Genomic DNA, 70683 nt, shown 5'->3' on the forward strand with positions numbered 1-70683 from the left:
AGAGAGCTACACCCAGAGAAGGGACAGGGAAAGTGTTCAGGAGATCTACAGAGGAAACTTTTCTGTCTTCAGCTGAATTCTGACCAGCGCATGCTTGAGAAAACACCACCCACACCTGAGGGGAAACCCACCTAAGGGAACAGTCCTCAGAACTCATATAGGGACAGGAATAGATTATGCCCCCCCCCCAAATAGATTGGTTCCCCCAATAATTCACGGGACATCAGATTGAACATTCAGAGGTATATAGCCTCAATAATGGGGAAAAATTAGTCCCAGACTAAATAAAGTCTGTTCTAATCCCACCTAACAGAATTTAAATCTTTAAAAAATATTTTTTTATGTTTATTTCTTTATTTTGAGAGAGACAGAGAGTGTGAGCGGAGGAGGGACAGAGAGAAAAACACAGAATCCTAAACAGGCTCCAGGCCCTGAGCTTTCAGCACAGAGCCTGATGCAGGGCTTGAACCCATAAACCGTAAGATCATGATCTGAGCAAAAGTCGGACGCTTAACCGACTGAGCCACTCAGGCCTAACAGAATTTAAAATCCACATGGTTGAAATAATTTATTTCCCATCTTTGGAGACGGTTGTCTTTCCATCTGGCCCCTCAATAAATATTTTGTAAAGTTGAATAGAGATTTTTACTTTGTCCCGATTTCAGCATCCGACTCTCCAGTTAAACAAGTGCAAAGGAAGACATGGGTGAGAACATCACAGAAGTAAAATGAGGTGTATCAATAAATGTATCGAGGGGTCAGAATATCCTGTCCCCTTCAAGGTCCTTCTAGCTGGACTAAGAAAAAATTGAGGAGCGCCGGGGTGGCTCAGTCAGTTAAGCATCCAACTTTGGCTCAGGTCATGATCTCACGGTTCGTGAGTTTAAGCCCTGTGTCGGGCTCTGTGCTGACAGCTCAGAGCCTGGAGCCTGCTTCCGATTCTGTGTTTCCCTCTCTCTTTCTCTGCCTCTCCCCTGCTCATGCTCTCTCTCTGTCTCTTGCTGTCTCTCAAAAATAAATAAACATTTTAAAAAAAGAAAAAAAATTGACATGAGACAAATTAACAGAGAAAATAAAATTTAAGAGTATATGTACAAGCAATCCAAACAAACATGGAAATTCTGATGTCAGGCAAAATGAGGGATATATGTCATCCTGAACTAAGGAGAAGCGGACAGGGATCTGGGACTTCAGAGGGAAGGAATGCACATCACAGGGTGATAACAAGAGCAGGTGTTTGGTAGCTGTTTTCCCTGCCATACAGATGGGTCACTCAGATAGAATTTATCTGGTAATAACCATTGTTTTGGGAAAGATCCCCAATTTAAATTCTTCTAAGTAGTTAAGGGAGGGGCAAAACTTTTATTGAGCCCACAGGGCTTTAATTGCCCTCAGCTTGAAATCATCTTCATGCCAAAGTGGCCCATCTTGGGGCAGCCTGCCCTGGGCCCCTACACATTCCATTTCTATATTTTCTCCTCTGTCTTGCTCGTGTCCCATTTAGCAACAGGTGAATCCAACTCTCTGGGTAAAACTATAAAATCTAATGTCCCCGTCAGTGCTTAGAACATGTGATGACAAAACTCTTTTTCGTAGTGCCTTGGAGGTGGTAAGCAGCTTTAGGATGAAACTGAACACGTCCTTCCAAGCTGCTGGCTGCCAGAGACTCATTGACGTGGATGATGACCGGAAACTTTATACCTCTTACGAGAAGTGTACGGCCACAGAAGTCGATGCTGATGCTCCGGGTGAGGAATGGAAGTGTTATGTAGTCCGCAGCTGTGGTGGCAATGACAAACAAGACTTCCCCATGAAGCATGGTGTCTTGACCCATGGCCGCGTCTGCCTGCTGCTGAGTAAGGGACATTCCTGCTACAGACCTAGGAGGACTGGAGAAAGAAAGTGCAGATCTGTTCAGGGCTATGCTGTGGATACCAACCTCAGTGTTCTCAACTTGGTCATCGTGAAAAATGGGGAGAAGGATATTCCTGGACTCACGGATGCTCCTGTGCCTTGTTGCCTGGGGCCCAAAAGAGCTAGGAGAATCCGCAAACTTCTCAGTCTCTTTAAAGAAGATGATGTCCGCCAGTGTGTTGTGATGGGGCTCTTAAACAAAGAAGGTAAGAAACCTAGAACCAAGGCGCCCAAGATTCAGCGTCTTGTTACTCCACGTAACCTCCAAGGCAAATGTCGGCGTATTGCTCAGAAGACACAGAGTTCTAAGAAAAATAAGGAAGAGGCTGCAAGAAGACACTAAACTTTTGGCCAAGAGAATGAAGGAGGTCAAAGGAAAGCGCCAGGAACAGGTTGCCAAGAGACAGAGGCTGCCCTTTCTGAGAGCTTCTACCTCTGAGTCCAGGCAACAATGAGATTTTCTGGGCGCCTTGGTGGCTCAGTCGGTTGAGCATCTGACTCTTGATTTCGGCTCATGTCATGATCCCAGAGTCATGGCATCTAGGCCCACTTGGGCTCCATGCTGAGTGTGGAGTCTGCTTGGGATTCTTTCTCTCCCTCTCCCCCTCTCCCCAGCTCTCTCTCTCTCTCTCTCTCTCAAAATATAAAAAACAAAATTAAAAGAAAGAGATTTTCTGGGATGCCTGGGTGGCGTAGTTGGTTGGGTGTCCGACTTTGGCTCAGGTCATGATCTCGCAGTTCACGAGTTCAAGTCCCATGTCAGGCTCTGTACTGACAGCTCAGAGCCTGAAGCCTGCTTTGGATTCTGTGTCTCCTTCTCTGTCTGCCTGCCTCCCCCTCCCCCTCCTGCCTTGCTCATGCTCTGTCTCTCTCTCTCTTTCAAAAATAAATAAACATTAAAAAAAAATGAGGTTTTCTAAGAGTAACAAATAAATAAGATCAGACATCAAATCTCAAAAAAAAAAAAAAAAAAGAGCATGTGCTAGCAATACTGGAAACTGTTTAGCCCCTCATTTTGAACAGACAATGTACCTATTGTTTGGTAGCATTACTGCATCTGTTGCATCCACACGACTCCTGAAACAGAATGCTACAGGCAACAGTGACAGTCACAACAAAGTTTATTACAATGAGAGGCAAGGCTGACCGATCCGGACCAACACTCTTGATAAGAGTGTGGCTCCGAACAGCCAGGGTACAGAGTTTTTAAAGCCGATCACATCGTTTTATCATTACCTGGGAACAAAACAGAGAAACAGTTCCCAGATGAGTTAGAAACAGTTGCCAGATGAGTCAGAAACAGTTATTAAATGAGGTGATTATTTTAGACTTTCTGCAACTAAGTTGCAACCAGTGGGCCTCCTTGACCTTGTCTCTGACGCTCTTTTTTTGAGCTTTTGTTTCCTTCATTGGTAAAGCCTGATTCACAAGAGTATGAAGTATGATTTACAAGAGTAAAAGCAAGGCTGTTATCTTTTGATCTTCAGTGTCAGAACAAAGTTGTTATTTTTCAAGCTGAGCGTTAGCCCTACACTACAATTTAACCCTTACACATCCTTGTTATACAATTATCCATCCACACAATATCATTCAGGCATCGCACCTCTCCAGGGACTATGCTGGTGATTCTGCCACCCAAGACATTCGCTCCCCAGCTCAATGGCACTATTCTCTGAAGCTTGGTTCCGAGAAACTCAGTAATGTTGTTAGAATTGTAAGTTAGTCTTCCAAGGTTGGTCCCATAAGCCTTTTGTTAAAATTGTGGGTTTGTGGGTTTGAAAATGGAAGTTGATCCTTTGGTTTTCTTCTTCTTCTTCTTCTTCTTCTTCTTCTTCTTCTTCTTCTTCTTCTTCTTCTTCTTCTTCTTCTTCTTCTTTTAACTTTGTTTACTGAGAGAGAGAAAGAGAGAGAAGAGGCAAGAGAGAGGGAAAGAGAATCCCAAGCAGGCTCCATACTGTCAGCGCTGAGCCTGATGCGAGTCTTGAACTCATGAACGGTGAGATCATGACCTGAGCCAAAATCAAGAGTCAGACACTTAACTGACTGAGCCACCCAGTCATCCCCTTTGGTTTTATTCTTAACCTCTCATTTACTCTAGTGAGTACACTTCGTCATGGGTCCAGCCAAACCTTCTACTATCCTTCAAACTCTCTACAAACCCTCTAACAAGCTTCTAGATTGAGGAATCTTGGAGGGGGCAGGGTACAAATTATATGCACAGCTAGGGGCATGGACACAGAATCCAGCTTTCCTCTCTGGAATGCCATGCCTAATTTCCCACGTAACTCCTACCTATTTCAGCCCTGGGCTGGTCTGGGTCTCCTGCTATCTGTCTCTTTTTCCTTTCCTTCTTTCTCTCCTTCTCTTCCTCCCTCTCTAATTTTTTATGGTGGTAAAATATATGTAACATAAAATTTGCCATTTTAGCCATTTTAAATGTACAACCCAGTAGCATTAATTACACGCGCATTGTTACACAACCATTATCACTGCCTACTCCAAATATTTCATCACCCCAAACAGATGGCTAGTGTGGGAGGCTGTTTTTTCCAAAGCTACTGCAACAGTATCTCTGAAAACACGTGTAATCTACAACTGGTCTCACCATTCTTCTGTTAGGAATCAGGGTCTGATTTCCCGCCTCTTGGATCTAGGAGAGCATGTTACTGCTCTGGCTGAAGAGTATGGCAGAAGGGATGCTGTGTCCCTTTTGAAGCTGGGTAATAAAAGATGACGCAGCTTCTGCCTTCTTCTTTGGAACATTCATGCTTGCAGCGCTGAGCTGTCACGTAGTAAATCCTACTCCCTCGAAGCTGCTGTACTTTGCAGAAGCCAAGCCACACAGAAAAGCCATGTGAGGACGCTCTGGACAACAGTGCTTGTCTCTGAGCCATCAGGCACTTCCAGATTCTTCCAGTCCCTCGGCCTTTGAATCTTTCAGACTGAGGTTTCGGACATCATAGATGAGCAGAAACAAGTCATTCCCACTGTGCCTGCTCCAGATTCCTGGCTCACAGAATCTGTATGCATAATGCAGTGAAGGTTGTTTTAAGTTGCTAATTCTTTGGACAGTTTGTTATGCAGCCATAGCAGAAGTCTAATACAAATTATTGGTTTTAATGCATAATTAGAACACGTTAGCTCCATTCACTCCTTCCTTCTTTTTGCATTATTGTTGTGATTTAGAATATTACGTATAGCCAGTCATGCAGATGGCCAAAATATATTTCTCATATAAATTTGATCTTCATCCGTGGTTCGTGGCTCACAGCTTTCAAGACCCTTGGAATTTCCTGAAAGAGACAGAATGAATGGGGGAGGAGCAGAGAGGGAGAGAGACACAGAATCTGAAGCAGGCTCCAGGCTCTAAGCTGTCAGCACAGAGCCCCATGCAGGGCTCAAACTCGTGAACAGTGAGATCATGACCTGAGCCAAAGTCAGATGCTTAACTGACTGAGCCACCCAGGTGCCCCAATAAGGTGACTTTTGGAAAGCACCTAAGAATGTGGGCTGGTTGCCAGGGGAACCAACAGTGAGCAGAGGGATGGAACTTTCAGTCCCTCCCCCTGATTTCCAGGGAGGGGAAAGGGACTGGAGGTTGGATCAATCACCAACAGCTAATGATCTAATCAACATGCCTCTGTAATGAAGCCTCCGATAAAAAAAACCCAAAGGATAGGGTTTGGAAAGCTTCCAGTTTGGGGAGGCAGAACGCTTCCACATGTCACGGTGCTGGGCCCAAACTCCAAACTTCTGGGGACAGAAGTGCTTTTGTTCTGGGTATTGCCCTATGTTTCTCTTCATCTGGCTGTTGATTTATCTTCTTTTAAATTATTATTTTTTCTTTTTTTATTACGGTATATTATTGTAATTGGTTTTTTTTCTTTTTTCTTTCTTTTTAAAAAAATTTTTTTTAAATGTTTCTATTTATTTTTGAGACAGAGAGAGACAGAGCATGAGCGGGGAGGGGCAAAGAGAGGGGGAGACACAGAATCCGAAGCGGGCTCTAGGCTCTGAGCTGTCAGCACAGAGCCCGATGCAGGGCTTGAACCCACAAACCGTGAGATCGTGACCTGAGCCGAAGTCGGACGCTCAACCGACAGCCACCCAGGCGCCCCCTTTTTTAATTATTTTTAATAAACTAATAATTCAGTGAGTAATTGGGTTTCCTGAGTTTTGTGAACTGTTCTAGCAAATTAAAGCCCAAAACCTAGGACCGTCTGCATTATAGCTAATCGGTCAGAAGTACAGATAACAGCCTGCACTTGTTGTGACTGGCATCTGAAGACCAGTCATGGGAACCTCCAATCTGTAGCTGGGTGGTCAGAAGCACAGGTAACAACCTGGGCTTGCAATTGGCATCTGTAGGGGCGGGGGGCACTCTTGTGGGACTGGGCACATAACCTGTGGAATCTGATGTGGATGTGAACAGTGTCAGAACTGAGTTGAATTGTAGGACACCCAGCTGGTGTCCAAGCATCACTTGGTGGTGTGGCCTCTCCACCCCAACAGACACGTTGGAATTGCGTGAGCAGAACCCCTTATTTAAAGTTACATTTTAATTCTACTATATATTGCAAGACTCCTGAAAGCAACACTTGGCTTTCTGGAGGCTTTCCTTCTTAGATTTTCAGTCTCTCACTTTGCAGCCCTAGGCTTTGACAAATGTCCTGAGAGAGTAATGCTGTGTGCTGGAAATCTCCCATGAGTTCTGCCAACATTTTTTTCCTAGTTTCTCTCCCCCATGAGTGGTTCTTCTTGAAATGAAAGCCTGGACTTTCAACATCCTGCCTGTTTCCAGAATTTCCAAATGCTCCCAGTATAAAAATACCTGTAGTGATCAGCTACACATTCTTCTTCCTCAATGTCTTCATCCCTCTCGACCTGCTACTCAAAATGTGGTCTGTGGGCCAGGAGCTTGTTAGAAATGGAGAATTCAAGCCCTATCCCAGGCCTCCTGAATCAATACTTTCTCTCCATTTGTTAAAAGAAGTAAACGAAGCTTTGGTTAGAGATTAAACAGGACACTCTGCTATATTATAATAATGATAATTGAGTGATGAACTTGACTTATATTATCTTGCATTCTTACAACAGCCCTGTAAATTAGGTATGTTTTATTCTTTTTATTAAAGAATTTTAGAAAAAAAATTTTTTTGAGAGAGAGAGAGTGTGAGCAGGGGAAGGGCAGAGAGAGAGAGAGTGAGAGAGAGAGAGAATCCCAAGTAGGCTCTGCATCATCAGCGAGGAGCATGAAGCCAGGGTTGAACTCGCGAACTGTGGGATCATGACCTGAGCTGGACTCAAGAGTTGGACACCTAACCGACCGAACCACCCCGGCACCCCAGGTAGGTTTTATTCTTATTTAATTGTGGAGAACTGAGGCTTACTCAAGGGGTTATATATAATTTGCTCAAAGTCTCATAGCTAGTAAGTAACATAATTGTAAAGAAATTATAAAGAAATTAATTTCTGGAGCTGTATTATATTATATGTATTACATTATAATTATGTTTATAATTATCAAGAAATTGATTTAAAAAGTTAAGACAACATACAGAAAAAGTATAAAGAATGAAAGTCACACGTAATTCACCACCATTATTAATTTTGGTATGCATCTTTCCAATTGTGTGTGTTTGTGAGAGAGAGAGAGAGAGAGAGACAGATGAATTGTTGAAATGGTTTTGTGACTTGTTGTTTCTTAACGAAACATCGTGAGCATTTTAATACCACCCTTGCTCTTTTCACTATATCTGGCTGCCTCTTGTTTCAATAAGTTCTTTTGTGTCAGGATAGGGAGCCGCATTCATGTGTCGGAGAACAGCAGCACTCCTGGTCACTCCCTTTTCATCGAGGGGCCCTCTCCCATCAAGGAAGCAGTGGCTGGCGTGTTTTATCTCATTCTTTTCAGGGAACGACCCACACAGCAGAGAAGAAAATCGTCATTTATTTGTTTGCGAAATTTCAAGGTCAGACATATGATGAAATATTTACGAAAAACGTATTTGCTTACTGACCGCCAGCCGGAATTTCCTGCTCTGAAGAGCCTAAGATGTACCTTAGGTGGCAGATGGGGAGACAATGACGAGGAGGTTTAGCAAAAGGAAGTCAGTCGAGAGCATTGCAGAGAGCAAGATGGAGTCACTCATGTCAAACAGTGGCCTGTGTCAAGCAATGATGCAAGCAGCTAAGAGCATCACAGCAAAGACCAGCACCGGGGGGATGCCACACTCAGAACTGACAACCAGCAGGAACAGAGGAGGTCTGCAAAGGCCTGAGACAGATGAAATCCCTTTAGAAAGGGAGGATGTTTGAAGCAAACTATCAGAATCTGGACACTGACCCCTCTGTGTCTGACCACTTCAAAAAGGCAGCTGCCACTGAAGGCTTTGGCCGGTGGATCCCCCAACAGAACAGAGACCCTTCACTGCTTGAACAGCATAAGCACTTACTAGTGCCAGGAGCTGACCAGGAGCGGACTGAGGCCTTATCCCAGCTGGGGATCAGACTGCCTTCACTTTTGGTTCGTTCACTTCCTACCCCTGTTCGATCTTGTTTGTTGTGTGACTTGTAGGAGGTGCCCTGCTCTGTGTGACTTCTAGGAAGCCACGTTAAACATGTGAAATGTCATTGTGTTTGGAATGCCGAATCTGCTTTATAGTGACGCTAACCCTGCTTTATGACTGAGTGAAATGGGCCTGTGGAAAGACACAACTTCACAGTGTGCTCACGACAAGCATTCACAATCACTGTGGCTCCCAGCTTTGGAATTCCGGACTCTGATTTTTACTAGCTCTGTGACTTGGGCTAATTATTTTTAATCTCACCCCTCTGCTTTCTCAAATACTAGGAAAATAATATAAACCTCAGTGTTGATGCAGGAATCAAATGAATTAATATTAGGAAAGTCTCAGAAGAGTGCTTGGCACAGAATAAGCCCTCAAATGTTAATTCTCCCTCCTCCCTTTCCCTTCTTCCTCTCTTCTTCCTCCTTCTTCTAGGCTAATGTGTGTCTCTGTGTCCTGTACTTCTCCTCTGCCAATGATTTTGAGAATCAGAGATCAGAAAAGACCTGTACCAGCTTCCAGAAGGGAAGTCCCAGAGATTCCCTCATGCCCAATATGAGGACATCTGAGATATGTAGGCAGATGGGCCTGAGATGACCTCAAAGTTCGTGCCCTGAGTTCAGGAAGAGTCAGATGCTTCCAGGAGCCCATGAAGGATGCAGAGGCAGGAGAGAGTTGTGTGTGTGCGGTGATGGGTGGGGGGCGGGGGGAGGGTGAGACCCTTTGGTCACGAATAGGGTTGGAGTGTGCAGTCAGGCAGAAATGAGGGCATTTCAGTATGAGCCAATAGCAACTGAAGACCAGGTTGGAATCCTCACATGTATTGGGCACAATGTAATTCCCTAAAATTAGACCCAACCACAGTATTGCACCTGCAATTCTGACACAAACTAGCGGGAGTTAGTGTTGCCTTTACAGGTTAAGGGAACAGTCCCCAACAAGACTGCCCTCACTTCAGATGCCACCTGCAATTGGGGGGTCCCCAAGCCACCTATGCTTTTGACCAACTGGCTGCAGTTTCAGGGATTCCCACACCCCTATGAGGCTTGATAATTCACAAGGATGACTTACAGAACTTGGGAAAGTTCTATCCTTAAAATTACAGTTTTATTAAAAAGCATCTGAAAGAGGACCAGACAAAAGAAGAGACCAATAGGAGGATCTTGAGCAATGGAGCTTCCATGTCCTCTCTTCTTGGAATCAGGAGGTGTCACCGTTCTAGAATATTCCTGCATTTGACAACCAGGAAACTCAACTGGGTTTTGGCATCTGGGGTTTTTATTGGCGTTTCGTTACATAGGCAGGATCTAACATATGGGCAAGCTCTCTGGCATGACTACCCCCCATCCTGAAACTATCTAGGGATCTGCTGCCACACTCCTATCCCTCATGTAATTCCAACAGCTTGGGGGTTCCAGCTCGGGACCCGGGGACAAATACCAGACAAATTCTGTATTACACAGCAGCAAGCATCCCTAAATTTGCGCAAGATAACTTTCTGATACAAAATGGAATTCCAAATAAGAGCATGTCAGCCTCAGAAGGCCAGCACATATCCTTGGGGCAATTTCTAGAGACCTCAGGAGGCAGCGCCGGTTGGGATAATGGTGAGCTGCTCCCCCCACAAAGGCTCGAGTCACAAGGACTGGAGGACACTGTTTGCTCCAGGCAGATAATTATGTGGGGCCAGGCAAAGGGTCCTACCTTCCTATGGGCCATCACCCAGCCTCTGGTTATCAGGGTAATAGTGAGCTCCTCTCCACCTCCCATTTCTGCAGTAGAAATGTTCATACAACTTCGTCCTTCCTCTCTCCCCTCACATCTAGTGGAAAGAACATTGAACTCAGTGCCCAATTCCTGGGTTCAAAGTCCAGTTCTGCCACTGACCTTTCTTTACCTCTCTGAACTTTAGTTTTCCTTTTTTTTTTTTTTAATGTTTACTTATTTATTTTGAGAGAGAGAGGAAGAGTGCGAGCAGGGGAGGGGCAGAGAAAGAGGGAGACACAGGATCAGAAGCAGGCTCCAGGTTCTGAGCTGTCAGCACAGAGCCAGACATGGGGCTCGAACTCACAAACCATGAGATCATGACCTAAGCTGAAGCCTGACTTTCAATGGACTGAGCCACCCAGGTGCCCCTGAACTTTAGTTTTTCTTCCCTGGAGAAGGAGAATAAGGACCTCTAACTATTCAAGGAGACTGTGGTATTCAAATAAACAGCTGTGAGTAGGCAGGGTTTTTTTTCTTTTTTAAGTTTATTTATTTATTTTGAGAGAGAGAGAGAGAGAGAGAGAGAGAGAATCCCAAGTAGGCCTCGCAGTGTCAGCACAGAGCCCAATGTGAGGCTTGAACTCACAAATGGTGAGATCCTGACCTGGGTCAAAACCAAGAGTCGGACACTTAACCAACTGAGCCACCCAGGTGTCCCATGTCAGTAGTCTTTTTAAAAAGAGGCAGTATGTGGGAATGCAAGATGGTTCAGCCACTCTGGAAAACACTAGGGAGGTTCCTCAAAAAACTAAAAATAGAACTACCCTACGACCCAGCAATTGCACTACTAGGCATTTATCCAAGGGATACAGGTATGTTGTTTCGAAGGGACACATGCACCCCCATGTTTATAGCAGCACTGTTGACAATAGCCAAAGTATGGAAAGAGCCAAAATATCCATCGATGGATGAATGGATAAAGAAGATGTGGTATATATATACAATGGAATATTACTTGGCAATCAAAAAGAATGCAATCTTGCCATTTGCAACGACGTGGATGGAACTGGAGGGTATTATGCTAAGTGAAATTAGTCAGTCAGAGAAAGACAAAAATCATATGACTTCACTCATATGACTTCACTCATAATATAAAAACAGGGAGGGGGACAAAACATAAGAGACTCATAAATATGGAGAACTGAGGGTTACTGGAAGGGTTGTGGGAGGAGGGATGGGCTAAATAGATAAGGGGCTTTAAGGAATCTACTCCTGAAATCAGTGTTGCACCATATGCTAACTAATTTGGATGTAAATTTAAAAAAATAAAAAAGAAAAAAAGAATAAAATAAAAAGAGACAGTCTATGGATGCCTGGGTGGCTGAGTCGGTTAAGCGTCTGACTTCAGCTCAGGTCAGGATCTCACAGTTGGCAAGTTCAAACCCAGCGTTAGGCTGACAGCTCAGAGCCTGGAGCCTGCTTCAGATTCTGTGTCTCCCTCTCTCTCTGCCTCTCCCCCGCTCATTCTACCTCTCTCCCTCTCTCTCTCTCTCAAAAATAAATACTTTTTAAAAAGAGGCAGTATATCAGTTGTCTCAGGCTGCTATTATAAAGTACCACAGACAGGGTGGCTTGACCAGCAGACATTTATTTTCTCACAGTTCTGGAGGCCAGAAGTCTGAGATCAAGGTGTCTGCGGGGTTGGTGTTTTCCTAAGACCTCTCTCTTTTTGGCTCGTAGACATCCTCCTCAGGTGTCTTCACTTGGTTTCCTCTGTGTGTGTGTCTGTGTCCAAATCTCCCCATAAGGTCCTGTGAGTTTAGGGGCCATTCAACCTCGTCTCACCTCGATCACCTCTTCAAAGGCCCTATCTCCAAATATAGTCACATTCTGAGGTGCTGGGGGTTAAGACTTCAGCACGTGGATTGGGGGGGTCGATGATTCAGTCCATCACAAGCAGTATTTCAAATGGGACTGCATTAGCTCAGGAACAGGCAGAGAGAAGAGTGGGGCATAAAGCAGGGGGTGAAAACCAGCACACACACAGATTTTGTTTGCACTGATTAATCTGTTTATTAAAGCTGTAGGAGGTTTTCATATAAAAATTCAGATTTTGGGGGCTTCTCTTCTAAAATCTAAGAGTTCCAGGGGCACTTGGGTGGCTCAGTTGGTTAAGCGTCTGACTAGGCTCAGGTCATGAGCTCACGGTTCATGAGTTCCAGCCCCGTGTCGAGCTCTGTGCTGAGAGCTGGGAGGCCGGAGCCTGCTTCAGATTCTGTGTCTTCCTCTCTCTGTGCCCCTCCCCTGCTCACACTCTGTCTCTCTGTCTCTCTGTCTCTCTCTCTCAAAAATAAACATTAAAAAAAATAAAAAATTAAAAATTAAATAAAATCTAAGAGTTCTAGCCACACCAGGCCTGTATTCCCACATGGCAACACTTGGCTGAAGCTGGGTGGTAGCTGCCCTGGGGCTGAATCCTGTAGTTGCCCCAATTCCCAGCACACACCCCACCCCCTCATTGCCTATTCTGATCCCCAGCCTGGTCTGTTTCACCTAAAGTTGTTATGGCTTTTGGCCTCTGGGATGAAGAACAGAGAAATAGAAATAGATTCAAATGCATACTAGAAATGAAGAAAAAATGTATGTGATATTTCAAACCTATGGGGATACATTGTGTGGAAGAATTGACCATGCCATCCCATCCCCAATCGGAGGACAATTTTTTAATGTTTATTTATTTTGAGAGAGAGAGAGAGAGAGAGAGAGAGAGAGAGAGAGAGAGATACAGAGCATGAGTGGGGGAGGGACAGAGAGAGAGGGAAACACAGAATCCGAAGAGAGTTCCAGGCTCTGAGCTGTCAGCACAGAGCCTGATGTGGGGCTTGAACCCACAGACCATGAGATCATGACCTGAGCTGAAGCTGGATGCTCAACCGACTGAGACACCCAGGCGCCCCATTTGGAGGACAATTGTTGACTTGAGTTTAAGGCAAGTGCTTTTCGCCAGGTGTCAGAGAGTGCAGTCATTAAGAGCTAGTGTAGAGCTTCTGTGATGCCAGTAGTTCTCCCAGACCCCAAGAAAGGCAGGAGAGAAACCAGTTGCTTTGTTCTTCAGCAGAATAATTGATGCTCACTCATTCTATTTAATTTAAAAGGAAATATTTTTGCTTCAATACGGTTTAGGCTGCACAAATTGCAAAAGTAATTTGTCTAGAGTGAGATGCTTACTTTTACAGGTCAGCTGGTAGAGGAACCATGTCAGCAACCCTGGCGCCATGTTCGCTGGTGGGAATATTGTGAATAAAATAGGAACTGGAGGTTCTTCCTTCATTATCGGCCAGAGCTGGGTGCCGACCCACCCTGTGCCTCTGGGACCATTGGCTGAAACTCAGGGTTGGATGAAACTACCAAACTAAGACTCAGAACCTTTTCTGAAGAAAAGAATCCAGGCTCCTTGGGGAAGAGGTGGGGTTTTCCCAAGGAAGGGAAAGTAGAGTTTCTCCACTTCAAGACTTGAAGAAGAGAATGCAAGAGGGACAATGAACAAACCCAGAGCTGCAGAACCCAGTTAGAAAGCTGTGGAAGAAGCATCTGAAGCACGGGGTCATGAAGGTCTAGGGCACCAGCTGCCTACCTTCGGGCAACTTGAAGGAGAACGTTGGATTCTCCTATGTAGGGATTCCCCTCTGAAAATGTCCAAACTTTTTGCTAAAAAGTTTGGAAACATGTGCTGTATGGTGTTGGGAACACTAAAGAGGCAGAGTGGCGTGATATGAATGGGTATGTCCCTTCCCATATCCTCCTGGCCTCCAGTGAGGATGGAGGGTAACCTTGGGTAAACTGTACCTCTGAGCTGCAGGTGGTAATTGTAATATCAGAGGATGATCCAGAGACAGCTCCTGAAAGCTACATGGCACCAAAGGAATGTTCTGGAGTGAAATGGAAGATCAAATCTGCTAAGTCTTATAATTTAAAGGATGCTGCTCCCCCCAGATAGGAGATGGGGGCACCCCCAGCAAATTCCTGAGCTATTATTTAATAAATGATGTTGGAATAATTAGATGCTATTTAATGTAATAACAGTGGGATAATTAGATATGTTAACACCCCAGGTCAAACCGGAAACAAAAATTAATTTCAAATGGATTGACTTGCTAATTGTGAAAAAAAATACAGCATGTAAAAAACAAAGCTATTAAATATAAGGTAAAGTATATGAAAGTTTTTCCCCCTAACAATCTTGGGATAGTCCCAAGCAAGATTTGACACCAAAAAGTCATTAAAGGAAAAATTGCCAGACTGGACCACACAGAAATGAACAAAAGATATCTTAAATACAGCCAAGATATAGGGAACAGATGACCAGGAGAAAATACTTGTAGTATATATAACAGAGAAAGGTTAATCTCCCGAAATAGGAAAAGAAGACCAACAAACTAATAAGAAAGAAAAAACAACAACAACAGGAAAAAGATGAAAGGATATAATTAAGGGCTTCATAGAAGAAATAGAACGGGTCCATAAGAATATGCATTTTTATGTCAATACTGCCCAAAGCAATCTATATATTCAATGCAATACCTATCAAAATAACACCAGCATTCTTCACAGAGCTAGAACAAACAATCCTAAAATTTGTATGGAACCAGAAAAGACCCCAAATAGCTGATGCAACCTTGAAAAAGAAAACCAAAGCTGGAGGCATCACAATCCCGGACTTCAAGCTGTATTACAAAGCTGTAATCATCAAGACAGTATGGTACTGGCACAAGAACAGACACTCAGATCAATGGAACAGAATAGAAAACCCAGAAATGGACCCATGAACATATGGCCAACTAATCTTTGACAAAGCAGGAAAGAATATCCAATGGAATAAAGACAGTCTCTTCAGCAAGTGGTGCTGGGAAAACTGGACAGCGACATGCAGCAAAATGAACCTGGACCACTTTCTTACACCATACACAAAAATAAACTCAAAATGGATGAAAGACTTAAACGTAAGACAGGAAGCCATCAAAATCCTCAAGTAGAAAGCGGGCAAAAACCTCTTTTACCTCGGCCGCAGCAACTTCTTACTTAACATGTCTCCAGAGGCAAGGGACACAAAAGCAAAAATGAACTATTGGGACTTCATCAAAATAAAAAGCTTCTGGGATGCTTGGGTGGCTCAGTCGGTTGAGTGTCTGACTTCGGCTCAGGTCATGATCTCACAGCTCGTGAGTTCGAGCCCCATGTCGGGCTCTGTGCTGACAGCTTGGAGCCTGGAGCCTGATTTGGATTCTGTGTCTCCCTCTCTCTCTGCCCCTAACCCATCGCATCCTGTCTCTGTCTCAAAAATAAATAAACATTAAAAAAATAAATAAAAATATTCTGCACAGTGAAGGAAACAATCAGCAAAACTAAAAGGCAACCGATGGAATGGGAGAAGATATTTGCAAACGACATACCAGATAAAGGGTTAGTATCCAAAATCTATAAAGAACTTAGGAAACTCAACACCCAAAAAACAAATAATCCAGTGAAGAAATGGACAAAAGACATGAATAGACACTTCTCCAAAGAAGACATCAAGATGGTCAGCCGACACATGAAAAAATGCTCAACATCACTCATCATCAGGGAAATACAAATCAAAACCACAATGAGATACCACCTCACACTTGTCACAATGGCTAACATGAACAACTCAGGCAACAACAGATGTTGGCGAGGATGCGGAGAAAGAGGATCTCTTTTGCGTTGTTGGTGGGAGTACAAACTGGTGCAGCCACTCTGGAAACCAGTATGGAGGGTCCTCAAAAAATCAAAAATAGAACTACCCTACGACCCAGCAATTGCATTATTAGGTATTTATCCAAGGGATACAGGTGTGCTGTTTCAAAGGGGCACATGCACCCCAGTGTTTATAGCAGCCCTATCAACAATATCCAAAGTATGGAAAGAGCCCAAATGCCCATCAACAAATGAATGGATAAAGATGTGGTATATATATATAATGGAGCATTACTAGGCAATCAAAAAGAATGAAATCTTATCATTTGCAACTATGTGGATGGAACTAGAAGGTATTATGCTAAGAGAAATTAGTCAGAGAAAGACAAATATCTTATGACTTCACTCATATGACTGCTTTAAGATACAAAACAGATGAACATAAGGGAAGGGAAGCAAAAATAATATAAAAAACAGGGAGGGGGACAAAACATGAGACTCTTAAATATGGAGAACAAACAGAGGGTTGCTGGAGGGGTTGTGGGAGGGAGAGATGGGTTAAATGGGTAAAGGGCATTAAGGAATCTACTCCGGAAATCATTGTTGCACTATATGCTAACTTGGATGAAATTTAAAAATAAATAAGTAAATTATAAAAAATAAAATGAAATAAAATGAAATAAAGTAAAAAAAATTTTAAGGGGTGCCTGGTGGCTCAGTCCATTAAGATACCCCACCACCGATTCTTGATTTTGGCTCAGGTCATGATTTCACAGTTCATGGGATCAAGCCCCAAGTCAGGCTCTATGCTGACATCTCTTCTACTTGTTCTCTTGCTCTCTCTCAAAATAAAACACTAAAAAAAAAAATAATAATAAATAAATAAAAAACATTTTTTAAAGTTTGTTTATTTATTGAGGAGCGGAGGGACAGAAAGAGAGACACAGAGAGAGAATCCCAGGCAGGCTCCACCCTCACCGTGGAGCCCTGCGTGGGGTTCAATCTCACATACCTTGAGATCACGACCTAAGCTGAAATCAAGAATCAGTGTTGAGGTGCCTGAGTTGGGCTCTGTGCTGACAGATCAGAGCCTGGAGCCTGCTTTGGATTCTGTGTCTCCCTTTCTCTGCCCTCCCCAGTTCGTGCTATGTCTCTCTCTCTCTCTCTCTCCCTCAAAAATAAACACTAAAAAGAATTCAATGGGCAGATTTAACGGTAGGTTAGACACAGCTGAATAGAGAATTAATGAGCTAGAAGAGAAAAAAGGATTTAAAAAATGCAGAAAAATGGGTGAAAGACAGGAAGGATCAGTCAGAAGGTCTAACATATGTATAATCTGAAGTCCTAGGAGAGAGATGGAAAAACAGATTAGGGTAGAAGAAATGTTTGAACAGATAATGTCAGAAAAACTCCCAAACTGATGAAAGATTTTCAGTCGCAGATTGAAGAAACTCTATGTCCCCTAAAGGGATAAATAAAAATAAATCCCCATGTAGCCACCTTAGCTGACCCTCTAATTGTTGCCCCTTTGAACCTAATGTGCCCTTTCTCCTTCTGGCTCTTTATTAAAAAAAAAAAACAAACCCAATTCTTCCAGTGTTCTTAGAACAAGCCTTACCTACCATCCTGCTGGTTCTCTCACTAATGGGTTGCATAATCTTTGACCTGTGTTTATTTTATATTTGTACGAACCATGTTTTTAACGTTTTGAAATAGAAATAACTTTTCAATATACTTTGAATATATATGAAAAAAAGGATTCATGAAACAATCTTTCTTATTGGCAGTATTTTCTATACTGCTTTATTCTTTTTTATCTTATTAAAAAAATAATTCTGGTTGCAGTCACTAAATCTGGGCTCAACCTGCACTTTGAAAAACCCTGCCTTGGCAGATTTAGGAGTGTGCGCGTTGGGGGTTGGGGGGGGTAGAATTGCATTAACAACCCCTTAATATTTAAATTTGTTTGCCAGTTTGGCTTTCACCCTCCAGGAATCAGATGACCTTGGATTTGGGACGGGTTTTCTTTTCTTTCTTTCTTTTCTTCTCTTTTCTCTAGTGGCTGGGCGCTCGGACAACCAGCGGGCGCATAGGAAAAGCCAGTGGCCGGTTTAATCTCAGCAGCCTGTTCCAGCTCCCGGGGAAGGGAGGACAGCTGGGGCGATGGCGCCCTGGGGTGGCCAACCCGCAGGTCAGACGACGGCCAGTCTCACTCACTGGGTGGGGCTTCCGAGAACTTTGTTCTACTGCGAACCAAAGTACGGTCCAGAGAACTTCAAGTTCTCGCTGAGAGTCCGCGAGAGAGCAAGGTGGGGAGTCGCGGCATTGGCGGCCACGGTCGGGGTTCGGGCGGTCTCCGTATATCCCCCGGGACAGCCTCCGCGGCGGCGTGGGCCGGCCCCTCCCCTGGGCCTCAGGCTCACGGCTGGAGGAGGTGGCTTCTGTGCGTCTGTTAGGTCCTGTTGGAGAGACTCAGGACCGCGAGGGAAAGTGAGCGGTAAGGGGCCTGGCCAGCCTGCGCCCGGCCTACCCGGCGGCTGGCGCCTTGACCCCGCCCCCTTGGGGTTGATCTCTGAGCGGGTTCCAGGCGCTCTTCACTCGCGGTCCAAAGACGCGGGCGGCGCGGGCCATGGATCGCGTGGCTGCGTTGAGGGGCGCGAGGCTGCGGTGGGCGCTGCTGGGGACGCGGGTGGCCCTCCCTGGCCTTTGCCCGCACGGGGCCAGAGCCAAGGCCGCGATCCCCGCCGCCGTCTCGGCCACCGCCGAGACTCCTGGAAACGGGCCTGGCGACCGGAGGCTGCGGACCCTGGAGGAGATTCCGGGGCCGGGGCAGCTGCGCAGTTTCTTCCAGCTGTTAGTGCAAGGCTACGTTCTGCACTTACACAAGCTCCAGGTAACCGAGCGGGGGCGGGGGCGGGGCGGGGGAGAGGGTGGGGGCTCGCGACTGGGGGGTGGGGGTGAGCACAAGGATAAAGAAGCTGGAGATGGGGACACGTTGGACCAAAAGTGAAGGACACGAGAATTTAGCTCAGGACCGACTGGAGCTATGGTCATAGACTGGAAATCTGTAGGGATTACGTGCGAAGGGTAGACAGAACCCTGTGAACCGAAATGAATAGGTCCCGGAGTGGTATGAATCAGGAGGGCACCAGGAAGGAGGGGACTTGGGAGGCCAGGTTTGGAATGAACAGGGGTAGGGGTGCCTGGGTGGCTCAGAGAGTTAAGCACCTGACTTCAGCTCAAGTCATGACCTCTGGGTTCATGGGTGTGAATCCCTTGCTGGGCTCTGTACTGACAGCTGGGAGCCTGGAGACTGCTTTGGATTCAGTGTCTCCCTCTCTCTCTGCCCCTCCCCTGCTTGCACTCTGCCTCTCTCTCTCTCTTAAAAATAAACATTAAATTTTTTTTTTTTTAATAAAATGAACAGGGGTTGAGAGAGGAGAGAACTGTCTTGGTAACATTACTTGGTAATGTAAGGGTATAAGCTGCCAGATGTGGCACAATGACTGTTTACTTGTGTGGTGATGTTGGCGACCACAGACTTCTTCCAAAGGAAATGGATTCTGGAGGATTATGGTCGTCAAGCAATTCGCAGGATAGATTTTTCCACAGAGAGAAAAATGTCACTTCTCGAGTGAAAGCAAAATCATAGACATTAAGGAAAAGGAACATTTGTTTAAATTAAGGAATCCAGTAAGAAGAGTTTATTCAGTGAAATGCACATGTGGAGGCAGATAACCCACTCTGGATGGACAGAGATGGGAAAACCCGATGTTGGCTAAGTTGGAAGAGTTTTAGGAAATGAACTGAAGAGATTCACCTCAGATCTGTCTTCCTAATGACTATGAAAAAATATAAACACGTCCACTCTGCTCCAGGCATGTTTCCAAGTGCTGGGATTCATTGAGAGGTGACCAGTGCCCTCAGTGCTGAGCTGGAAGCTTATACCCTAGGGTTTATGTGCTCCTTTGGGGGAAGAGGGAGAGAGGGAAGTGAACAGATCAATAAACAGCTAATTTGAGGCAGAGAACTTGAGTGCCCTGAGAGGAGAAGCCTGCCCAGGGTTGGGGATTGGGTGGCACCTTTGATTCATTTATTTGCTCTCCAGGCACATGTGTGGTCATCAGTGATTGGCAGGACGAGTGGGCAGACCTTTGGCCGGGCTGGTGAACAGGCTGGTTACCATGTCCCTGTGCTGGGCAGTAGTCAGAAACTCAGAAGAGCTCTGGGCACTGGGGATAGGACAGGTCTTTGAGGAGGGCCATGAAGGTCAGACAAAGGGCCCTGGCTCCTCCGAGGGGCCGTGGTGGGCTCTTGAGCAGGCACGGGGTGAAGATGGCCTCTAGGGGGCACTGTCGAGGTTATGGTGTGTCCAGTAGGATGGATTAGACAGGATTGGTAGAGAGGGCCTCTGGGGACAAAGGATCGGGTGTGGCGGTATCTGAGGCACCCTCCAGACAAAGCTGGACAGGGAGTTGAGGATGAGGGTGAAAATGGCTATGAGGGCTTGAAGTGCTTGCAGTGCTTAGCTCTGGTTTCTTAGATTTGGTGGGCAGGTCACAAGACTCATAGAGCTGGTTAAAAAATCATTCCTTCTGGGCTCAGCTTTAAGATACCAAGTAAGCTGAGAAACCAGAGTTCTGTAAACTTTTCCTGCTTGATTTAACCTCTAGAAATAGGAGAGGCCCAGTGAATGCCCCAAGGGTGGCGACTAAGGATTCCTCCTCATTTCATAGGGAGAGTTTACTGGAAGCTTTTGCTGAGGATTATCTCTAGAGCAGTAACTACCAAAGAAATTCTAGACCACCCTAGGAGGTGGAGGAGGAAGAGGAGAAAGCCAGGAATGTGTAGCCTTTTATTATTATTATTTTTTTAATGTTTATTTATTTTTGAGAGAGAGAGAGAGAGAGAGAGAGTGCGCTCGGGAGAGACACAGAATCCAAAGGGAGGATTCTCCCAGGGCTCTAACTCACAAACTGAGAGATCATGACCTGAGCCAGAAGTAGGATGCTTAACTGACTAAGCCATCCAGGCACCCCAGGAATGTGTAGCCTTTTAAAGGAGCAGCCAGGGCTAGGATTTTGGAGAGTCCCCTGGCTCCTGCCCTGTATCCCAGAGATCTGGAGTCACATGAACCTTCCCAGGGCACTGGTGGAAATTATACTAGCCCTTCCCATTACATGTGACTGGTGTGAGTTAATAAAGAGTGAAAGCCTGCGCATCTATAAAACCCTGTTAATACCCCTATTGAGAAGGAGGATACATTTCAGTGACCCACTTTGTATCAGTTCAGATTTGTTTGGTTGCCTCTCACAGTGGCTTAAACGATAAAGTAGCTTTATTGGTTCATATAACCAAAAAAAATCTAATAGTTGGATGCCCTACAGCTATATAGCCTGGTCTAGAGATTGATGAGATCATCAAAGCTATAGTTTTGCTTTTCTGCAGTTCTCTTGGCTCTGCTGCCTTGCAAAAGTTAGTTGACTGGCCTGGGTTAATTGCCTGTCTCTGAACCCATCATAGTGGCCATTGACATACTCTAATTAGCTTAGACACATGTAGGCTCACCTCTAAAGCTGGGGTTGGGGTCCCTCCCACCTCAACCAGGTGAGTGCTGCACAAAGCAGAGCAGTTGAAGTTGATATAAAGGCAGCTGACCATAATATCCCCTCGGCACCCTCGACTGTCGGGTCGAAACTGCATATCACACACAAAAATAATAAAGTCAGCTCAGGAGAGCATTGTAGGACTTAAGGGAGTGGAGTAGGGACTGGGACATGTGAAAATCGTGCTAGTCCATAAATGCAGTTCCCTTCTCTTTCTTAAAGAAAATAATATCAAGAGTGCTAGCAAAATGAAATGTGAACATATGTTAAATTTATATGTAAACTTATGTTAAGTTGATGTCTTTCAAAGATGGGGACCCAGAGACTGGTGAGATCAGTCATCTATTCTGTAGCTCTTATTGCAGACTGCCTTCATGTGCCCCACTTTGCCTTGTGCCCATAATTGTCATTTCATGTGTCATGTTTCTTCTCTCTCTCTCTCTCTCTTTTTAATGTTTATTTATTTATTTTTGAGATAGAGAGAGTGAGCGGAGTAGGGGCAGAGAGAAAAGGAGAGAGAGAAACGCAAGCAGGCTCCACACTCTCAGCCCAGAACCTGACGTGAGGTTCAAACTCATGAAATGTGGGATCATGACCTGAGCTGAAATCAAGAGTCAGATGCTTAACTGACTGAGCCACTCAGGTGCCCCTCTCTTTTTTTATAGTTACAATTTTTTTCTTGTGATGTCTTTTTTTAAAAAGTTTATTTATTTTAATTAATTAATTTAGAGAGCATGAACGGCGGAGGGGCAGAGAGAGAGGGAGAGAGAGAATCCCAAGCAGGCTCCACACTGTCAACTCGGAGTCCAATGAGGGGCTCTAATCCATGAACTGTGAGATCATGACCTGAGCTGAGATCAGGAGTCAGACGCTTAACCGACTGAGCCACCCAGGTACCCCTCTTGTGGTAACTCTTAAGATCTCTCTTAGAGACTTTTAAATACAGAGGACAAACTGAGGGTTGCTGAAGGAGGGGGTGGGGGGTGGATTAAATGGGGGATGGGAATTAAGGTGAGTATTTTTCAGGATGAGCACTGGGTGTCATATGTAAGAGACGAATGACTGGATTCTACTCCTGAAGCCAAAACGACACTGTATGTTAACTAAATTGAAAATAAATTAATAATAAAAAAAAAGAAAGTGAAAAGACAGTCCATAGAATGGGAGGAAATATTTGCAAATCATGTATCTGATAAAGAACTTGGGTCCAGAATATATAAGGACTTATACAGTTCAATAATAAAATAACTAACTCAATTTTTTAAATGAAAGCAGTATTGGAATAGGCATTTCTCCAAAGAAGGTATATAAATGGCTTAAAAGCACATGGAAAAATGATCTATATCATTAGCCACTAGAGGGATGCAAATAATAACCAGAAGAGGGGTGCCTGGGTGGCTCAGTCGAGCATCCAACTTCAGCTCAGGTCATGATCTTGCTACTACCAGTGCAGAACCCACTCCGGATCCTCTCTCTCTCCCATTCTCTCTGCCCCTCCCCCACCCTCAAAAATAAATTTTAAAAACATAAAAAAGAGATCTACTCTCTTAGGAACTTTTAAATATACAATACTGTACTAATAATTATAGCCACCATGCTGAACATTACATCCCCGGGACTCACTTATTTTCTGTCTGCACTTTTTTGTCTTTTGACCCCCTTCACCCATTTTCCTTACTCCCACCTGCCTCCTCTGGCAACCACCAATCTGTTCTCTATATCTATGAGTTCGGTTTTGGTTTGTTTTGTTTTTAGATTTCACATGGAAGAGAAGGATCAGTCAAAATTTGTCTCTCTCTGATTTATTTCACTTAACATAATGCCCTCAGGGTCAATCCATGTTGTCCTAAGTGGCAAGATTTCCTTCTTTTGTGTGGCTGAATAATGTTCCACTGTGTATATACCACAATTTCTTTTTTTTAATTAAAAATTTTTTTAATGTTTATTTTTGAGAGAGAGACAGACAGACAGCCTGAGAGAGAGAGGGGCAGAGAGAGAGGGAGACACAAAATCCAAAGCAGGCTCCAGGCTCTGAGCTGTCAGTACAGAGCCCGATGTGGGGCTCGAACCCACAAACCCATGACCTGAGCCGAAGTCCGACACTTAACCCACTGAGCCAACCAGGCGCCCCTATAGTACAATTTATCAATTCATTCATCAGTGGACACTTAGGTTGATTCCAGGTCTTGGCTATTGTAAATAATGCTGCAGCGAACTTGGGGGTGCTTATATCTTTTTGAGTTAGTGTTTTTGTTTTCTTTAAATACCCACAGTAGAATTGCTGGATCATAGGGTAGTTTTGTTTTTGTTTGTTTGTTTGTTCTTTTGTTTTTTAAAAAATATTTTTATTTATTTTTGAGAGAGAGAGAGAGAGAGAGAGAGCAAGCAGGGGAGGGGCAGGGAGAGGAAGACACAGAATCGGAAGCAGGCTCCAGGCTCTGAGCTGTCAGCACAGAGCCCAACGTGGGGCTCAAACTGGTGAACCGTGAGATCATGACCTGGGCCAAAGTCAGATGTTCAATCGACTGAGCCACCCAGCTGCCCCAAGAGTAGTTTTATTTGTAATTTTTTGAGGAACCTCCACACTGTTTCCCACAGTGGCTGCACCAGTTTGCATTCCCACTGAGAGTGCACAAAGCTTCCCTTTTCTCCACATCCTCACCAACACTTGTTGTTTCTTATTCTTTTGATGTCCATCTTAACAGGTATGAGGTGATATCTCATTGTGGTTTTGATTTGCATTTCCCTGATGATTTTTGACATTGGGCATCTTTTCACGTACCTGTTGGCCACTTGTATGTTTTCTGTGGAAAAATATCTATATGGATTTTCTGCCCATTTTTTAGTCAGATTGTTTTCATGGATATTTTCTACTGTCTTTTTAGTTTCTATTTATTTCCACCCTGATCTTTGTTATTTTTCTCCTTTCTACTAACTTTGGGGTTAGTTTGTTATTCCTTTCCTAGTTTCTTGAGGTGTAAAGTTAGGTTGCTTATCTGAGATCTTTCTTGTTTCATAATGTAGGCATTTATCACTCCGAACTTCTCTCTTAGAATTACTTTTGCTGCACTCCATAAATTATGGCTTTTACCACTCTTCCCCCCCCCCTCCCCCCCGCCCTTTCCCTGAAGCCTGCAATCCCGCTCTCCACTGATATCAGCATCAAAGGCCAGATGACCTGGGACCTTCTGAACATGGCAGGCTTTGTTCTGCCCAATGCAGAAGACATATCGTTTCCAGCTCTGGCAGCTCCGGCACCAGGTCAGCCTCCCTGCTTGGCTGTGGCTTGGCTGGCAGCATGAACAGCCCCATGGCGACTGTGGGAAGGGATGGTGTCTGGGCGCCCCCTCCTGCTTGGTGTTTTTTCAGCTCAGTCTTATGCATGTACCGCTGCTGCGTCAGTGTCCCTAAAGCATGTTTGGTTCCCCTGCTCAGGAATCTCCACAGGACCTGGGGAATCAGCATTGAACTCCTCACAGGGATGTTCAAGGCCCCAGCCTCCTTTTCCCAGGTACCCCTTCTCCCTTTCCGTTTTGATATGCTGTATTTTCCATTTTCATTTGTCTTTAGATATTTTTTTGATTTTCTCTTCTGATCTCTTCTTTGACCCCACGATTATTCAGTAGCATGTTGTTTAATCTCCACATATTTATGAATTTTCCAGGTTTTTCTTTTTTTGTAATTGATTTCTAGTTTCATACTTTATGGCTTTACCATAAAGTAAAGTGGTGGTAAAAGATGGTGAGAAAAGATCCTCCATACGATTTTACTCTTCTTAAATTTGTTAAGACTTGTTTTGTGGCCTATCATGTGATCTAGCCTGGAGAATGTTTCATGTTCACTTGAGAAGAATGTGTATCCTGCTGCATTTGGATGGAATGTTCTGTATATATCTCTTAAGTCCATCCGGTCTGTTGTGTCACTTAAGGCCAATATTTCCTTATTGATTTTCTGTCTCGGTGGTCTGTCCACTGATGAAAGTGGGGTATCAATTTCCACTACTGTTACTGTGTTGCTCCCTGTTTCTCCCTTTAGATCTGTTAATATTTGCTTTATATATTTAGATGGCACATGTTTCATGCCATCACCTGTTTATATGGCTTAGAGGCTGGGCTGGTAAGTTCTGAGGGCTGGGCCTGTGTCTTTCCCACCTCTGTGCCCTCCAGTGCCAGATACAGTCCTTGGTACAGGGAAGGTTCTTACTAATGTTTGATTAAATAAATAAATAAATAAATAAATAAATAAATAAATAAATGTCATGTACCGGCCAAAGGGCTGTGAGTGGTACCAAGCAGTGATTCCATCAGGTGGTAATCTTTGTGAGACTCTCCTTAGCTCTTCGGTCTGGGTTGTTTGACATAAGATCGAGTGAAAAGACAGTAAGGGCGGTGGGCCGACTGAGTCAGCCTCACTATTCAGGTCTCAACTTTTCGAGTTCAGAAACTATATTTTATCAGCAAATTGAACATGGGCAGACTATTAGGGACTGACCAACATTGGCCAAACCCACAGAAACAAATTGTGGACTGGAGTGCCCACGGTTTATTTACTGAAGAAGTCAGCCCTCTCGGGAATCATAATACTCCATCACATAGAAACCCCCTATTCTAATGATCTATTGCTGCATAACAAGCTATCCCAAAATATAATGGCTTAAAACAACATTTTGGTACACTCATGATTTTATGGGTCAGGAATTTGGGCAGTGCACATCAGAAGTGACTTATCTCAGCTTCCCAAGGGAGCAGGGCTTCAGTTTGAATGGCTGGATATGGCTGGGATGGCTCGAGTGGGGCCATGTTTCTGTTCAGAAACTAAATTTGTTTCCATGGCTTCCTCAGTGTTTCCCCATGTCACATCTCCTAGGACTGGAATTTCCAAGATGGCTTCTTCAGTCGCATGTTTGGTGCCTGGCCTGGTTTGACCAGATCAGCTAAGCATCTCTCTCTCTTTCCATGTGGCTAGTTTGGGCTTCCTTACACCATGGTGGTCTCTGGATGATCAGACTTCTTATGGGGTCCTGGCTTTCCCCAAACTGAATGTTCCAAGGGAAAGAAAGTGCAAGTTGCCAGTTTCTTAAGGCCTCGGCCCGAAAACTGGCACAGCATCATTTCTACTGTATTCTACCCATCAGAGCAGGTACAGAGCCCACCTAGATTCTAGAGGAGAAGATGTAGACCTCACCTCTTAATGGGAAGGATGTCAAAGAATCTGTGGCCGTCTTTAATCCACTGCCCGCTCTTCCTAGGATCCAGGTACCTAGGGAGAAAAAGTAGTACCTGCATTAGTGGACTGCTTAGTATGCAGAGACCCCAGAACTAAAAGAGTGGAATTGTACGGAAGGAAATTTCATCTAAGCCTTGGAGAAACCTGGTTGAATGTGCTTCTCTGGTGCCTGTCCATTAGATTAAGTATCTCTCTCTTGAAAGATAAATGCTGCCAAATTCTCGCTGTTTGACTTCCCTCTTCTGGGTTTTGTAACGACCCCTCCCATTCTGTTAACACATTCTTTCTTCAGTTTGGCTAATACCGTTGATTAGATGGATTTTCTGCCCCAGTACTCATGTTACCATCCAGCCCTTCGGAGATTGTCCTCTAGTTACCTTTTTTTGGCTTTCAGTCTCATCTGGAAGACATTATGGTAGTCCTTGAGACTATGGCAAAATTAGATGTACTGCCTTTAAGCCTCAGGGTTGGGAACTGAAACCGGGTATTAAGGTCAAAAGTGTGAATCATACCACCTTAGCAACTGCACTGTTAGAATTTTTATCTTACAGATAAAATTCTGTGGTCAAAGAGAATACCGAATATTCAAAGTAGCAGGATCTCTGATTGGGAAAGATTAGAATGACTTACATGTCCCATTAAGGGTCTAATGGATTATAGTGTCTTCATCTGGTGGAATTTATGCAACCACCAAAAGAACAGGGGCAGCTCTATGGGTATTAATATAATTGCTTGCTAAGAGATGGGAAGAAAGTGAGACCCAAAATGGTATTATATGCCATCATCTGTGGATGAAGGGGGAATGTGAGATATACATGCATATATATGTTTAGTAGGTACATGAAATATCTCTGGGAGGACACACAAGGAATCGGCAATAATGATTGCCTCTGTGTGATGGTTTCTTGGAGTCTGAAGATGAGAGTTAGGAGGAAGTCTTATCTTTTATTGCAGGACTGCTCTGGACCTCCACCAGGTTTTCTCTGGCATCACCCTGCCCAGGCACAGTTTGCCAACTTTTGGGTCCTTTTGTTTACTTTTTCACTGTTTTGAATTTTAACAGTGTGCATGTATGTATTACCTATTAATTTTTTTAAAAAAAACCACGAGAGCCAAAGAATGGAAAGCAGGAGGTAAATGCAAGGCTGACCAAGTGCTTCCTGGTCTCGCATGATATTTTGAGGTCTTCCGATGGCCTTTTCCCTTGTACCCTTGTTTGGCTCTGGGTCCTTACTTTCGATTTCCACCTGTGTGCCTACATCTTCTTTCTAGTTCTGCGTCACCTGCTGATCGTGCAGTCCTTGTTCTTTGAACGCCCTCATTGTTTCACCTGAGACTCGTCCATTTTGTGGACAGAGTGCCCTCAACATACTGCAGTTTTCCTCTGGGTGTGTGAGGGGTGTAAGTGGGGGGTGGGCAGTGTTTCTGTTTCCCTGACGGCCTCTCTGAGGGTGTCCCAGGCAATGCTTTTTCATGGATCACCCTGTATCCTCAGCCCATTCTTTCTCTACGAGTGCAAAATCAGAGGGAAATTCTTACTGTCCTATGGTCTGGTACATGTTTTAGTAACTTACGACAGTTCTGTCTTCTTGCATAAAACCAGACATTTTTATGATGATTGAAGTAAGGGCTACACGCATGCACAACATTTTTTTTGTGGCTTTGTTTGTAAAATCAAAAATTCAGAAACCTGTTAAATACCCATAAGCAGGATAAATAAATTGTGATATAGTCATACAATGGAACAATATACAACAGTCATAATAAATGCACAAGCTCTTAATGTATCAATAAAGAACTCAAAAACAAGGTTGAAGGACACCTGGGTGGCTCAGTCGGTTAAGCGTCTGATTCTTAATCTCAGCTCAGGTCTTGATCTCAGGATCGTGAGTTCGAGCCCCGCCTTGGGCTCTGCACTGGGCATGAAGCCTACTTAAAAAACAAACAAAAAACCAAAAGTCTCAAAACAGCAAGGTTGAGTATAGAATGATAGGTACAGTAGAATACTATTTCTGTAAATTAAAAACCACACAAAAATACTATAAGCTGTCATTGGACACCTATATATACAATAAAATTATATAAACATTGACAGAAAGGATACATTTCTGATTCAGGATAGTGGTTGTCCTGGGGAGGGAGGGCAAAGGGAAGGACAAGAAAGGAACTTGGAAATATTTTCCTTTTGGAAAAAGATTTGAAACAAATATGACAAATATTAACAGTTCTCTTCATTTGAGTGCGTGGGTGCATGTGCATTTATAATGTTATTTTCTTTAACTCTCCACATTAAAATATTCATAATAACAAATAAAGTAATCCTGCTCATCCTAAGTCCAAATAGTGCCCCTGGGCTGGTCTGATCTTGGAGGAGATCATTCAAGGCAAGGTTGAGAGCTAGGAGAACCTGGGAATGCTGTTAATTATTTAGCACCTCTGTCTCCCGGAAATGTGAATTCCACTTGTGTGAGGGGGTTGGGGCTAAATTCTCCATGACGCTTTGACAGCACTGAGACATGACGGTCCCAGCGGGGTTCCTCTTCACCTTTGACCCTGAGTGGGCCTTCTTTCTGACCATCTGCCAGTGTAGGCAAAGGAGTGGCCCGTGCCTAGAGTTACCTCTCTCCCTCTGTTTATCCAACTGATGGCCTGCCAACTTTTAGGGGCAGGTTTAGTGACGCTGGCAAAACAGTACGTGAAGTTTGTGAGTTTACTTTTGTCCTTGGCGCTATTTACTTGCTGTTTGAGTGTTTGTTGTGTTTTTGGTTTGCTTGTTTTGTTTTTTGTTTTTAGTTTTTGCCGGGCTGAGAGCCTCCCTAAGGAGTCTACCAGTCACTAAACTAAACAGGCCACTAAGTAGGAAAATAGAACCTTGCAATGCGGTATCACTTTTTTCCAGGGGAGATTTTAGTGTTTTGTTTTGTTTTTTTCTTGTAACAGCTTTTTTGAGATATAATCGCATGCCATAGAATCCACCCTGATGAACAACTAAACGGCTTTTAGTATATTCGCAGACTTGTGCAACCATTACCACATCAATTTTCAAATGTTTCCGTTGCCCCGGAAGGAAACCTCGTGCTCTTTAGCACCGCCGGGGCCTCATTCCCTCATCAGCCCCTGGCAACCATTAATCTATCCTCTGCCTCTGTGGATTTGCCTGTTCTGGATACTTCGTATAAATGGGCTCATTGAATACGTGCTCTACTGTGAAAAGCTTCCTCCAGTTAGCATGACGTCTTCACGGTTCATCCATGTTGTAGCACGTGAGCATCAGTACTTTGTTCCTTTTTATGGCTGACTAATATTCCACGGTGGGGATATGCCACAATGTGTTCCTCCACTCCTCGGTTGAGGGAGGTTTGTGTAGTTTCCGCTTTTCGGCTCAGTGTTGCTTTCGAGTTTTCAAGGTGCCCACAGCTGTCAAAGGTAGGCATAGTGGACATGAGTTAGAGTGGTGAAAACAGGTTTTATTCAGTAGTGGCTGTCAGGAGGGGAAGGAGATAAACTCCATTCTGGTGTGGGCAGGGGTGACTATGTCTTTTAAAAGAGGGAGAGAGTGGGGAGCAGGATGGCAGGCCCTTGAGCAGAGTCAGGGAAATAAAAAATTACAAAAGGCAGGAAGGGGGGCAGCTGGTCCATGTGAAACTCATATGGTTAGTTAACTGGTTCTTCTTAGCAGGACTCCTATACTTCCTCAGAGACTGGACAGAGGCCTTATCTTTAGGTGTCAGCCGTTACAAACAGGAAGTTCTTTAGAGTGCAAGCAGGGGAGGGACAGAGAGAGAGGGAGACACAGAATCCGAGCAGGCTTCAAGCTCTGGGCTGTCAGTACAGAGCCCGATGCAGGGCTGGAACTCACAAACTGTGAGATCATGACCTGAGCCAAAAGCAGACGCTTCACCGACTGAGCCACTCAGGCACCCCTCAGGGCGGCACTTTAAGGGGCCTTTATCCTCGGAATGAAGGTCATCCTATGGAGGCTACTCTGAGCTGTTAGAAACTATGTCCGTGAGTTCAAGTCTTTCTAGGCCCCAGCCGAGGCCCAGTTAAGAAGAGGGCTGGGAAGAGCCTGAGCAGAATCTGGTAAGGAGAGAATCTCTATCACAACCTTTTAAACATCTGAAAGCTATGGCACTTTGCAACAACAAAAAATGAGTCTGTTTACCACGTATTGCATAGAATTTCAGTTTTCCATCCCCCACCCCTGAGCCTGTCTGCACACCCCAGGTTACCAGCCTTTGCCTTGAGGTGGGTTAGTACGTTTTAGGCATTATATCTGTGAATTGGTAATTGCCATTATGGCCTGCCTTGGGTTATTCACCTTAACATGTGTGTAGCCACAGGGCACCTCTTTGAGATCAACTACTAATAGAATTCTCTTATTTGACTGATGAGGAAATATCAAGCAAGAAAAGGCAAAGCCAAGGCCGGACTGATTTAATCAGCAAAGATACAACAAGCCACTGTTAGATTTAGACATTTTATTGCTAAATAGTGAAAGGAAGAGTAAGGCAAAGGTGCCGGCTCCCCATGAACCTTGTCCCGCACATTCAAAAAGACGACACTGAAACTTTTCCCACCAGATGAGTGCAGCGTGAGTTATGGGGTATCCCGTTGCTGAGGCGTTCCTTCTAGACTGCAGCCAAAGGGTTTTATGTTCTGCAGCTCTTGTCTGAGCGGGGGTGGGCAGAAACCCCACACTTCATCGGAACCTGGGAGGTGATGAGAAACTGTTTCATGACAACCTCCCTAGTGAGATAAGGAGGTGAGTGGGTGCGGGCCTTATTGCAACTCCTCACAGACGTTCTTCCATGTCCCAGGAAGATGGCAAAGTGTTCTGCCAAAACTCATAAGCTATGGCTCAAGTCTCTGTGTGCATAGATAGGTACTGGGCTGCTCCACCGTTCGACCCCGACCCTTCACATATCCCAGAATTTGCAGGGATGTAAATACCCCATCAGATAAATATTCCAGTTCTACTGACGGGAGCGCCTACCAAATCTGTCTTTGGCAATATTGGATGAGTCACCACAACCGTGACTCCCTGTAGGTTGATTAGGCCTGTTTGGAGTATATACTGCAGCCAGGCGCCCCATCCAAGGGCAACCGGAGTTGCAACCACCTACACCCCACCTCAGCCAACCCCGCAGAAGTGCCAGGCACTACGGTTGCCTATTACCACCCGTGCTGAAGGGTTTGGAGCAGCCTGTGACAAATGAACAAGAGGCCAACAGTAACAGGATGAAGCTAAAGAGACCAGATCAGTGTCCAGAAGGTTAATCTTGTCCTGTTGTCTTTATTGGAGGCTGACCATTTCTGAAATCACTGGCCCTTGGGAGGTTTCTAAGAGTTTTTAGATTGAGATTCTATTTGGCCAGTGGTCAAGTTGAGGGTGGTGGTGGTCTGAGTTAACTTGGCCACATGTCAGTTAGATGCCACCTTGTCTGTAGATAGGGGCTGAGAGAGAGAGAGAGAGAGAGAGAGAGATTAATAGTCCCTCCCTGCACCTCCAACCTCCCGGGGATGACCCCTTATCTCCCACAAGCCAGAGGTATTCCTCTCCCCACAGCCATGTGTACAATGTGACAACCTCCTAGCAGTCCCTTCACTTTTTTGTCCCAATCCTCCTGTGTGTCCTAACCCTCACATGAGCCCTGCTGAGGTGCCTCAGTGATTTCTTCCTTGTATACTTCCTACCATTCTAGAACATCTCCCATCCCCACATCGGGGCCATCTTGGGGCTGAAACCTCATATTCATGGCCATTACCGTCCATATCTATTACTGCCCAAGAGTGGCAAGCAGAACTGATGGCGAAAGAAGCACCAGGTTAGGATAGCTTACTTCATGACTCTTCTCGCTACTTGCAAAGTAGCTGTTAGTTTTCCAAGGGGGTAGGTGTGGGAAGAAAAATGGGGGAATGAGAAGAGTTAATTATGTGGCTCGGGTCTCTTACAGCCTATCTCGGGCCTCTTCCTGACTCTCCAATCTCACAATGAAGAATTCTGTTGAAATGGCAGATACCCTCCTAGTGAATTGTCACATAGATATTCCAAACTGACTTTCTTAGGTGTGTCATCCACTGGGAGCTGAGGCTGGGTTATCCAGTTATCTTTTTCAGTTTCCCCTTTAAGAGTCCACTCCATGTTTCAGTGGCACTGGCTTCCTGGGGATGATACGAGGCATGGAAGGTTCAGTGAATGTTCCACGCAGCTGCCACTGCTGGGTCCTTTTTACTTCAAGTGGGAACCGTTGTTTGAATGGATGCCCTTGGGAAACCAAATGTATAGCACTGTCCATCGAAGGGTCTTTGAATAGTGTGCCCCTCGTGCTGTGCAGATGGAGACGGTAGTGTCATACCTTGAAGAGGTGTCTGCTACAATCAATGTTCGATGGTACCCTCAAGAGGATGGTAGGGGACCTGTACAGTCTGTTTGGTAGGACAGGCCAGGTCCAGTACCCCTCACTATGAGTCCCCAAATTTCTTTTACCACTGGAATGTCTAGCTGGTGGTCTGGGCATATCTGCCACCTTCTTTGGCTTCACATACTGCGGTCACTATGCCTTGTTTGGGGGCTCCCGTGGATGGACTACCATGCCCTGTGCAGCAGTCTGTCTGGATGGCTACGGTCCTTACATTTGTATCACAGGTCTCCTCAGCTTGCTGATTTCACCCATGTTGATCCAAGGAAACCTTTGCCACGGGCGTCCCTCCGGGTCATGAACAGAGGGTATGGGTCTTGTGTGATCTGCTGCCATGATGATCATTGCCAAAGAGGCTGAGACTTGTTCATCCAGGCATTCCACTGCCAGGCATCAGCCCACACACTCATGAGTCAGTGAAAATGTAACAGGGTGTATTTGGGGAGGTCTTTTCCAGAGCAAGTAGCACAGCTCACAACAGCGAGCGTTCTCCTTTCCGTGCATAGTTTTAGACAATTTTCTTTGGGGGGGTACATGGCAGCATCACCCCAGGACACCCCATGGCCCCCAACTGAGCTGATCTATCCATGAACCAGGCCCAGGCATTGTCAGTAACTTCAGTGAAGGTAAGCCCCCAAGAAATCTGAGGTGTTGGCATAGACCCTGCATCTGAGTCAACACATCTAGAGGGCGACTAACCACTTAATGGCTGGTGTGCTATTTTCTGGATGTACTGCAGCCACATAATCAGGGATGCTTGTCAGGCAGTACCCACTTGATGTTCTCGTTTCCCACGGGACATCAGGTAGAACAGCACTTTGCCGTGTCCGTCTCAGTGTGCATTAGTGCTCAATATCAAGCCAGTAATTGTCTCTCAGTTGGGGTATTCTGGGTGGTGAGGTCAGGCAAGTGCCATGTCCAAAACCCTAAGGAACCATTGCCTAGTGGCCACATAATTTTACCACTGGTCTCAGTCTGTGTAATGTCAGTCACTGACACGTGTAGCTCACATGTCTCATGAGGACTGACTGGCCGCAGTGGGAGAGCAGTTTGTACTGTTGGATTGTCTATCGATCTATTGATCTATCGATCTATCGATCTATCTTAGTAATCTCTACGCCCAAAGTTGCACCTCTTCCAACTGAACCAGCCAGACACCCCTGGATTGTTTCCTTAAGCATGTTTGTCTGTACTAGTTCTTTGATCAAGACAGTGATCTTCCTTTCCACCCCTTCCCTTTCCTTGGAATCCCATACTACTTTACTTATACCGGATGACTGAACCGAGAGAACAAGGCGGACTCCTGGTGGTCCACTCAACCCACTACCACTGCTCTAATCATGGCGTTTCCCCACCGAAAACATCCCTTACAGTTTAGAGAAATATTACATGTATTTAACACATTTATTCCCACAATACATTCAGTATAGCTTTGACGAACTGATGACCAGGGAGTATTTTATCTGTAGCCACAGCCACCTGTCTAATGGAAACAGTTTTCCTTTCCTTAGTAGTACAGACAGGTAAGGAACAACCATGGAATGTTTTTAAACATTTTATGGGACCCTCTCCCTTTTTTGTCTAAAAACCAACACAACTTGGGGCACCTGGATGGTTCAGTCGGTTAAGCATCCAACTTTGGCTCCGGTCATGATCTCAAATTCTGTGTCTCCCTCTCTCTCTGCCCCTCCCCTGCTTGTGCACGCTCTCTCTCAAAAATAAACAAACACTTAAAAATAATAAAATAAAATAAAGTAAAATAATAAAATAAAATATAAAGTAAAATAAAATTAAATTAAATTAAAAAAAAAAACCAACACAACTCATCAGGGCTCTTGGGGACCATGGCCAAGGACTCCTGTCCCCTTGTCACTAAATACATCAACCAGGCTTGTTACTGCCTGCCAGGATCCTATTGCACACTTTGCTAGTTGGCCCGTGGGGTCTCACGATCTTTTTCCTAAAAGGATGGCATGACCTTATCAGCTTTGGTGAAGAGAGTTAAAAAAAACCCCATGTAGTCAATCTGTCAGGAGCAGTGGGGTGACACCCTTGATAGTATGGTTCCTTCTGTAGGTGCAACTTTCATATCAGGAATATACTGCTTTTTAGGTGGTAAAAGACAGCAGTTTTTTCTTTGCCAGGGGGATTACACCCTGTCACTCTACCAACGTTGTTTCCAAAACTACTTGGCAAGCTGACCCTGAATCTTACTCATCACTCCTACCGGGACCTTCAACTTGCCAACCAACAAGACGTGGTTATACAATGAAAAGTTTGGACCTCAGAGGAATTTTCCTAACAGTCTAGGAACGCTGTCAGTGAAACATTTTGAAACCCATCATACATTTTGTATGTAGGAGGAGTTGGCTCATGGGTCTCTCACTCAGAATCACAGAATCATTTTCCCTTTTGTTTTGTCTTTGCTGTCCCACACTTTACAGAAACACAGACCAAAGGGTTTAACACAGGCACTTCAGGAGGTGGGTAGTGGCTGGAAGGTCAGGGATTCCAGGGGGCGGGGGACAAGGGGCGGCATGGGGCACCTCCACTGGAAAGACAGCTTTGCATTTACTTTCAATTTTCCGTGGCCATTTACTGACAGAGTGGATATAGGACTGTGGGAAGACCGCTGCTCCTCGGCCCTGCCTGCCTTACCTCTCCTACCCTGCTTGGTCCATGCCATCCGCTGGTGGGAGGACCCTTCTCTGCCCCCCAACACACACTTAGGTCAGAGCACGTGCTACTAGATCATGGGTTCTACTTTATTTCTGAACCTGACCATGTGGTCCCAGTTCTCTAAAAGGCCGCTATAACTTTACCAGCACCGTACTGGGAACCAAAAGTATCAAGTTCACATGTTAGACAAGGCAAAGCCAAGACATAACAGATTTTTCTGGAAAAGATACAGTGGGCCACATTTAGATTTAGACAGTTTATTACTTACATAGAGAGGGACAGGGTGCCTGGGTGGCTCAGTTGGATAAACGTTGGACTTCAGCTCGGGTCATGATCTCATGGCTCGTGAGTTCAAGCCCCGTGTTGGGCTCTGTGCTAACAGCTCAGAGCCTGGAGCCCGCTTTGGATTCTGTGTCTCTGTCTCTCTCTGTCCTCCACCCTCACACTCTGTCTCTCTCTCTCTCTCTAAAATAAACAAACATTAAAAAAAGAGAGAGAGAGAGAGAGACAGTGAAAAGAAGAATCAGCCAAAGGTGCCAGCTCACCGAGATCCCTGTCCCACACATGCAAAAGGACAGCCCCGAAACAAAAGGGGCCGGATGATTGCATTGTGAGTTGTGGGATATGTTGAGGTGCCCCTTCTAGACTGCAACTAGGTGGTTTTATATTCTGCAGCTCTTTTCTGAGGGGGATAGGGCAGAAAGCACACACCTCATCTAAACCCAGAGGAGAATCTGTTGGTCTCCTGACAGCCTCCTGGGGGAAACAGGGAGTCAAGTGCTGGGCAGCTTTGTGGTGGCTCCTTGTAGGATTTCTGTCCTCTCGTGTCCTGGGGTGGGTTGGTGTCACAGGGCATTGAACTCTGAAGACTCAGGGAAGGCTGGGTTCAAGCCTCCGTGTATATGAGTACAGGCAGAGTCTCAGTCGGGAGGGTGCCATGGTGGAGCTATCCCCCAACAAAGTGACAAAGCCCATTAGTGTTGGGGCTGGAACTAGAACAAAATCTCCTGCCAAGCAGTCCCTGACCCTTCAACTGATACTGCCAGCTGTGGATGAGATAAAAACACATGACAATGAACAGGCACGTTTTTCCTGCAAAAATTTCTCTTGTTTTTTGGAAAAATCACATAAATATGAGTTATGTGCTAATAGTTTTTGACTACGTACCACCTGTAAGAGAAAATGTCATTTCAGTGTGGCTGAAGTAATTTGCAGAATATTAAACATTATTCTGCATATATAAATATGTGTTTGTTGTAGGGAAATCAGAAAGTATACAGACACAAAAAGAAGAAAATCCAAATCTCCCATAATTCCCAAACCCTGCACATGTCACAGTGCCTTGTACACATAGGTGCTTCGTAAACATTTGTGAAACAAGTACATAAATACACACATAATCTTAGTGGTAAGTAAGCATTATCCCTGTTTGCTAATCCTTGGTGAATAGGTTTCTACATTTTCCTCCATGTGTCATCAGTGTATGTATGTATGTATGTATGTATGTATACGTATATATATGCATATATATATGTGTGTATATATATACTTTTTAATGAAACTATACCATATACTCTTTTGTAGCTGCCCTTTATTAAAAATAAATGTGCATACCTTTTGGGGTCCCTGGGTGGCTCAGTCAGTTAAGTGTCCGACTCTTGATTTTGGCTCAGGTCATGATCTCACAGTTCATGAGAACCAACTTCTCTCTCTCTTTCTCTCTCTCAAAAATAAAATAAATAAGGGGCGCCTGGGTGGCGCAGTCGGTTAAGCATCCGACTTCAGCCAGGTCACGATCTCGCGGTCCGTGAGTTCGAGCCCCGCGTCAGGCTCTGGGCTGATGGCTCGGAGCCTGGAGCCTGTTTCCAATTCTGTGTCTCCCTCTCTCTCTGCCCCTCCCCCGTTCATGCTCTGTCTCTCTCTGTCCCAAAAATAAATAAAAAACGTTGAAAAAAAATTTTTTAAAAAATAATAAAATAAATAAATAAACTTTAAAAAAAAGACAAATGGGGGTGCCCGGGTGGCTCAGTCAGTTAAGCGTCTAACTTCTGCTCAGGTCATGATCTCGTGGTTCGTGAGTTCGAGCTCCGCGTCGGGCTCAGTGCTGACAGCTCAGAACCTGGAGCCTGCTTCAGATTCTGTGTTTCCCTCTCCCTCTGCCCCTCCCCTGCTTGAGCTCTGTCTCTCTGTCTCTCTCAAAAATAAATGAACATTAAGCAAAAAACCACTCAAGTATTTGAAAATAAATTAATTAATAAATATGCATACCTTTCTATATCAACAAGTACACCTATAGCAGTTTTAAATGGCTGACTAGTGTTCTTTTGTATGGCTTCACCAGAATTTGCTGAACTTTATTGTTATATATTTAGATTTTTTTATGTGTAAAAGCTTTGATATATATATCACTAAATATCATGCCCGTCTTTAGAATAAACCCCTAAAATGGAATTATTGGGTAAAAGATTTTGTTCTGGGCTTTGACATGTATTGCCTGCCAAATTGCCCTCTAAGAAAGTTGTAAACACAGTAGTTTTGCATAACAGAGGGCATTCTCAGAGACTGCCCCTGTGTTCTTCCCTGAACAGTTAAACAGACCAGCAAATACCCCCCAAAGCTTGATCCCTAGTCCTGGGTTAGGAATTAACAGTGGAAAGGAAAGGTTGGTCTGGTTCTCTTTCCTCCTTGATCTACAGTTGAGAAAAATTTTGGAACCAAAGAACTGACTCAACTGGACATTCCTCAGCCTCTTTCCGTTCTTTCTTTTCTGAGGGGCTATTTTTTGTTCACATCAGGTTCTCGCTGAGGCTCTGGAGGTTTTAAATGCCAAAAACTTCTAGGCTTTTTTTTTTTTTGGTGGGGGGAGGGAATTCACATAATACAATTCATCATTTTAAAGTGTACCATTCAGTGGCACTTAGTGTATTTTGAATGTTATGAAATCACTAATTCTAATTTCAAAACTTTTTCAATACCCTAGAAAAACACCCTGTCACCAATTAATCTCTCCTTTTTGCTCTGTCCTGCTGCCCCTCAATAATTGTTAATCTGCTTTCTGTCTCTATGGATTTGCCTATCCAGGTAAATCATATAAAAAGGATCATACAGTATATGACCTTTTGTGTCTGGCTTCTTTGTCTTAGCACATGTTTTTTTTATTTTTATAAATTTTTTTTCAACGTTTTTTATTTATTTTTGGGACAGAGAGAGACAGAGCATGAATGGGGGAGGGGCAGAGAGAGAGGGAGACACAGAATCGGAAACAGGCTCCAGGCTCCGAGCCATCAGCCCAGAGCCTGACGCGGGGCTCGAACTCACGGACCGCGAGATCGTGACCTGGCTGAAGTCGGACGCTTAACCGACTGCGCCACCCAGGCGCCCCATCTTAGCACATGTTTTTAAGGTTCATCCAAGTTATAGCATGTATCATACTTTGTTCCTTTGTATGGATGAATAATATTCCATTTCATGTGTAGACCACAATTTGTTTATCTGTTCATCAATTGATGACATTTGGGTTGTTTGCACCTTTCAGTTGTTATGAATAATGCTGCTATAAATATTGGTGTAAAAGTTTCTGTGTGGCATGTTTTCATTTCTCTTGGGCATACACTTAGTAGTGGAATTGCTGAATCATATGGTAATTCAGTGTTTAATTTTTTGGGGACCTGCCAAATGGTTTTCTGTAGCATCTGTACTATTTTTATAATTCCATCAGCAATGTACAAGGGTTTCAGTTTCTCCACATGCTTACCAACAACTTGTTATTTTCTGTTTTTTGGATTAAAGCCATCCTACTGGGTATGAAATGGTATCTTATTGTGGTGTTGATTTGCATTTCCTTGATGACCAATGATGTTGAACATCTTTTCATGTGCTTATTGGCCACTTGTATTCTCCTTTGGAGAAATGTTAAGTCCTTTGACCATTTTAAAACTGAGCTGCCTTCTTGTTGTTGAGTTTTTTAAGACCTCTTGTATATTCTGGATATTAAACTCTCATCAGATGTATGATTTGCAAATATTTTCTCCCATTCTATAGATTGTCTTTTCACATTCTTGGTAATATCCTATGATGTACAAGATTTTAAATTTTTTATGAAGTCTTATTTATCTATTTTTTTCTTTTATTGTTCATGCTTTTAGTGTCAAATTTAAGAATCCATTGCCAAGTCCAAGGTCATGAAGATTTGCCTCTATGTTTTGTTCTAAGAGTTTTATGGCTTTAGGTCTTGTATTTAGGTTGCTGATCCATTTTGAGTTAATTTTTGTATATGGAGTGAGGTAGGAGTCCAACATAATTCTTTTGCACTTGGTTATCTAGTCGTTCCAGCATCATTTGTTGATGAGACTGTTCTTTCCCCACATTGAATGGTCTTGGCACTCTTTACAAAAATCAATTCACCATAGATGGTGGACTCTCAATTCTTGTCCATTGGCCTATATATGTATCCTTATGCTACTGCCACAGTGTTTTGATTATTGTAGTTTTGTAGTAAGTTTCAAAATTAGGAAGTATAACTCTTCCACCTTTGTTTTTCTTTTTCAATATTTTTGGCTATTCAGGGCCTTTTGCAGTTCCGTATGAATTTGAGGATTGATTTTTTCCATTTCTGCAGAAAAGGTCATTGGCATTTTGGTGAAGATTGGATTGCATCTGTAGACCACTTTGGGGATTACTGCCATCTTAACAATATTAAGTCTCCATATCCATGAACATGGGCTATCTTTCCATTTATTTAGTTCTTTGGTTTCCTTCAGCAATGTTTTGTAGTTTTCAATGTACAAGTGTTTCACTTCCTTGGCTAAATTTATTTTTGAGTATTCTATTCTTTTGGATGCTTGTATTAGTTTTCTCTGGCTGCTGTAACAAAATATGACAGACTGGCTGTCTTAAACAATGTAAATTTATTTTCTTTAACTTCTGGAGGCTGGAAGTCTGAGATCAGGGTGCCAGTAGGTTGATTTCTGGTGACAGCTTTCTTCCTGGCTTGTAGACAGCCACCTTTTCCCTGTGTCCTCGCATGGCCTTTTCTTGGTGTGTACTTGCAGAGAGAGAGAGAGAGAATGCTCTCTGATGTCTCTTCTTATGAGGACACTAATCCTATTGGATCAGGGACTCACTCTTATTTAATCTTAATTACTCATTTAGTCTTACTTACTTCCTTAGACGCCCCATCTCTAAATACAGCCACACTGGGGGACTAGGGCTTCGTATGAATTTTGGGGAAACACAAACATTCAGTCCAAAACAGATCCAATTCTAAATGGGATTATTTTCTTATTTCCTTTTTGGATTATTTTTCCAGGCTTTTACAACTAATTCCCACTCCTTTGGAGCCACTGTTACTGGTTTCTTGTGAATCTCCTTCTCCGCCTCGCTTCTCTGTCTGTCACTGTTTGTCTTTCATATTCTTCGTGTTGTCTGCAACTTTTTTCTCCACCTGATTCATTGACATCTGCTAAATATTGTCTAAAATGTGTGTAGTGGCATGTCAAGCAACATGGGAGGTAGTTAAGAAGTATGGGGGCACCTGGGTGGCTCAGTCTGTTAAGCGGCTGACTTCAGCTCAGGTCACGATCTCATGGTCCATGAGTTCGAGCCCCGCGTCAGGCTCTGTGCTGACAGCTCAGAGCCTGGAGCCTGCTTCGGATTCTGTGTCTCCCTCTCTCTCTAGCCCTCCCCCGTTTATGCTCTGTCTCTCTCTGCTTTTCAAAAATGAATAGATGTTAAAAAAAAAAAAAAAGACTGCAATTATAAGAAGTATGACATCATTCCTGACCTAGAAGATTTTCAATCTAGTTGAAGAGACAAGACTTAACTAGGGAGCAACTTATAAGCATATGTAATCAAATTCTCAACTGTGTGGCTCATACACTGAGATGTAAACTCTCTAAGGGTAGCTGTTCCTGCTGTGCACACAGCTGTATCCCCAGGCCCTAGATAAGTATAGGAGGAACAGGATATGAGCTCAATAAATAAATGTTGAGTGAATTCATCACTCTCCCCCTTTGGAGTCTCACTTGGTGGAAGCTACCCCTCCCATTCATCCTGGAAGATGATCCCTAGGGGACTCTGTTCTGCAAAGTGGCACTTGGACAGGATCTATCTGAGAACGTTGGGGCTCTCTAACTGGCTCAGGTTACGGCCTAATGGTAGGTTCACAGACATAGCACACTCTTTCAGCAAGTATTATGGTGTCTTTCTAAAATAAGTTCCTACATAAATAGATCCTTGTTCAGTTCCACCGAGTAAACTGAGAAGAGGAATATGAAGGAAGAGGAAAGAAAGCATGGCCTATGCAAAGGGGGAAATGCCTCAGAAACTTCCAAGCTGACAGCCAGGAAGAGGTGCCAGAGGCTTTGGATTCCAGAGAAGAAGCTGGTCCCCAAGTAAATGGTTGTTGATCTAGTCTTTTAAAACATGACTTTTTTTTTTTTTTTTTCTGATTCTAAGATCATGGTAGAAAATCTGAAAAAAAAAAATCACAGTATAAAGAAGAAAGTAACCTATCTATAAACCATGACTCAGAGGTTACCAGTATCTGCATTTTAAAAAAAGTTTATTTATTTATTTATTTATTTATTTATTTATTTATTTTGAGAGAGAGAGAGAAAGAGCACAGAGGAAGGACAAAGAAAGAGGGAGAGAGAGAAAATCCCAGACAGGCTCCACACTGTCACTGCAGAGCCCGATGTGGGGCTTGAACTCAAAAACTGGGGAGATCGTGACCTGAGCCAAAACTAAGAGTTGGATGCTTAACTGACTGAGCCATCCAGGCGCCCCACCTCTATTTGCATTTTTATAAAACTGTAACATGTAATTGCATTTGAACTTAACACAAAGAGAAAAAACCCAAACTGTAAATAAGTATTTCTTCAAAATGAGGTATTGTTTCTTAAGAAGAGTCCTCTAAAATTAAAGCATTAAGACTCATATTAAAAGGTTGGGGTTACAAAACAAAACAACACAACAAAAAAAAAGTTGGGGTTGTTGTGGAGGTTCTCGACCTGGGGTGATTTTGCCTCCCTCGGAACATTTTGGCAATGTCTGGAGATGTTTTTGGTTGTACAGCTTTGAGGGCAGGGAAATGCTAGTGGGTGAAAGCCAAGGATACTGCTAAACATCCTAAAATGCACAGGACAGTCCACCACAACAAAGAATCATCCAGCCCCAAATGTCAATAGTGCCGTGAGGAACCCTGGTTTATTGCATAGTTACGTTGGTTTTAAATAGTATATATTTTTACTTAGTATTTTTTATTAAATATTTTTAATGTTTGTTTATTTATTTATTTATTTGAGAGAGAGAGAGAGAGAGCGCGCGCGCACAGGTGGAGCAGCAGAGAGAGAGGGAGACACAGAATCCGAAGCAGGTGCCAGGCTCTGAGCTGTCAGCACACAGGTCTCGAACCCACAAACTATGAAATCATGACCTGAGCCAAAATCGAACGCTTAACTGACTGCGCCACCCAGGTGCCCCAATAGTATGTATTTTTAAAGGGCCTAAGTTTGTTTGTAGTTCGATGGAGCAGGTGGTTGAGAACCATCTAGGTGGTCTGAGTTTGAATTCAGACTCTTCTACTTCCCAGTAAAGTGACCTTGGGCAACCTCTTTGGGCCTAAGTTTCCTCTTTTATGAAATTGTGGTAATGTTACACCCCCCTCATACAGCGGTAGTGAGGACTGAATTTCTAACGTAAGTAAAGTGTTTGGAATAGCATCTGGTTTATGCTAAGCTCCGTGGAAATATTTACTATTATTATCATTATTATTATGTGATTAATATCTTTTTTTAAGTTTATTTTTGAGAGAGAGAGAGAAAGTGTGTGCACAAGCGGGGGAAGGGCAGAGAAAGAGGGAGAGTGAGAATCCCAAGCAGTCTCCTTGCTGTCAGTGCGGAGCCCCGTCACGGGGCTCGATCTCACGAACCATGAGATCATGACCTGAGCCAAGATCAAGAATTGGATGCTGAACCGACTGAGCCACCAAGGCACCCCTGTCATTAATATCTTAAATAAACCAACTGGAATCACAAATTAAAACTTAGGTTTAAGATAATTCTCCTAAAGAATTCAGTAGAGAAAAACAGACATATAAGTACTTTTACAAAATGGAACCTTATAAATCTAAGGAGTATATACATGAATTGAGAGGTTTGACCAGCCTTTCCTGCTTTCTGGAATTACCTGATCAGTGGCAGATGACTCATTGTTTTGCAAGACACTTTCTTTTTTTCCCTTTAGATTAAAAATACTTGAATCCATAGGGTACCTGGGTGGCTCAGTTGGTTGAGCATCCAACTCTTGATTTCGGCTCAGGTCACGATACCAGAGTCATGTGTTTGAGCCCCGAGTCAGGCCCCACACTGTGGAGCCTGCTCAAGATTCTCTCTCTCCCTCTGCCTCTCTCCCCCACTCACGCTTTCTGTCTTTCTTTCTCTAAAATAAAAAAAAAAAAATCAAAAATTTGAATTCATTCTCATAGTTCAAAGCTCAAAACAATATGACAGGATATACATTGTGCAATCTTGCCTCTCACTGCTGTCCCCTCCACCTGCCCCATCGGTAGTCACTTTAATTAGTTTCTGATGTGACCCAATATTTCTTTATAAAAGCAAGTGCAAATGCTGTATATTCTAATTTAGCCCCCCTTTCTTAGACAGAAGATATCATACTTTTCCATTTAACAATCTACTTTGGTTATGTATATTTCTTTTCCATTTAACAATCTACTTTGGTTATGTATATTTCTGTATTACAATCCAACTTTTCATATTACTACACAAGGAGCTGATTCATCCTTTTTTAAGGTGACATAGTATTCCCTTATGTAGACTTCCCATACTTTGTTTATAAATGTATTTGTAATTTCTATAAATGTTAGCAAATTGTCCTCCATGTAGGTTTGTGTAATTTTAGACTCCCACCAGCAATGTACAAATATGCCTGTTTCTCTCCAGGAATCCCTGTAGTTTACACACAATCATCTGTTCAAAATCATACCACCCTGGTAGGCATTACTGGGAGGTGAAAGTGGAAACAAAACTAAATAGATGTCGGGGGGGGGGGTTGTCAAGGCTGTTTTCCTAGGAACTGACAGAATCGGCTGTTCGTTCGGGGTGGATTCTGGGCAACTGGGTAATATATTGAGGGCAATTAGGTCGCATTGGTCCTAGGAGAATCTAGTTTTTAACACCAATAGTAAAACACAGTAAGAAACCACTGTGTTTCAAATTCTTTAAGTTTGTGGGTGTTAACTTAGCCAGTAAATTTAGTCTCAGTGTTTGTGGATTCTTTTTAAGTTTTACCTCCAAAACTCAAAGTATACTTATTTTCCCCCTCATTTCCAGCACCTATAAAAACATTACACCAATGCCAGTTTCACAGATGCAATGGGTACCGATTGTCAAGTGCTTTAGAAATTCTAAGATAAAATAGTTGGTCATTATTTTACTGAGCAGCTAATAACTTTTTTGTTAAAAATAAATTCATACCACATATCTTACTTCATATTTTAATCTTAACTTTCTTTCTCAGCTTCTTGTTTTTCCTGGAGTTTCTACTGTGTTTCTTTTTTCTCACTGAATACATGAGGTATTTATCTTTATCTCATTGAAAGCAAGCTGCAGTAGATTTAAATGCTTCTTTGAAGAAGCCATAGGTGTTCTATTATACCTCACTAAAGGGTTCAGTTTCTCTAAAACCTTGGACCCCATATGTTTATACCTCAAAACATACCCCCGTTTACCACATCCCATTTTTCTAAAATCTCGCTTCTCCAAGGACCTCAATTCTCCCAGTTCTGCCAGATACTCATTGCTCTGAATATTCTAACTCCTGTGTGCTCATTTTTTCCCCCCAGTGTTCTTTCAGAACCACAGGCCATCCTAGTGCCTACCTCCTTTAAAATTTGCTTTCGCCCATCCCACTTGCTCTGGTGTGATTATCAGATACTCCCCCATCCCATCTCTCTCTAGTAAATGCCTACCTGGATGGGCCATGGTTATTCAGCTTTCATTGACCCCCACAGATGCTGAACAAGACCAAGTATGGTCCAATGTGGGTAACCCGCCTAGGGCCTCAGATGCATGTGAACCTGGCCAGTGCCCCACTCCTGGAGCAAGTGATGCGGCAAGAGAGCAAGTACCCAGTACGGAACGACATGGAACTATGGAAGGAGCACCGGGACCAACAGGGCCTGGCTTATGGGCCCTTCACCACGTGAGCTGGGGCCTAAAGGGACTGGTACAAGGCCTCAGAGGGCCAGGCCCAAGGGCAATGGCATTGGGAAGCCAGGGGATGATGGGCAGGGTAGGCTCTCCCCTCATCCTCTGAGCCTGATACTCAGTCTAGAAAGCAGTGGTTGGGATGGGCTGAAGCCCGGCGGCCATTCATTGTCTTTTCCACTAATGTATTTTATGACTTTGGACAAATGAATAATTTCTCCTTCCTTGGCCATATGTTTCTCATATGTAAAATGGGAAGTTTGGGGTAGAATGCCTCCAAGCTCTCTCTAGGACCTTTCCAGCCCCATTATTCTACATTATGGTTGAAGATATCGCAACGTGAACCATAATCTATGTGTAGTTGAAAAAACATTGTCACCATATTAATTAGGAAGGCTGAATTTGACTTTAAAAATATTTCCTAAATTATGTATTATAGGTTTGTTGTTGCATATAACTTTCACAGGTGCTCTCCATACGTTGAAACAGATGTGGGTTTCAGCCTTGAAATTACACCCAGAAAAGTTAAGATTATTTTGGCAGTGACAAATTCGAGGACGGGCTGAACATGTTATATACGCATGTGCCAATTGAAGTAAACAATCGAGAATCATTGGCGATGAACCATTCCCAGTGTCACAGGTTGTAACTGGGTATATTACAGGGTTTTTTTAAATCGTTTTTTATTTTAATTCCAGTACAGTTAACATACAGTGTTATATTAGTTTCAGGGGTACAAATAGTGCTTCTACAATTCTATACATTACTCAGTGCTCACCATGATAAATGTAGTCTTTAATCCCCATCACCTCTTTCACCCTGTGACAGGTTTCTTTTTGCTATGGTATGTTAACAGAGCTCCAAAGTAATGAACGACTTTCATTTTCCCTAGTTGCTTGACATCTCATGCTTTCGACATTTCTTAAGAGACGAGAGTTGATCCTGGCGGTGGTTGTGGTAATGGCACCAAGGATAGTAGCTAACTATGTGTTTGTGACATGCCAGGTATCAGGCTAGTCTCTTTACATTTATTATCTCGCCTTATCCTCACAACAAGCCCATGAAGTAGATAGTATTATAATCCCCATTTTACAGATGAAGAAACTGAAGCCTAGAGAGGTTTTACATCGCTTGCCACTAGCGAACGAGATCTCTCTGATTCTGGAATTCAAGAAATTAATACCTTGATACTTTTGGAAAGGAAGCGAACTGGTGAGAGGGTGCATTTCATCTGCCTTTGATGCCCATACGTCCATTCTCCCATCACATGTGTTTTTTTTCCACCCCTTTTTCCTGGTTCCTTCACAGGTAGACAGTTTTAGAACTTCAACAATTACTGAGCCCTTTGCTCGAAGTTCTGGGAAGAGAACAGAGAATGTCTGTGTTTCAAGAGCTCTTTAACTTGATGTCTGACCCCAAGGGCAAGATTTGGGTCTTAGGTTTTTGCCAGGTCAGGCCACCACTGGAATTGGTGGCTCAGGATCTAGAATTGGAGCCGGATGTTATGTGCACCCCTTTGTCACCTGTTTTTAATTTTTTACTCTAAAGCCAGTTTCCTAGTTATATTGTACCATATACATGTATTTTAAAGCTATTTTACTAACCAACGATAAGTTCTTTTTTGTTTTAGCGTATATATGTGCATAAGTACATAAATATATATATTTTTACATCTCATTCTATGAAACATTGTCTTCCCAAGAAATATTTTAACAACCGCAAAAATGTTCTCATTTAAGTTCCGCAAATCTGATCGCTACTATTGGGAGAATTTTTTACTCTCAGAGAAACCCTACAGCCTGAAGTTCCAATACATGAGTCTATTCTGGCTTTCATTTCTTTGTCAGCAACACTTTTCGTTGATCTTTTTGCAGGGTTTCCCAACATAATAAAGAAAACTCCTGGGGTTTCAGGTTCATTTAAATAAATAATTTTCTAAAATTAAAAAAATAAACCCCAATTCTTGCCATAAGCCTTTTTAGCGTCTATCTTTTTAAAATACCATCTTGGTTTTTAAAATTCAAAAGTAATACTTACTGTAAAATTTCCAATGATGAAATATTGTCTGCCTACCGCCCACTCCCATCCCATTCTTCCAAGTAATCCTGACAGTTTGGTGGGTCCTTCTTCTCTACTCTATGTGGAAACATGTGGATACACATACGGATATTTAGGATTTCCTTTCCTTTCCTCCTCGTAAAATTGGACCATATTGTACTTATTAGTCTGCAACTAGCTTTTAAAAACTTGGCCCATACCCAGCTTGCTTAGGAGAGGTAACAGGTTTGGGGGACAGCTGTGGGTGGGGACAGTTCCTGAACATGAAGCCCCGCTGTGGGAAGCATGGTCCCACCCTTGTGAGCATCCCTGTCTAACCAGGATGGGGACACAACCCCCTACTGGATGCCCGTAGCAAGAGGGGCTGGGGTACCCGCCTGGTGGGTCTCCCTGTCCCTTAGACCCACTAAGTCAAGCAGAGCATGAAGGTCCAGAATCTGAGCATCCCAGGAACCCTCATTTGTTCCTCCTTTCTTCCTCATCCACCACACAGAGGACTGGAACCATCGTAGTTCCTCCTCATTTCACATACAGAAGATTCTGGAGTTGTAGCATCCTAAGATAATCAGGGTCGACATTCCTTAAGCATTCGCCATGTGCCAGGCTCTGATCTAAGCACTGTAGTTGTCCAAACAACCCTACTAAGATAGGCACGCTTATTATTCCCTTTTTATGGAAGGGGAAACTGAGGCACAGAGGCGTTAAGTCACCTGCCTAAGGTCACTCAGCCAGTAATCATCAGACCTGTGACTTGACCCCAGGGAGTCTGGTTCCAGATGCCCATCTTGACTACTCCCACGATGGTATAGTGACATTCTGAAGTTTTGTGATTCCAAGATTCTGTCATTTGAAATTCGGTGATTCTGTAATTCTAAGTCTAGGAGTCTGAGATTTTCCTAGACCCTGTTGAGGTCTCGGGGCAGGGGGAAGACCCCATCTAATCTAACCTCCATCAGCTGCTTACAAGTGTGCGGTTCCTCCATCCTCCACAGGGAAGGACACCACTGGTACCAGCTACGCCAAGCTCTGAACCAGCGGATGCTGAAGCCCAGTGAGGCTGCGCTCTACACCGATGCTCTGAATGAGGTGATTGACGACTTCCTGGCCCACCTGAACCATCTTTTGGCAGAGAGTGCCTCAGGGGACCACGTGTCTGACATGGCTCACCATTTCTACTACTTTGCCTTGGAAGGTACCCTTGTGGGGACAGGGGCTGGGGTGGGCAGGGGCCAGAGGCAGGTTGTGTTCCCCCTCCTCAAGCCCCCTGGATTCTGGGTGCCATGACACTACCTCTTGTGATGGCCTTTGTGCATTGCCAGCTATTTGCTACATCCTGTTTGAGAAACGTATTGGCTGCCTGGAGCGACCCATCCCCCAGGACACCGTGGCCTTCGTCAGGTCTGTCGGGCTCATGTTCCAGAACTCACTCTATGTCACCTTCCTCCCCAAGTGGAGCCGTTCCTTGCTGCCTTTCTGGAAGCGATATCTGGATGGCTGGAACACCATCTTCTCTTTCGGTGAGGAGGCCAGGGAGGGAGGTTGTGGGGTGGGTTCCAGGGTCCGTGCATCAGCAGTCTGTCCCAGGACTCCCTACCTCATGCTTCCAGCCGTCAGAGTGGCTCTTGGTCCTGGGAGATCATGGCTTTTGACCTTGTCCTTCTCTGTTCTCCATTGTCTCTGTAGGGAAGAAGCTGATTGATCAGAAACTCAAGGAGATAGAGACCCAGCTGCAGAAAAGTGGGCCAGATGAAGTGCAGATATCTGGCTACCTGCACTTCCTGCTCACCAGAGGACAGCTCAGTGCTCATGAGGTCATGGGCAGCCTGCCCGAGCTGCTCCTGGCTGGCGTAGACACGGTGCGTGAGGGGGGCCAGCAAGGAGACCGGGGGCTCCCAGCTCCTGTCCTGAACCAATTCCCCATTACCCTCATCTGAGCCTGACCTTCGTTCCTCCAGGTACCTGCTTCTCTTTCTGTGTCACAGATGTAGAGCTAGAAGGAAAACAGGGAGGTCCTTCAACCCGGCAGAGGTGGGCAGGAAATGGTTCTTTTTCGTTTGTTTTTTATTTATTATTTTTATCTGAGAGAGAGAGAGAGCCTGCATGTGAGCAGTGGAGAGGGAGAGAGGGAGACAGAGAGAGAGAGAATCTTAAGCAGGCTCCACACACAGCACAGAGCCTGATGTGGGGCTTGATCCCGCAACTCTGGGATCATAACCTGAGCAGAAATCAAGAGTCGGACGCCCAACTCGACTGGAGCGATCCAGGTGCTCTGGGAATGGTTCTTTTGTAAGAGGGATCCCATCGCCTCCTGGAGCCTCTCTTGGCCAGCTAGGAAGTCACATCTCACATCTATTTGAGATGCAATTTAAGCAGAGAGCTCGACCACAAGCGCCTTCTTGGTCAGACTCTGCATTCCTTTTGTCACGTGGGGTTTCCCTCTGTTACGGTTTCCTTGTTGTTAGAACGTGATTCTCCATCGTGTGGGTCCTCATCCTGCCGTGGAGTCACATGGAGGGTCCCCATGAGCCCCTGTGTCTGTTTCTGCCATGCTCGCGGCAAATTCATTTTTCCGCGCACGCTCACTCACACTCCGCCCACTACCTAACTAGCCTTTTTCCTAGAAATCCCTCCTCACTTTATCTCTCCCTCTGCCTCCCAGACATCCAACACAATGACGTGGGCCCTGTACCATCTTTCAAAGAACCCAGAGATCCAGGCTGCCTTGCATAAGGAAGTGGTGGGCGTGGTACCCCCCGGGCACGTGCCCAAGTACAAGGACTTAGCACACATGCCCCTGCTCAAAGCTGTGCTTAAGGAGACCCTGCGGTAGGTTGCGGTTCCCAGGAGCACAGGGTCTGTGCAGAGGAGGACTCAGACAGGAGTCGGAAGTGGGGGCTGCTGGGCTGGCGCCAGGGCCAGGGGTGAGATGGGAAGAAGGGCCTGGGGCACCAGAGGCAAACCTGTGCTTTCTTTTCCCTGCAGCCTTTACCCCGTGGTCCCCACGAACTCCCGGGTCATCACGGAAAAGGAAATCGAAGTCGGTGGCTTCCTCTTCCCCAAGAACGTGAGTGGGGCTGAAGAGCTGGGGCTCCCGGGGTGCCCTGCGGCCCTAAGCTGATGGGCTGCCCCTTCTCGCTCCGCAGACCCAGTTTGTGTTCTGTCACTATGTGGTGTCCCGTGACCCTGACATCTTCCCTGAGCCAGAGAGCTTCTGGCCCTACCGCTGGCTGAAGAAGAGCCAGCCTGCTACCCCTGGGGTCCAGCATCCATTTGGCTCTGTGCCCTTTGGCTATGGGGTCCGGGCTTGCCTGGGTCGCAGGATTGCGGAACTGGAGATGCAGCTGCTGCTGTCAAGGGTGAGTGGGGGAGAGGCTGGAGGGCCGAGTGGGCCAGGGAGGGCTGATGGAGGCCGTGGGGAGGAGCGGAAGGGCAGCACAGGGAGGGAGCGTGTAGCGGAGGGCAGGGGCGGAGATCGCGGATGCTAAGGCCCATGTGTGTTTTACCTCCCAGCTGATCCAGAAGTATGAGGTGGTCCTGGCCCCCGAGACGGGGGAGGTGAGGAGCGTGGCCCGCATCGTCCTGGTTCCCAATAAGAAGGTGGGCCTGCGTTTCCTGCAGAGACAGTGCTGAGCTGGGCCCGGGCCTTCCTGGAGCAGCCCCCTTCTCTCTCTCTCTCTCTCTCTCTGGCACAGTAATTTCTGGCCACTGCTGTGTCTCAGACGAGAGGCTCCCAGACGCCAGTGGTCCAAGACAGTGTACTTTCTGTAGAACCCTGAGCTTTGGACACTTTTATAATTTTGAACGTTTCCTTCTCAGATAAAAGGCCACTTCTCCCCCCCTCCCCCCACCCCCCCGGCAGTCACATGGCTATCTTTGGAAAAAATATAGAATAAAGGGACTTTTATTGATAATTGGAGACCTTTGTCATTCTTTTTGATGACCCAGCATCTGACCCCCTTTCTGTGTTTGGGGAACACCGTGTCCCCACTTAAGGATCTTGTGGGAGGTGGAGCCATCTCCCTCCATGGAAAATGAGAACACCTGTGTTTTCCTGGACCTCGCACAGAGGCCTTGGCTTCACGCGCTGTTGGCCAAGGCCCTGCCCAAGAAGGATCTGCAGAACAATCCTCCGGGCACCAAGAGGGGCACCGTCGTTTGAACGGAAGTGCTTTGATAGGGGTAATGAGGTGCTACAAACATGGGTGAAGGCACGCTAGGCTGGATCTCCAGGAATGACTCCTGGGACGCCCCTGGGGCACTCAGCCTGGGATGCGTCACACTGGCCGCCCTCGGGAGGACAAGTGCTGGGAAGCTATCGCTACAACTGCGGGCCCTATGCTACTCCCCGTCTCCCAGGTCAGGGCTGGTGGGGGTGGGTGGGGGATGGGGAGGTGGGCAGTAGCCTCCCCGCCCCCACTCCTGGCCCCCATGACCGCCGCCTCCCTCCCACCTTCCGTGTGCCTCACATACAACTGAGAGGCTGGAGCTCGAGCTGCAAGAGAACATGGGGATGGTAGTTTTTAGTTTTCCAGCCTCTTCCGTACAGGAAGCCAACCAGAGGGAAAGCAGGTTGGCACGGAGACTCGGTGTACCGGGGGCTGGAGAAAGCAATGAGGCCCAGCCCCAGTTGTAAATTCCTGCTGGGTCATAGAAAACTAAAATCAAATTTCTTCTGTTTGTGAGGATAAAGAAAATCATATCATTGCCCTTATTAAAATCCTTCAGAGGCTTCCCTCAGGCATGAAGCAAAGTCCAAAGTCCTTATCATGGCTTAGAAGACTCTGGCACCCTGCCCGCCACCCCCACTCCCTGCCCAGACACCCTTTCCACAGCTGAACCCCAACTCCTTGTATTTGCCTGAGCACGTTATGCTCTTTCTGGCCTCAATATTTGGTTCTTCGTGTCCCCTCTTCTTGGAACAGTCTCTTCACCAACTGCCATGTCATCCCAGAGAACTTGCCCTTCCTTAGGGCTCAGCTCAAATGTCACTGCCTTTGAAAAGCCTCCCCTGACCTCTCTGGGGGGGAGCACAAGCACTTCCTCTGTGCTCTCCCCACCTCCCCACCCACATGAGAGAACTGAGCGCTCAACCTGTTCACCTTGTTGGAGACCCCACGGTCTCCCCCACCAGCTGTGCACCCACCAGAGGGCACAAACCAAGTTCCTTTCAGTTTGGAGCCCAGTGAGCAACTCTGTGTCTAGCACCTAGGAGGCGATTAAAAAATGTTTGTTAAATGAGAAGAGGCTGGGATGGTAGGCAGAGGAAGGAAGAAGAGGGGAGGATACAGAGCTTTCCGTATGGAGCAATCTGGAGAGAACTGGGAGGAATTCCTGACTCTGAGGGCATAGCTGTCCCCCACCTGTGCAGGGATCCACCTGTGAGCGGTCCCTATAAATGCAGAGAATGGGGGCCGGGCTCGGGACAGGGGGTGGGGTGCGAGATTTCTGTCACCAAGTCACTCAGCAACTTCTGCCTTTTCCAATGTCTGCTCCTTCAGACCACGGTGGGGCTGGGGTCTCGAGGACTCTGAGCTGCCCACATAAGTCACAGGGAAGTGTTGTCACAGTGAGGCTCCCCGATTATCCACCCTGACCTGACTGCGAGGAAAGAACAATAGGAATTAGGATAATTACGGATAAGTGGACATTAATTCAGCACAGGAGATACGCTCTTGACCAAAAACAATGTGCACATCTCATTACTCCCTTTCCAGCTAATTTGAACTTGTTGGATCCAATTAGAATCCATATTTTTGGGTAAGACTTTAAGGAATCAGCTTGTCTTCTTCTTCTTTCTTCTTCTTCTTCTTCTTCTTCTTCTTCTTTTTAATGTTTATTTATTTATTTTTGAGAGAGAGAGACAGAGAGAGAGAGACAGAGAGGGAATGAATCCCAAGCAGGCTCCATGCCGTAAGCACAGATCTCATGGATCATGAGATCGTGACTTGAGCTGAAATCGAGTCAGGTGCTTAACTGGCTGAGCCATGCAGGTGCCCCTTGACATCAGCTTGTCTTCTTAAACATTTATGCAGCACTCCCAGGAGTAAAAATAGACCGAGTACCCAATATTTTCTGGCTGTCTACATGCTCGTGTTCTACAGATGTTTTAGCTCTTGATGTATCTTGGCTCATTAATATTAGTTCAGTTCTAGCTCATTATTTGTGATTCCAGATGTAAGGTGCACGTCCAATACAAATTCTGACAGTTGTCGTCAGGGGATGGACATAATGTAACCCTGTGCTGAATTCTTCTGTATTTGCACATGTTTGTAAGGCTAGTGAGAATGCCAGCAAATCGTGTATCTTCTACCTTGTGCCCCTGCTTTCAGCCAGTTCTTCTTGTAGATCTTGGTCATAACAAATAATATAGATGCCATAGGGCGACAGACGATTTTCCTAATTATGGAAATGAGGCGCCTGTATTTCTCAGCAAGCTATCGTGCCCATCACGTGTTATGCATCGCAAGCCTCTAGTTTCTACAAAAAAATACAGTTGCCCTGGTCGCACCCCCCAAGTCAGGAAATTAGCATCTCTCTAGGAACGGAGCCCTGGAATTACCATCTTATAAAGCTCCCCTGGGGATCCTGTGGCATAGCCAGGGTTGATAACTGCTGAGGTGATGTGAGATGATGAGAGAGGTGGATGAGAGTCCGGCCTGGAGGTCACAGAAACTCGGAGGGGCCTCGGGGGTCAGGGCAGGAGTCGGGGGCATGGAGGCAATGATGCCTGCACCATTTGGCCAGCCCCGGGTTCATAGGTATGAACAGAGGAGCCAGCAGAGTGGCTGGCCTTCATACTTTTATTCAGAGTTGGGGCGGGAGTAGTCCCCATGGCAACCCTTTGCCTCTTTTCTAGCAGCCATGATGTGGGAGGGCTGTCAGGAACTGAGGGTTGGGGAGAAGGGCCCAAGGGGTAACTGTTGGGTCCTCAGGATGGTGGGCCCAGGAGGCTGGAGACCTATCTACTCTTGGGTGGGGGGGAGCAGGAGGGGGAGAGAGTGATTTCCTCAGGGCTGCCCTTTCCACCGAACGCCTGGGCTGACCTGACGGTCTGCTCACGCAGAGCAACCTGGGACACCACCTCAAAGGACTGACCCTGCTACACATTCCCTACAGTCAGCTGCAGCAGGAGGCAGCCTGCCCCAGGCTCCCCAAGGTTGTCGCTTGAGACAGGCCCAGAGAAGCACCCCCATCCTCCCACTTGAGCCCAAGGCCCAGGACCTTCCCAGGCAAGGCCAGAGCAGAACCAGCACTGACCCATGGGTTATGGCAAAGTCGGAAAAAAAGCTGCGTGTCTGTGAGAAAATGTCTTCATTTACTGCTTGACTCATCAAGCACAAATGTCTCCACTCTGTTGCTCTGTGAGGTAAATGTGGTGGGATCATATTTTAGAAATATTAACCTCTCCTCTCTCCACTGGATAGCAGACAGCGTCCACTGCCACAGGGGAGGGATGACATAACCGAAGCCTGGCCTTGGCTTTGGAATTTCCAAAGCCTGACCCTCAAGGCAGGTGGCAAGAACTCAAGACACATGCAGTGGACTTGGAAGAATGGATGGCGGGTTAGAGAAAAAGGCCCCGCTGGTGAAGATTCCATAGGTTGGTGGGGGGTGGGGAGGCAAAGAGACTGTAGACATTTCTGGGGCCCCTGAGAAGGGAGCTGTGTCTGAAGGGAGGAGGTGAATATGATAAATACCCCAGAGAGGTTTGGAAACGATAAGGAGATGATAAGAAGAGCCCTGTGCCCTATGTTTCCAGGGTAGGGGCTAAACACACACACACACACACACACACACACACACAGAGCAAAACTCAGCGCAGAACAGATCACTTGCTGTCCGCCTGAGCAGATGTGCTTGGGACCACACAGCGTCCTGAAGCCCAGAGGGGTGCAGGTCCAGGAGCTAGAATGTCTTCATGCCCCAAGAGAAGGCAGGCCCAAGGAGGCTTTGTGGTAGGGACTGAGGGAGCACCTAGCAGGGGCCATGCCCACCAGTGACCGACCAAGTGACAGAGAGATGGGAATGGGAATATTTTAGCAGGTGCTGACAAGTGTGGTTGATGATAAGTGAGGAACAAAGTCTTCCACTACTCAAAGCCTCCCCTTCTCACCGAATTTAACCCCAGGAAAAGGTGGTGGGTGAACCCCAAACGGAGATTAATTTCTACCACCTGGTGAAATGGGGTCCATAATAGGAATTACATTCAGTGTTTAAAAAAAAAAAGTTGTCTCTAGCAGATTAGAGTTTGTGGACTGAGTTGCACTTACTCTGTCATTAACTAATTAACATCTTCTTTATGGTTTTGTTATAAATAAAAAATGAAAAAAGAAACTAACACTCTATGCACAAAAGCAAGGCCAGTGGTAGCGTTTGTCAATTACAGATTCTCCCTCGCGTCTTTGAATTCAGAAAGCACAGGGCTCTTGCTGCAAGTTCAGGCCAAATGACTAGCGTTTTCGGAGTGAAGCTTATACAATTTAAGTGCACGGGTTGGTTGTTCTTTTTCTTTTTGTTTTCTCAGTGTTCATCCTCAGTGATCCAAACACAGGCTGTCACTGGGGACTGAGAACACCGTTTGCTGGTGCTCGGGATGAGAATGGAGGGAGGACCCCACTCAACAGGCTCTCCACATGGCTGCTGTTTCAATGCTGGGAGGGAAGAAGGGCAGTGGCCAAGTTGTGGGGAGCCACCCTTAGTAGTGTGGAAGAATAGCAGGGCCTCCCAGGTAGTCCAGAAGCTGAGGAATCCAGAGCCCCTGAATACACCCAACTGGCTGAGGGCTCGCTGCTCCACTGGGGCCAGTGGGGGGGAAAGTGATATGGGTAGGCATGGAGCAGGCAGCCCTGGGGTAATCTCAGTGCCTCTGGTTCATAGATCTCCAGGCTCAACTCAGCTGTTCTTAATTTCATCATCCCATGGAGGACTGGGAATTCCTGAGGGCTTCTGGGAGCACAGGCAGGGCAAGGGCAATGACAGAGGGCTGGTGAAGCCTGTGAGGAAAAGAGAAGACAAGACAGTGACTACGTGGGCAGGAGAGGTTGCGTTTCCAGTAGGGGAACCTCGTCTTGCCATCCACTGCCAAGCAGGTGGAATCTGAGCCAGCTCCTAGCCAACACGGTACCAGGAAAGAGTCTGAGATCATGTCGGATTTACTGAGATGATTACTTAGATAGAAACCCCCTCCTTTCAGCCGTAGTTCTGACTGAGTGTGGAAATTCCATTCAACAAAGGTTTATTAACTTGCTTCCTTCCGGTGGGATTCCCAGCAGGTGGGAGCTGAGTTGCGAGAAGGCAGGTCAAACTCCCCAGAGCATCTGAAATCACATCACCGCCCTTGCCTTGACCCCAGCCCCTGTCCACCCCTCTTGTGACGACCCTCATGACCTCAGTGGAGAATGGGACAGAGTGGGGGCCCCACGGGGAGTCCTGATACTTGTAGTTTTCATGGGGCTGCTCAGCAGTGAGCTGGGCACCCCCATCCTCAGGGGGCCTCAGGCTGAGATCTGAGAGCCTAGGAAGACCAATGGGCTGGTGCTGAGGCCGATGGCCCAGGGCAGAGCCTACCTGAACCACAGCCAAACCAGCAAACTGGGGTGGGGAAAGATGGAGACCGTGTTCCCTGGCTCCCTTCGTTGGCTTCTGCGTGTGGAAGACGGCCTGGGAGTGAGGACTCAGACATTCTCAGGCACCGAGGGCATCGATGCCAGCAGGGCTGAGCACCAGTGCCTGAAGGATGTCGGAGAGGGACACCACGCCCAGGAGATGCTGGGTCTCGTCCACCAGCACCAGCCGGTGTACCTGCGGGTCCACAGAGGATCAGTGAGAGGTTCGAGCCATGCAGCTATGGTAACCAACGAGATTGTCACCAAGACTCAGGGGCAACGACGTAAGTGGGGGAGCTGAAAAGTATCTCCTAGAAACCAGTTAGAAGTAGCTCTGACCACGCTGGGGTGATCGGCTGTCTGTGGCCCTTAGCAGGACCAGTTGCAGACCGGTGTGGACACTGAGAGCTTGAAATGGCCATAAAATGGGAGGACAGGGCAGGTGTCCAGTGTCCAAGGACAGCTGGAGCTGCTCATGGGGACTGGGCCATACGTGCTGGGGGCATGTATGAAGGGGCACGAGGTACCTGCTCCCGGGCAATCCGGTCGATGACTTCCCCCAAGCTCTCATGGGGCTGGCAGGAAAGGACTCCTTCCAGACACAGTGTCCTCTGCTTCAGGGCTTCGCCCACACTCATGTCCAGGTGGTTGTAGGTTTGCTGGGCAGCCAGGTGCTGGGGCGGGGAGGCAAGTGCCATGTCAGTCAGCCCCTTAACCAGGCTCCACCTATCCACTTGCCCTCTACACACCTCTAAAGGTCCTTCCGGGCTACAGATACCCCTCCATCGGTTCTCACACCCACAGCCTCCCGGTGGCACCCCAGTTCCCTATTCCCGTAGACACTTACAATCACATCGAAGCGGGAGTAGAGGCCCACGACTTGTCCTGCAGGGGTGGTGGGGGGCCAGGTGGTGAGAGAAAAGGAAGAGGTTCACGTCAGAACCAGCATGCTGTGCAAGGGCCCGAGGCAGCCTTTCAGAAAGAGTTACTGGACATCTCCATGTCCTCCCCAGGCTGCAGGCTTTTTTTTTTTTTAGGTTATTTATTTTGAGAGAGACAGAGAGGGAGTGCAAGCAGGGGAGGGGCAGAGAGAGAGGGGGACAGAGGATCTGATGCGAGCTCTGTGCTGACAGCAGAGGGCCTGACACGGGGCTCAAACCCATGAACCCGGGAGATCATGACCTGAGCCGAAGTCAGCTTAACCGGTGGAGCCACCCAGGCGCCCCCAGGCTACTGGCTTTAAAACAGGCATCAAGGGGCCACTACCTAAACCCACAGATCACACAGCATCACAGCCAGAGAGGAGACGCCTGAAATCATGCCTCCCCATGTGATGCAATTCGACTACACAGTGTCACCTCTGAAATATCCTAGCCTCAAATGGATAGCCTGAATCTGATCAAGCCTTCAGATCTAATTTCCAGTTTACAGGAAACTCAGGAATAGAGGAACAACACTGAGGCCGTCCGTAGAAAGCAAAGAGACAAATCTGGATGGGGGGACATCATTCTATAGGACAACTGACCCAGGAATGTCATTACAGTGCTATGAAAATTAAGTGAGGAAGGAACTGTTCTGGATTAAAGAAACTAAAGACAAAAGAAGCATTGCAAAGCATGGACCTTAACTGGATCCTGGTTTGTACAAACCACCTGTAAAAAAGATATTCTCGGGGAAGGCGAGGAAATGAGAATTAGATTCAGATATTCGATATTAGTAAGTTATTCTGGTTTTGTTAGGTGATATAGGACATATACTGATTTTAAGAGATGCAGACTAAAGGGTTAAGGATAAAATAACATGATCTCTGTAATTTAAATCACTTTAGCAAAAAACAGGGGGGAAAAAAACCCTGGTTATGGCAACGTGTTAACAATAGTTAATCCAGGTGACGGATATGTGGCTTTCATTATACAGTTTGTCCTACCATTTTCATACATTTGCAATTCTTCATAATGAAAAATAAATCAAAACATTTCTTGGGGCACCTGGGTGGCTCAGTCAGTTAAGCGTCCGACTTTGGCTCAGAGCACGATCTCGCCGTTCGTGGGTTCGAGCCCCGCGTTGGGTTCTGGGCTGACAGCTCAGAGCCTGGAGCCTGCTTCGGAGTCTGTGTCTCCCTCTCTCTCTCTCTGCCCCTCCCCTGCTTGTGCTCTGTCTCTGTCTCTCAAAAAACGAATAAACATTCAAAACACAAAAACAAATAAAAAAACATTTTTTGATATCTAGCTTCATTACAGCAATTTTGACTTTGAAACAGTTTACAGCCACAGTTCAACCAAAGAAATGATCATGTAGTCCCTCTAATCCCTCTCTTCAAGGCAAGAAGGTGAGGTCTGGCTGGATCCCATGGCCCATTTTAGGGTGAATTCCCATTAAAAACCTCATCTTCGGTTTCCTCTTACCATGCTTCTTAACTGCACATAATCTTTTCAAATCATCCCGTGAAGTCAGAGGATGGGTGTTATTAAGATTCCCATTTCACAAATGAGGAAACTGAGGCACAGAGAGGCTAAGTAAGGGTCCAAGATTTAAGCAGGCAGACTTCTAACTCCACCCTGGGTCCCGAGCAGATGCCCACAGACCCCTGCCTGCCACAGCCCCACCCCAGCCAGCCCCACTTCTGGGTGCAGGTACCAGCTTCGTTGACCACAGGCAGCGCAGACACGCGCCGGTCCACAAAGATGTCCAGGGCCGTCAGGATGGGCGCCGTGTCCAGCACCACGGCCAAGTCTCGGAATGTGCCGATGCCCAGATCTTGGATGGTGCGGGAGAGGAAGGAGGGCTGGGGCAGCAGGGAGCCCTGGGTGGGTTGGGGACAGGTGGCAGTCAAGGTGGAGCAGCCCCCAGAGTGCTCCCAGCGGCTCCCTCCCCGGTCTGCTGGGCCAATGACTTCTCAGCCCCTCGGGTCACCCTGAGGCTGTGCCCAGGCTCACAAAGATGTGCAGGAACTTGAGCAGTCGCTTGTGTGTGAGGATGTGGAGCACGGCGCCTGAGACCGGGTCCAGGACCGGCAGACGGTGGATCCGGTTCTTGATGAGGGTGTAGACGGCTTCGAACAGGCTGCAGAGGTGGGAGCAGTGGGTCTGGGGGAGACACAACCCCCACCCCAGCCCCTGCAGAAGGACAGGGTGTCCAGGCTGCCTTGTCTGCCACGGGATGGGCCCCTGAGGTCAGAACTGAGGGGCTGACCCGGAAGGGGACTGCTCAGGCAAGGAGGCTCAGGTGGGTGGCTGGGGACGCTTACCTGCTGCTGGGAGAAATGGAGACCAGAGGCTTGAAGCAGCCTTGAAGGTAGATCTCTGTAGGAAAAAGCCAGAGTCAGGCCTGAGGAGCTGGCCACCCTGCCTCACGGGGCAGCCCCTCTGTCTTCCTCCCTCAGGCCCTCTGGGCTCCCTCTCACCCTTCCCCTGCGCCCTCCAAGAAATCCCCACTGCCCATCCTCCACCTCGGGTCCTTGGCCCCATGCTCACCCACACACCCTCAGCCCCTTCCAGGTCCCTTCCGCCAGCTCACCTCTCCAGGTCTCAATCTTATGTTCTTCAATCTCATAGATCTGGACCTAGAGACGTTGACAGGACTCCGGAAGTCGGACACGGGCCTCTCGGGCGCCAGGCTCCCTGAGCCACCCTCCGCCCCAGCCCAGATGGGAGCCCCTGGGGTCCCCAGCCCACTCCTCACCAGCGGGGACCTGTAATAGCGATGCAGCACCAGGATGAAGTCTGTGATGGTCAGCATCCCTGCGGGGTTAGGAGGGAAGGGCAGGAGGTCAGTCTGGGGCCCCGTGGTGGGAGGCAGGTTGAGGGGTCAGACCCCCCTCCGGGCTCTGCCAGAGTCCTAGGTCTGAGACAGCTGTGGGAACTGTGGACAGAGGGAAGCGGGGCAGCCCCTCCCCCGCCTTTTGTGCCTCCCCTGTAATTTCTCTCCCCGCCCCCTGCTGCACCCTTTTCTATTCTCCTAATTCCTTCCTCTCCCTTTCCTCTTTTCCTATCTAGCACCTACGACACGGGACCATGGGTGAGTAGAGCTGGAGTGGTCAGCTGGTCACACCTCCTCCACTCATGGGGTCTCCCAGCTGGCCACCACGAGGCCGGGATCGGATGTTCCCCCACGCCAGCCCCCGGCTTGGCTCACACCAAGGGTCTGCCCGAACCCGTGGCGTGTCGGAGCTCAGCCCCAGAATCCCCTCGAAGATCTCTCTCTTCCCTCTGCCTCCCAGCCCCTCCTCACCCACGAAGCTCTGCTTCTTGCTGTCCCACAGCGGTGCCGCCCGGATGCCATTGGCCACTAGGGCAAAGAAGGCCTTCTTGATCTGAGGGCCAGAGAGAACACTGAGGGGTGAGTCTCTCACTGCCCCTCAGTGGCACCCTGTCCCAACCAGGGTCCTCCCCCAGGGCCTTCTCCCGAGATCTCCTCTGCATGAGCTTGACTGCCCGTCCTAGGCCATGGCACACACTGGCACGCTCTTTGCCAGGCACACTTGCTACAGAGATGAGGCTGCTGGTGGCCGGAGGCACTGTGGTGACGCCTTCACCTGGCACATCAGGGTGTGACAAACTCACCCGGGGTTTCTACTCGGGTGCTACATGCGTACAGTCACACACACTATGGTTTTCGCTAATCTACGTGCTGGAGGTTCGCTTATTCACGTTGCATCTGCAAAATAGATTTCTCTAAATAAATCTGACGTTGACTCATTTGGCTTCACCCTAAGTAATACTATCGCCGTGCTTCTGGAAACACTGCTCCGCTATACGTGATGGTAAAAATGGAAGCAGGCGTTCTATAGCTTAGCCGAAGGGAAGAGCAGGGGCTAGAACCCATCCTATTTTTCTCTTACTGAGAGCTCCCTGCTGTTTGTCCTAAGCCAGCCTGCAAGGTCTTCCCCATACTTAGGGGTTCACAAAGTGCTCCCACTTGACCCGGGTTATTCCAGGAGTCCTCCGAAACTTGGAGGGCAAAGCAGGCATTTCCTGTCCCCATTTTATGTCATTTTTTACTTTTTTTTTTTTTTTTTTTTAGTAATCTCTACACCGAACACGGGGCTCAAACTTATGACCCCAAGATCAAGAGCTGTATGCTCATCTGACTGAACCAGCCAGGGGCCCCCATTCCCATTTTAGAGATGAGAGCGGTGACTGATGCCAAAGCCTACACATACTCAACGGCAGAGCTGGGATGACAACTGGGGAGTAGGGGTCCTCCCCAGCACTGGTCTCCGTGGTGCTAAGAAGGAGCTCTGGAAAGGGACTCGCGGGGGGCCCTGGAGCGGGTGAGTGGAGGCTGCAGCCCCATGAGAACGGAGGTGGGGCAGAGCCACAGCCTCACCTCCAGCGTGGTGTCGAAGATGACCAGCTTGGAACTGGTTGCCATGGCGTCGTAGCAGGTGTGCTCCTGCATGAAGTGCATGTAGACCAGGGCCCCCGGCTTCTGCAGTTCGTCGTCCCAGCCCAGCCTGGGTAACAGGGCCCGTGGGGATGGGCACAGGGCAGGCCTCTCTTCCACCAGGCCGAGCTCATACCCCCACGATGCTGTGGCTGGGAACCCTATGTCCAGCTCCAGCTCGTCTGTGCTGGAGCCAGCGGCCGAGGCTTCGTGGTTAGGGGGGAAGATGTCCCACTCTGTTGGTGGGGCGCCCACTTTGGCCAAAGGAGCAGCCTGGGACAAGTGTGTGGCCTTGGGCAACGTGGCCTCCAGCCCGGCGTACTCAGCAGGTGGCTTGGCCTGGGGATCTGTTGGTGGGGAGAGGACAGTAAGTCTGTCTTCTAGAGACCTTTCTCATCCGCTGGCTCTGTTCATCCTCACAGCAGCCTTGGGAAGCCTGGGTGCTGTGGCCCCATTTTGCAGGCGAGAAAGCTGAGTCTCAGAGTCACACAAGACAGTGGCTCTGTCCTGAGTTGGCCGCGTCAGGCCCCTGGCTCTGCTGTGCAGGTGACTTTTCCCATGTGGAGAGACAGACTACAAGATGAGGGTGGGGCCAACTCTGTGCTCTGGAAGGATCCAGAGCAGAGCCCCAGCCCCAGGCTCCGGGATGTCCCACTGCCCCCGCTCCCATCTCCCCAGAACTGGCCTTGGCCTCACCTTCCCCCAGACCCGGCAGCTCCCCTTCCGCCACAGCCTCCTGCCTTGTCCACCTCGAGGCCTTGGCCCCCTGTTTCTCATGGCTTCTTTCTGAGCCTGCGGTCATGGCCGGCGATGGCCAGGAAGTGTTCTCTCCTTGTTCTAGACAGCTCATCTCTGGAAGGGGGAATGGGGCCTGTTTGGTTAATGGGGAGTAACACAACAAAATCAATTAAAATGTTATTAATAATAATATTTCACATTTGCAAGCTTCCCAAGGGTTCTCCTCCAATATATTTCTCACTCAAACCTCATAGCAATCTTATAAGGGAGATGTTATCATCATCCTTATTTTACTAAAGCGGGACCTGAGATCAGAGAGGTGGGGCAATTCACCACAATTCACACAGCTATTTACTAAGTGCTAACAGAACTAGGTTCGGAGTCTTCCGACTCTAGATTCCCCCTACTTCCTCTGAAAGAGGAAAGAGGGGATGAGGGAAAAAAGAAACAGAGGAACAAAGAAGGAAAAAGGAGAGACAGAAAAGCCAGGCTAGCAGAGTGGAGACTGGGGGCCCAGAGAGGTGGGAGACAAACGAAGTAGGAGGAGAGGCTACGCCCTTGAGAAGGCAGCCCCGCCTACCTTGACGCTCAGGTCCCCCAAGGCTGCTCCAGGATGGGTTCTGTGAGGAGAAGAATGTCTGAAGGGGTGGGGAAACGCCCTGCATCCCCGAACCCACGGGTAGCTTCCTTTCCCACCACGTGTGCGCGTGCAAGCACGCACACGCATGCACGCACAGGTGCACCCCCGCAAACACACCCATACACCAACACTTAGACACACTCGGAAAAACACATCCAACCATTCCCAGACATGCAGGGCACCACATACGTCGCTGACACAAAGAACACACACGCGCGCGCGCACACGAGTTCACAGGCACCCACAGGCTCATGCGCACACGCACACACACTCATTCACACTCGTTCACAGGGTGTGGTGTGCTCGCAATCCCCTGGCCTCGGCTGCCCCAGCTCCCGTCCCCCGGGACCCCTGTACCCGGCGCAGTGCGTGCTCCATGCGGCCAACCCCGGACCAACCCAGAGCAAGTGCGCAACACAGGCTGGGCAGCACTATTCTGGGCCCGGCCCCTGGCGCCCTGCCCTCCCCGGATCGGTTTCTCTCTGGGTGTCAGGCAGCGGGAGGGAGGGCTCCTCGGGCTCAGCTGCTCTCGCCCAGCCGCCTGGGGCAGGGTGGGGAGGGAAGGGGCTCACCTGGAATCTGGAGGCCTGGGCCCGGGCTCCCTCCTGGGTCTCCAAGGACAAGCTCGAAGGACTTTGCGATGGAGGGAGGTGGCTTGGAGCGCTGCGGGGGCGCCAGGTGGGAGGAAGTGGGCTCTCAGAGTCCTGGGTTCCTTCTCATCGTTGTCAGGCGCCAAAGGAGGGAAAATGGACGCAGGTAGAGCTTGACTGTCTTCCTTGTACACACTTCAGTCGTGGGAGGTGCTGAAGTTAGAAAGGGCAAGTTGGAGCCAGCAGGGAGGCTGGGGACAAGGGGTTTGTGGGCGGTCGCGGGAGAGCGGGCATTGTATGCCCAAATGTCCTCATCTGAGTCCCAGGAGCCTGTCCCTCTCTCTGCTGGGGGAGCTGGAGTGGGATGGGCGGGGCAGGTGGGGAGCTAGAATCACCGTGAAGGTGTGCGGTGGGCTGGAGGGCCCAGAGTGAGAGACCTCTGTTTCTACCAGTGGTTTGGAGGTGGGTCCCAGTGTGTGGGAGCCCCCGTCCCAACATCCCTCTGTGCCCGCTGTCCCTACATCTCCCGGTGCCAACAGGATCCCAGCCCGGCTCTGGTGGCTGCCCACCCCCCTTCCTTGGCATTCCTGGGGCCTGAGTCAGTGTCCAAATCGGGAATGCTGACCCAGCTGCTCTAGCTCCCCTCTCTCTGCCCCTCCTTCCAGCCTCTTCCATCCCAGTCTCTGGCCCTGGAGTGGACACTCAGTAATGGGTTACTGGATTTTTTGCTGAATGTATTGAACACATTTCTCATCACCCCTCAAAGCCCCTGCACTGCCTACAGGGAGGGTGGAAGAGAACAGATCGGGGAAGAGACTCTGCCTTTCCATGTGTCTTGCGTAGTACCAGGGGTGAGCACAGCTCTTCTTCAGTGGGATGTTCTTGTCTTGTCCCAGCTGATGGAACGTCTAAGGTACAGCTAGTGGGACACTTCACCTGGTGGAAAGGTCAAGTGGACCATCTTTGGAGATATGTGATGTGTCTACCTCCCCCACCCTTAAGCTCTGGGCCACCTTCACAAGCAGGCCAGATACAGAACAGGTGCAGCTCGCACCATTGCCTTCTCCTGCCATACTCCATTCTCCCCTCTACCTCGGGCCTGTTCCACCTACAGGGCCAGTAGGAGGGCCTCTTCTTCAAGAAAGTCTTCCCTGGGGGGTCTGAGGGGCTCGGTTGGTTAAGTATCTGACTCTTGATTTCTGCTCAGGTCATGATCTCATGGTTTGTTAGTTCAAGCTCTGCATAAGGCTCCCCGCTGACAGTGAGGAGCCTACTTGGGATTCTCCCTCTCCCCTCCCCCTTTCTGCCCCCACCTCAAAATAAATAAATGAGCTTAAAAATGGTTAAAAAAAGAAAAGTCTTCCCTGATGGCATCATTGTCCCTTGCACTGGTGTCCTTATAGCTCAGGATCTGTGTGCATATCTCGGTGTGCACAGAGCGGACGTTTACCTAACTATTCACGTGTGAATATCCTTTATCTCCAAGTAAACAGTGGGCACTTTGATGACCAAAATATGTTGGCTGTGTGTCATGGAAGGCGTGTTTTATGGTCAGACGGACCTGATTAAAATTCACACTCTGCTGTTAGTTTGCCACATGACCTTAAAAAGCACTGCTTGTTTTCTCCGAGGCTGATTTCTACCGATGTAAAATAAGGATGAAAACATTCTGGGGCAAACTGCCAGTCGCCTCCCAATATCTATTTTTCTCTTCTTATTTTAGTAGTAGAATCACTTGAATTTCAGCTGAAGCAGCTGCATATAATAAATACTCAGATTCCCAATCTTCTAATCGAAGCCAAATAAGGCCTTGTGACTAAATTTGACCAAAGGGATGTGAGCGGAGGGGATGTGGGCAACTTCCAGGTCAGGCCTTCAACAAAAGAGGGGTGGGTTCTCCTTTTCCTTTTCCCCTTCTGCTGGCTGGAATGCTCCTGCGATGGCAGGAGCTAGAGCAGCTATCTTGCACCCAAAATGGAAGATGCCTGTTAAGGGTTTCAAAGTCACCCTACCAGCTGTAGACCATCTTACAGACCATGATAGAGAGAAATAAATTTTCCTATTTAAGTCATTCTTAAATCGTGTCTTTGGTAAAGCAACCAAACAGGCATCCTAAGGAATGCAGAATTTGGCGTCTGTAAGTGGCACTGCTCTAACAGTCTAAAACGAGTGGCGCTGGTTTCAAGACTGGGGAGCAGATAGCAAAGAAAAGTATTGTTTGCCAGTAAGGTGGTGACCATTGTTATGTGACAGCAAACCTTGTGGTGTGGCAGTCATCTATAATGCTTTGGAAGGTCAATCACGTGCTAACAGAGCCTATAAGTCACAGAAACTGGATGGAAACAGACTGCTGGTGAGTATTGGCTGTTGTTGGCTGTTGTCAGCGAAGACCTACAAGAGGGATGAGCTCAGGCTGGTTGTAAGAGGTGGTTGGGAGGAGGCAGACTTAACAAAGGTTGTGCCGGGAGTTCCAAACCTCTCTCGAGCACTCTGTTCAGCAAACAGGGGGAGCTGGCCTCGTAGGCAGAACAAGGGAGGCTCTCTTTACAGCCATCTTTTTTTCAGATGACCTCAAGATAGCCACCAGCAGTTTGAGAGAGAATAGAAAGTATACCACAGGAATTGTGTCTCTATGAGAGCATTGGCTGTGGTTACTCAAATATGGAACCAGTCAGAAGGCTTTTAAGATTTCGAGGGTGTTGCATTGGCCGAGAAACGATAAGCCTGGTCACCCAAAGCTGGTTTGACCCCCCTCCGGTGACCCCCAGCCCCCCTCAGACCTGCGCCAGCAGGAAGAGGTCTGTGGAAGCTGTAAGGTCTGCAGAGACATGTTTTCCAGTGCAGCCGTGGAGGGTACTGTGTAAGGGAGAACTTCCCAGGATGCAACACCGGAGGCCACACAGGACAAGAGAAAGGGGAGGTCTTCTCAGAGAGCAGAACGAGTGGCAGCCAGTTGCATTGCCCAAGAACTTACTCCTCTGTGGGGGAGCCGCTTTGCAATTCCAGCCCAACTAGATTTGGTAATTGATAAGATCCGGGGACTCCTGTTCTGAGGGGATGTTTTAATTGGGTTTATCCTGTTCCTCCTCCGCTGTTGTCTGTGGGGAGTGGGAGGAGCAGATTACTTGCCTTTTAGTTTACAAGTCACGGGACCATGGGATCCCATCCACGCCTCATTTTTCAGAGCTGGTGTGGTGCCCGGATGCCTCCCTTTGAAGGCTGCTGAATGTGTTCTCTGCTCAGGGTGGCCAGATGGTGGGCTCTGGCAGAGCAATATCTATTCTCTCCTTCTTTTTCCTCTATGAGTGATCCCCACAATTTTAGCTAAGTGTAACGTTATATTTCCCAGCTTCCTTTGCAGATAGTATGGCCGCGTTACAAAGCTTGGCTATGGGATCTGAGCATCAGCATTGTATGCAAACTTTCAGAATGACCTTAGAAGGAAGGGGCAGATTTTCTCCTTCCTATTGACTGGAATTCTGATAAGAAGGTCAGAGCTGGAGCAGCTATTTGAACCCCATGGTGAAAGATGCAGGTTGGAAATGGTAGAACCTCTCCCATCCCCATGCGACCTTCCTCTGGACTGTTATGTTATAAAGAGAAATTAACTTCCGTCTTGCTTAAACCACTGACATGTCAAACCTTTGCTCTCTTAGCTAGGGAGAGCAACCAAGCCTCTCCCTAACTAATGCATTACACTGCAGGATCAGGGTAGGGTTAGAAATTCCAATATAAATAATGATCCTTCACAATTACGCAGCAAACCACGTTGGGCGCAGTATCTCTTGTAATCGCTCGCAACCCTGTGTGGTAAATATTATTATGTATTTTTACTTAAGTGGTAAATATTTAATATCTATGAATGTTGTTATATACTACTTATTAAAATTCTACAGATGAGAGGGGCTCCTGGGTGGCTCAGCCGGTTGAGCATCCAAACTTGGCTCAGGTCGTGATCTCATGGTTCGTGGGTTCGAGCTCCTGTGTCAGGCTCTCTGCTGTCGGCACGGAGCCCGCTTCAGATCCTCTGTCTCCCTCTCTCTCTCTCTCTCTCTCTTCCTCCCCTGCTCATGCTCTGTCTCTGTCTCTCTCTCTCAAAAATAAACACTAAAAGAAAGAAAGTTTTTACAAAAAAATTTACAGATGGGGAGAATTGAGACATAAGGAGGTTAACTTGACCGAAACCTCAAAGCAGGTGAGATGGAGCTGAGAGTCAAAGTCAAAACAAGCGTTTCTGGGCTCTGGACCCACACTCTTAAGCACCAAGCTTACTGTAAATAAAGCACAGGCCTGTCATGTAATAGATGCTCAGTAAGTAGTTACTATAATTATTGCCTCGCCACCTGCTTTCCGTCCCCCTAGACCTTCAGCTACAAGGCTCTGAAGGCAGGCAGGCACAGGGCGCTCTGACCATCACCATGGGATGGTGTCATCAAGGATGGCTTGATCAAGGAGGAGGGCTTCAGCTGGGGCAGACCCAGCACTGCTCAACACTACAACCGTAGCGATCTTCCAGTTGGAAAAAAAAAAGAACTCCCTGCCCTGCCTTGCCCTGCCCCTGCCCTTTGCCTCTCAGAGCTCCCACACCTGCTCCTGTGGCCAGGCGAGCCCTACACATTATCGGCAGGACGAATCAGCAGAAGATACTGGCTTTGGCTGGGAAATAAATACTCCTTGGATGTTTGCTTTTAGTCTCTGGTCATGGTATCATATTTCTTGAAACCCTATTTCTTGGTTCGCTCTCAAAACTGGGTGTAATAAGGACTTGCACCCTGACCCTAGGGTGAATTTGGCTGCCATATCTGGATAGCTGATTTGCCTGGGACATGGGGTCGGGATCCTGTTTAAGCGTTATTTTTATATCAGAGGGAGAAAAACAGCTTGAGGAGGCCAAGGGGAGTAGCCTGATGAATTACAAATGGGGTCCGCTGTGCCAGAGTGGTTGGGAGGCTGTGAGAGCCCCCTTCATGTCCGTCATCCAAGTGTTCCGGCTCTCGTCCTATCTGTATGTGGCTGAAATCTATGTCAATGTTCCAGAGACCTAGTGAGAACCAGCACCTAGTTAATGCACTTTATTCTGCCTCAAAGGCCTCATTGCTGAGCTTTTTTTCTGTGAGCTGTTGGAGACTGAAGTGGACAGATGGTGCTTTTGTCCACTCAGTATCCACTTACCCCTCTTTTGGCAACCCCCCAAGTTCTCCTTCAGGGAACCACAATTTCTCCGATCTCAAAACACATGGTTTGCAGAGGGGCTTAACTGTGAGCTCCAGGAGGTATACCTCTGATTCAAACTTGGCCAATCAGCACATCACATTCCCCTAGCCATAGCGAAAGAAGTGTTGACCAAACTAGTTCCGATACGGGTGAATCTTGGGACTTTTGTTAGAGTGAATAGGAGCACTTTCCCACTGGATTTGGAGCTGTGAGGATGTGAATGTGAAGATTTTGCTACCACGCAGACTATAACTGCCTGAGAATGAAGGGAAAATGAAGGGCGAAAGAACCGTGACATGATGAGAAAGACCAAGTCCTCCCGATAATTACTGAACCCCTGGATCCAGCTATACCTGAAGACCTACCACTGGGTTTTTCAGTTACGTTAA

At 46.7% G+C, this 70683-nt stretch overlaps 3 protein-coding genes across 4 annotated transcripts; 2 read left to right on the forward strand and 1 right to left on the reverse strand.

The window, feature by feature from the left end:
* Positions 1–1042: 1042 nt before the first annotated feature.
* On the forward strand, positions 1043–2430 carry LOC102955715 (40S ribosomal protein S6-like). Its single transcript, XM_042997608.1, is given in 2 exon segments — positions 1043–2245; positions 2247–2430. Coding segments are annotated over 2 exon segments (822 nt in total). The 5' UTR covers positions 1043–1546; the 3' UTR covers positions 2370–2430.
* A 15754-nt stretch (positions 2431–18184) lies between these two features.
* Positions 18185–52015, forward strand: LOC102958835 (sterol 26-hydroxylase, mitochondrial). 2 transcript variants are annotated; one of them, XM_042995350.1, is made up of 9 exons: positions 18185–18798; positions 45869–46059; positions 49115–49314; positions 49442–49639; positions 49806–49978; positions 50782–50948; positions 51105–51186; positions 51266–51478; positions 51633–52015. In XM_042995350.1, exons 1-9 carry the CDS (start codon positions 18535–18537, stop codon positions 51750–51752), a joined length of 1608 nt encoding a protein of 535 aa, XP_042851284.1. In that variant the 5' UTR covers positions 18185–18534; the 3' UTR covers positions 51753–52015. The 2 variants fall into 2 exon arrangements, with proteins under 2 accessions (XP_042851284.1, XP_042851285.1); XM_042995351.1 differs by lacking the exon at positions 18185–18798 and adding an exon at positions 30668–30820.
* Positions 52016–57806: 5791 nt separating this feature from the next.
* On the reverse strand, positions 57807–64868 carry PRKAG3 (protein kinase AMP-activated non-catalytic subunit gamma 3). Its single transcript, XM_015539254.2, has 13 exons — positions 64848–64868; positions 64431–64470; positions 63809–63964; positions 63056–63459; positions 61958–62039; positions 61409–61467; positions 61244–61289; positions 60975–61029; positions 60664–60790; positions 60365–60530; positions 58575–58612; positions 58255–58401; positions 57807–57923 (listed from the first exon to the last, which is right to left on the reverse strand). Exons 1-13 carry the CDS (start codon positions 64866–64868, stop codon positions 57807–57809), a joined length of 1458 nt encoding a protein of 485 aa, XP_015394740.2.
* Between the last annotated feature and the right edge of the window lie 5815 nt (positions 64869–70683).

Source organism: Panthera tigris, chromosome C1 (assembly GCF_018350195.1).
Source record: "Panthera tigris isolate Pti1 chromosome C1, P.tigris_Pti1_mat1.1, whole genome shotgun sequence".
Classification (NCBI taxonomy): domain Eukaryota; kingdom Metazoa; phylum Chordata; class Mammalia; order Carnivora; family Felidae; genus Panthera; species Panthera tigris.

What these genes read in the sequence shown, in the direction of transcription:
- LOC102958835 (XM_042995350.1), top strand. Translation starts at nt 18,535, where the DNA reads ATGGATCGCGTGGCTGCGTTGAGGGGCGCGAGGCTGCGGTGGGCGCTG. An exon ending in GCTTATGGGCCCTTCACCAC is followed by an intron (nt 46,060 to 49,114) that starts GTGAGCTGGGGC and finishes CATCCTCCACAG; the next exon opens with GGAAGGACACCACTGGTACC. An exon ending in TGCAGCTGCTGCTGTCAAGG is followed by an intron (nt 51,479 to 51,632) that starts GTGAGTGGGGGA and finishes TTTACCTCCCAG; the next exon opens with CTGATCCAGAAGTATGAGGT.
- PRKAG3 (XM_015539254.2), bottom strand. Translation starts at nt 64,868, where the DNA reads ATGGAGCACGCACTGCGCCGG. An exon ending in TGGAGCACGCACTGCGCCGG is followed by an intron (nt 64,471 to 64,847) that starts GTACAGGGGTCC and finishes TTCTCCTCACAG; the next exon opens with AACCCATCCTGGAGCAGCCT. An exon ending in TCCATTTCTCCCAGCAGCAG is followed by an intron (nt 60,791 to 60,974) that starts GTAAGCGTCCCC and finishes CCACCTCTGCAG; the next exon opens with CCTGTTCGAAGCCGTCTACA.